This window comes from Crassostrea angulata, chromosome 8 (genome assembly GCF_025612915.1).
Source record: "Crassostrea angulata isolate pt1a10 chromosome 8, ASM2561291v2, whole genome shotgun sequence".
Lineage (NCBI taxonomy): Eukaryota > Metazoa > Mollusca > Bivalvia > Ostreida > Ostreidae > Magallana > Magallana angulata.
This window is the reverse complement of record NC_069118.1, coordinates 28,375,587-28,429,413: the sequence shown is the minus strand read 5'-3', so window position 1 is coordinate 28,429,413 and position 53,827 is coordinate 28,375,587. Positions and strand designations below refer to the sequence as shown.

Below are 53,827 nucleotides of genomic sequence, written 5' to 3'. Positions count from 1 at the left end.
CTAATCTAGATGAAGAATATGAGAAACTAATAACAGAAATTTCAAAACAAGGAGAGGAGTGGCACAAAGAAATCGACATTGTCATAAACAGGGTTAAAACTGAAATAAGTGAGATAAAAATCAACCACAGAGAAGTTTTACAGAGACACTTGGATGAAAATAAACAGATACAGTCTCTCATAGATCAAACGCAACTAGCTATTAAAGAAATCAAGAAATCTCCTGAAGTATCTTCGACCATAGAATACAACTCTAAGATCAAAGAGTTATATAATCTTCCGCCGCTCAAAGTCAAAGTATTACTGCCAACATTCATCCCAAAGCCATTAGACCATGAGAAGCTATATCTTTTGTTTGGACAGATCGCCCCATTAACTACTGCTACCGAAGAAACTGTTTTGTCACCAAACTTACCGACGAATTCAATCAGAGAATTAATGGATGAACCGGAGCTAGTTGCTACATTGCAAACTGGTTATAATAATCTACTAAGTATTACCTATCTCGATGAAGACAGGATATGGACGTCTGGACAAACCAATGCCATCAAATGCTTCAGCTTTAAAGGTTCACTACTGCAGAAAATTCAGACAAAATCCGGAGAATGGCCTAGTGATATAGCTGTAAACAGTGATGGGGATCTATTGTACAGTGAATGGTTTACAAGAACTGTTAATAAAGTCAAGAATGGAGTAACAGAAGAGTCGATCAGTTTACAGGGATGGAAGCCTGCTAATCTTTGTGCCACTTCTACTGGTGATCTCCTGGTTGCCATGTACAGTAATACACAAACTCAATCCAAAGTTGTCCGTTACTCTGGATCTACAGAGAAGCAAATCATTCAACTTGATGACAAAGGTAAGCCTATATTCTCAGGAAATAATGGTATGAAATGCATCACGGAGAACAGAAACCATGACATCTGTGTAGCTGACTGGAAGGCTGAGGTAGTAGTGGTGGTTAATCAGAACGGGAAGCTAAGATGGAGGTACACCGGTCATCCCCCAGTTGCCAGGACCAAATCATTTAAGCCTCGTGGTATCACAACGGATACTCAGAGTCGTATCCTGACAGCAGACTATGACAACCATTGTATCCATATTCTAGATCAGAATGGATTGTTCCTATGTTTTATTAATAACTGTGATCTAGAGTATCCTCGTGGTTTATGTGTGGACAAAGACGACAATCTGTTTGTGTGCGAGTATTACAAAGGCAATGTAAGAAAAATAAAATATTCAAAATAGACACAGGCGTTTGACAATGATGTATTTCGAACAAGAGATTTTCGTGAATGCGATGAATATCAAAATTGGAATGTTTAATCAGATGCATTTAATCAGTCTGTTATTAAATTCGTTATAAATATTTATTCCATAAATAAAATTCAATACACACAACATGCAATTTTGTTTGTTTTAATTTACATGTACCTTATAAGATTGTTGACTGATGCCTGAATACTAGGTCTTTAGTTACTGTGTCCACTAATGTTTTTGCAAGGAACTTTACAAATTATGGATTAGGTACGAAAATTCCTTTGTTCTGCGGAAATACATGTACTACATATCTGTCTATGACAGATAATATACGATCAAAAAATAGATAGGAACTTTTTGAACATTAATTATCTTATTTAGGTATAACAAGCTTATCAAAGTAACAAATGTTGTCGATCTGTGCACTTCATTTTTTTTTAATATCCCATCTTGGGCCCCTGGACTCAAAATATGTAGTACAATTCAAAAGATATATAGATTGTAAGTATTCAGACCATGGTTGTACAAGTTGTATCGTATCCAGTCAATGAATATTACATCATACACATGAGCTTCTTTTCCATTTTGAGTGGATATCTTATTAAACAAAGAAAACACACCGCTGTATGACTCATCTGTCTAGGAAGAAGCTTAAAAGCTCATAGTAAATATGAACGTATTTCTAACGCGTGTCCACCGTGAAAAGTGGTTTTCTTTATAACAAACGTACGTATATTTTACAACGCACTGTTTCTCTCTCTCCGAACGCGTTATTCCACTGTCTACAAGCCGACAACATTTTCGCGTCGACATCTTTTGTACGTTCTAGAATTAGCCTATCACATCTCGTGCTAAAGAATATTTCAAAGTTTTGTGTTTACTTACCAACCAAGCCAGTAAATAAATTAAGTAGAATTTATATTTAATACTTTTAAATGCGTTTGATTTAAACTGTATAACTCGCAGAATGTTTTTATCTTTTGTAGCGTAAGGGAAAAACCCAAACTTTTCTTTCATTTAAGGTTTTCATTTAAAACGGCATATAAGTGTTTTTAAATAATTGTTTATGTCAAAAAGATGTTTAGTATTTACAAGTAGAAATTTTCCTTAGAAACGCTTTCTTTTCCACCATGTTGCTATTCATCGCAAAGTAGTATTCGGAATAACGATTCTTTTTACGTGTCCTCATAAATTGTTTTTAAACAATGTGCAGATTTCATCTTGGATCCTTGCTTTGGAGTATATTCATCGGCTGGGTCAGGTAATGTAATTTTTTTTTATTGTAGAAGGATTGAAACAAGAGGCCCATGGGGCCACATCGCTCACCTGAGCAACAATGGGCGTTCAAAAGATATTGTGCCGTATGGTCCCTCGGCAATCTGATTAAAATCAGATCTTTGTAACGCTCCGAAATTCTGATAGTCGCTGAACAGAATTTGTCGGAGCGGATCAAAGATCTGATTTTAATCAGATCGGGTCCCTCGGTAGAATAACAAAAAATAAAGATTGTAAAGTATTCGAATTTTACACTTATTTTTGCATACACGTTATCTTTGACAATGTACCTTCATGAAATACTATTTTTACCAGAATAAGAAAATCCTACGCAAGATATAAAACTAAACATTTGGTAGGAGTACACTGTTAAGTTGTTAACTTCCAATTCCCTATATTTTCGTTCTGCCCCCCCCCCCCTCCCCCTCCACACTTTGTAAAGCGACCAAAATATATGTGAAAGCATATACTATTAGGTACATTTTTTTCATCAACTACTTACTAGTTATTGTATTTTTTTTTTAAAGATATAGTTATTGTTTTTTTATTTCAAAAATCCTCAAAATTGCACCTCAATGTGCTCAATTCCTCAAATTAAAAACATTCAAAAATCTTTTTGTCTTCTACATTATAATTAAATGACTGTTATTTACTTCGCGTACAAACCAGGATAATTTTCCGCTGTGATATTTTCTTAGGAATAGCGATAGTTACTTTATCCCCGCAACAGAAATGTGTCAGAACTATGGAAACTGTTTTAAAGATGTCGTTTTTATTTACCCGTGTCTGAAAAACTATCAAAATTGATGTAGATTTCACATTATTTATTGTATAAAGAGGGGGCCCCAGAGAGTAGGTATATACAGAATATCATTCTTTATTTTGTTTGTACAAGTATTTAACATACTCTAATTCATATAGAATTTCTAATGTTCAACCAAAATTTCAGCGTCAATCGTAGAATTATAAGCAAGATACAGAGCTCACAGTTCGCCTAGGTTTGAGTCATATTTTGTTCACATGAGTTTATTACATTCAGCTTAAGATTTTTAACTTGGTATTTCCTATTCAGCATTTAAAATGGAAAAAAAACGAATGGCCTAAGATTTTCAATTCGTTTATTCACTCAACCCCAGTTCACTGGTATTTGAGGTTCAAAATCAGTTTAATATACAAATGTACACAAACCACAAACACAGTCAAGGATCACATGTACAGTAGGAGTAATAATGACGAAAAAAGGTTAAGTTTACAATACAATAAGTTGTTAAAGTTGGTTTCTGGAAGAACAGACTTTGAAAATTTTCTTAATAAATATTGACAATTTTTTTTACTTTTTTAATTTTCAGTTTTTAAGATCTGTGTATAAACATAGAATTGTGAACAAATCTCTTGCTTATAATTCGAAGCTAAACACTCAAATATGGTTAGTAAATAGAAATTGTAAACAGAGGAGGACCACGTGACTGATTATGGCGTAGGACGCATTTCTTTTCGAGCTCTACCAAAGTGGAATATTAATAGCTTTCTGCAAGTGAATCCTCGAATTCCTCGAAAGCCTGCAGGAAATAAAACAAGGAATGGTAACAAAAACTGATATTAGCGTTGTGGTCAAAAACATATTATCAGAATTAAAAGGTGATTTCGTTAAAGAAATTAAGACCGCAATCAAAGATGAAATAAAAAAAGAATTAAAGACTGAACTGAAAACAGAACTTAAAGGTGAGATAGAAAAATTTACAAACAGCAATGTCGACGAAAAACTTAAGCAAACCCGTGCTGATACCAACGAAAAATTTGATGCTCTCAATATTGACCTTACCGACATAAGGGAGAAAATCGCAAAAGAAAAAGAGAGCTGCAGAAAATGAGCGATGATCTTAGAATAACAACAAAAAATGCACAACAAGCCATTTCAATGGCAAATTTTAACCAACAATATTCCCAAAAATGCAACATCAAAATACTGGGTTGGAATGAAAAATCGAAGGAAGACCTCAAACAAGAGTTCTGTGCGGTCCTAAAACAAAGGGTGAAAGTTGATGTAAACCCTCACGACATTCTCGCGATTCACCGAGTCCCCGGAAATAGGAACGGTGGACCCCGACCGATTATCATGAGGATGATAAGTCCGGAAAGTAAACCACTTACCATGAAACACCGCAAACAAATGAAAGAGGAGTTCTTGATGGTGGACCACATTACTCAGCAGAACGCAATGCTCATACAGAAACTCAAAGAACACGAACTTGTGCATTCTGCCTGGTATTTCAACAGCAAAGTGTTTGCAATAGACAAAAACGAATGTCGTTACACATTTGATATATTCGATGATATAAACAAAAAACTTCGAGCGTGATGTCCACTGTACCGGTAGTAGTGTCGCATAAACGCATCGGGATCGAATCTGTAGCAGCGAAAGCTCGAACTCGGGATCGATGTCCCGTTTATTCCAGAAACTTGTTCCTTTGACATTTATTTTTGTTTTTTTTTTTCTTGGTATGTATGTTTGTGTGGGAGTCTTGTGTACTTTGCTGGTAAATTACATATACATATCTCAAAGGGAATAAGTTTGTATTGTATGAGAAGGGTAGGGGTCTTTGCTCTAGTGAAAAGTGTTTTTTTTCCTTCTATATACCATATTTTCGTTCTCTGCACACATCTTTCATGTCACCTTGTTTACACACATTTTTCTTTTTTACACTTAGTTTGTTATGAGTTTTAAGGTAGTAACATTTAATTGTAGAGGCCTAAGTGGTCTCGACAAGAGGAGAGATGTGTTAAATTACATAAAACAAAAACAATTCTCTATTTCATTTTTGCAAGATACACATTTCACTCTTAATGATTATGAGCAAGTTAGATCCTTTTGGGGCTATGACATCTATATATCTCCTGGACAATCTAATTCTCGAGGCACTGCAATTTTGTTTAACAATACTTTTGAGTATCATGTACTGAATGAATACAAGGATACGGAAGGTAATTTACTTGTTCTAGAAATTAACATGTATAAGAAATATGACATATTATTAGTTAACATATATGGTCCAAATAATGATGATCCAAACTTTTTTCAATCAGTATCGGACATCATTTCAAACTTTCAAGGTGAATTTATAATTATGGCTGGAGATTTTAACCTTGGTCAGGATATAGATTTAGATTATTTTAATTATACCAATATTAATAACAAAAGAGCAAGGGAGAAGGTTTTGAACATGAAAGTAGTACACAGTTTAATTGATCCATGGAGAGTGAAATATGAACAACGAAAAAGATACACATGGTTCAGAACAAACCCAACTAAAAAGGCGAGAATTGATTTCTTTTTAATTTCAAACGAATTAATGGCTTTATTGGATAAATCTGACATTCTACCTGGTTATAGATCCGACCATTCTATGGTTTATATAGAAATTTATTTTACTAAATTCGAAAAGGGTAAAGGCTTTTGGAAGTTCAATAATTCACTCCTCCACGATCAAACTTATGTTAATCTAGTGAAAAGTAATATACAAAAAGTTAAAGAACAATATGCTGTGTTTCCATACAATCCTGCAAGTATCCATACAGTTAAGAATGACGAATTACATTTAGTTATTGATGATCAAATGTTTTTTGAACAACTATTGCTGAGCATAAGAGGTGCCACAATACAGTACTGTTCCAGAAAGAAAAAAATTAAAAACGAAAGAAGAAAACTACTGGAAGAAGAAATTAAACAGCTAGAAATATTGAGGAATAGTAATGATTCAGAGGACATTCTTCAAAAATTAACCAATGCACAAAACAGTTTGGAAGAATTCAGAAAAGATTTTATTAAAGGTTTATTTATCAGAACAAAACTTAACTGGATTGAACAGGGTGAAAAACCAACAAAATATTTTCTTAGTTTAGAAAAAAGAAATTATGTCAATAAAACTGTTGGCAAACTTATGCGCAGCAATGGTACTGTTATTACCTCACAGGAAGATATTTTAGCAGAAATTGAGACGTTTTATAAAAATTTATATTCCTGCTATGATAAAGAATTACAAGATGTTGATATTGAAATTGCTATTGATAAGAACTATATTAGAGTACTTGATGAAAATATGTCTAATAATTTGGAGGGTTATATAACTAACGAGGAAGCCTTATTGGCATTAAAAAATATGAAAAATAACAAAAGCCCAGGAAGTGATGGTTTTAGTACAGAATTTTTTAAATTTTTTTGGAAGGATCTTGGATGCTTTTTATTAAGATCACTAAATGTGGGATTTGATGTTGGCGAACTTTCAGTCACTCAAAAACAAGGTATTATATCTATACTGCCAAAAGGGGATAAACCAAGGGAGTATTTAACTAATTGGCGTCCAATATCTCTCCTTAACGTTACATACAAAATAGTTTCAGCATGCATCGCAAATAGAATTAAAAATGTCCTTGATTTCTTAATACACGACAGTCAAAAGGGCTTCCTCAAAGGTAGATTTATAGGAGAAAATACAAGAATGATTTATGATGTAATTGATGTAGCTCAGGATAAACATAATCCAGGTATGATTCTACTCATAGATTTCGAAAAAGCTTTTGATTCTATCTCATGGAAATTTATGTACAATACATTACATTTTTTTTAACTTTGGTCCTGATCTTATCAAGTGGGTATCAGTACTATACAATGGGGCCAAATTATGTGTTATTCAAAATGGTATTTTTTCAAAAATTTTTGAAATAGGCAAGGGCTGTCGACAAGGTGACCCAGTATCCCCATATTTATTCAACTTATGTGTAGAGATATTAGGACTTTTGATAAGACAAAATAAAAACATTAGAGGTATTAAAATAGGAAAAGAAAAAGTATGTCTATTACAATATGCAGATGATACAGTTCTTTTTTTGGATGGATCTGAAAAAAGTTTAAAAAGCGCACTTGATCTTCTTTTTCAGTTTTCAAAATTCTCCGGACTAAAACCCAACATTTCCAAAACAAAAGCAGTCTGGATTGGCTCAAAAATTAATTCAAATACAATTTGCAGTGATACTGGTTTACAATGGACGACAGAACCATTTACAATTCTCGGAGTAACTGGGTGTCATACTTATAAACTATGTCAGTTAGGACCTGAATATTGTAGACAGAGGGCAAAAGCCACTCGAAATAATTTTTGGAAAGAAACCTTATTTTATTTATGTGATTTTTTGGAAACTATAGAGACTGATAATATCAATATCATGCTTGAGCCACTATGGTACAATAATAAAGTAAAGATTCAAAATAAATATGTATTTTGTAAGGCTCTTTATGAGAAAGGATTTCATATTGTTCATGATTTATTTGATACTCAAGGTGAATTCATTAGTTATGAGAGAATCGATGAATATCCAGTTAAGATTTCATTTACTACCTATGAAGGTTTGAAACGTGCAATTATTTGTGCTTGGCCAAATGTTAAGCAGTTTTCACATCAAGTAATAATCAAACCATACCAACCTGAATCTATCAAAATACTTTGCTTGTGTAAAAAAGGAGCACGGAATATCTATGATCACTTGATGGTAAAATCTAATCATAAACCTATTTGTGAAAACAAATGGGCCTTCAATTTAAATTTACCTCTAGATTTTAACTGGAAACAGGCTTATTCAAACCCTAGATCTGCCACAAAAGATTCAGGACTGATATGGTTTAACTATAGAATTATCCACAGAATATTAGGTACTAACAAAATACTACACATATGTAAAATTAAAAATTCCCCACTATGTTCAATATGTTTTTAGAACCGGAAACAATTACACATCTCTTCTTTTACTGTCCATCTATTTTTCGGATATGGTTATTAATGTCTGATTGGATTTTTAGAAAGTCTGGTGAAAGAATTGTATTTGACGCCAAAACTGTTATTTTTGGTGTTCCAGAAAAGAAATACTTAGCTATAAACCTAATTATCATGTTAGTTAAGAGACATATCTTTAGTCAATCCAGAAAATCTGCTAATATTGCATTTGAGAATATTGTGAAATATAAGAAATTGTAAACAATTAAACACAAGAAACATCCACTATAACAAATAAAGAACACAATTTATTTTTTCGAAATGAATCATATATATACATGTACATACTTACATATTTCCGACAGCGATATCAAACTCTATTTAAACTGAATAAACACGAGAAAATGCCGAGCATCTCAACAAAACCTATTGCATTAATCTACCATTATGAAAAGCCAGGGCAGATCGGCAATCGTCAATTCCAAATACGCATTATTTTGCAGCAATATTTACAGCAAATACAAATATACTGGTCCATCAAATATCCTGAAATTTTAATGAGATTGGCAGATTAATAACTGCCAATCTTTTGTTTTGCCCAGGCCAAGTCTTGTCTACCCATTTTACCGCATGCCGAACCCGAAGCTATTAAACTGAATGAAACACGCCTTTCCTTTATTATAATTTTCGTAATAACTCAGATTTGAAACAGAATTAGCTCTTAATTTTTGCAATTTATATTTTCTTTCCCATAGTTCTTGAGAAGAAGATTTTTAAAAATGCACCCCCCTTTTTCTACAGTTTCAAGGTTTTCTCCGCTTTGAATACAGATTGGAATTTTATTTCTGCAATTTATATTCGCCCTCCCATGAGGATGCTTTGTGCCAAATTTGGTTGAAATTGGATAAGCGGTTTTAGAGAAGAAGTTCAAAATGTAAAAAGTTTACAGACGGACAGACAGACGGACAGACGGACGACGGACAAAAAGTGATCAGAATAGCTCACTTGAGCTTTCAGCTCAGGTGAGCTAAAAAGTTATACCGCGCGATCTTGTTTGAACAAACTTGAATCTACACCAACTGCGAATGCTTCCACACGATTGAGTTTTTCTGGCCAAAATGGTTTTGAACAGAAAATATGCAAGAGTTTTTTAATGTATTCTTATTCAAAACTTGATCCACCAATATTGGCCCTCCCTACCACCGGGGACCATGTTTTGAACAAATTTGAGGATGCTTCCGCACAAATTTGAGATTTTCTGACCTACATGTAATAGTTTTTTAGAGGAAGATTTTTAAAGATTTTCTAAATATATTCATATGTAAAACTTGACCCTCCCATGATCTGAACAAACTTGAATATTTACATTTGCAAATACGCTTCCTTATATGAACCTATAAATTAGCAAAAACGTTCCATTCTGTGTTAACATTATAATGACGTCACAATGATAACCACACGCGCTGACCGCTTGACGGTTTCAATATTGTAAACGTATAAACACCGTTATTTTAATGATTCTAAACAATTAGCGTTTGTCAAACGCAAATGTGTAATGAACAGCAATGTTAAAAGTTTACCGAGTATGAACTTGGATGGTACGTGAAAAAACGTTTCATTCGGTTATTTACATGTAGCAGGGAAAGTCCAAACTATTTAGGAAATAGGGTATCATTTTTGGATCAAATCCCATAAAGCCCAAAAAGATACCTTATTTCGTATATTTACATTTGTTGCAAATCATGACGATAACATTGCTCCATACTTCCTTTTTTATGATGATCTACAAAGCTGCTTCGATTAAAGTAACGTAACAAAAATGTTGCAAATATTTGATATTCATAATAAAAAAATATTACACTTATTTTGATAAGACAACACTTTTTATTTTGATAAAGTGAAACAGTAAAGAAAATTCACTTGTACAAAAAGGAATGAAGCTAGGCAGAGTATTACCACTTCCGTTGAAGTAACAGAATGGTTGTAAATTTGAAAACAAAGCGATGGACAGCTGGCTTAGAGTCTAATTAATAAATGTAGGCCTATATTGTAAAAAAAATAAATGATTGTGCAAACAATGTTACATATTGGAAACATTTGCAAATATAAATATTAGTTAATAAATAGTCATTAACTTTGCTTAAAACGAATGTTTAAAACTGCCGATTATTTGATACTCAATATTGTGTGAATAAATTTTGTTCCTGTAGTATCAGCGAGAGCATCTAAGTAAACGAAGCAAGCAATTATATAACTTATATAACTCTTTTAATTTTAATGTTCACGTTTAACGTTAAGATGCATTCCCTGAGAACTGTCGAATGGAGTGCATTAGAAAAATATTTTGACATTCATATATTTAATTACGGGAAAAGTAATCCCGGTGCCTTTATTCAATTTGACATCATTTTATAGAGGTCATCAAGACCTTGTTTAATGCCGTTTTGGAAAGTGTAGGCAATCTTTATATTTTTCACACAATACATTAGATTTATTTCATTAGTCATAAATAGACAAAACGCCGAGATTTGTTACTTTTATCCTTCATTTATCATAGAAAATGGTTGTTTAAACCATTATTTTTCATTGTGTTTACCAAAAATTAAAGCCTCGTTTCACCCTATTATTATCATAGTATAGGTAGGTTCAGATTGTCCAACCTTACTGGTTGAAAAAACCACTTTCTGCCAAATATCATACACTGTTAGTACAATACATTTGCAGCAGCCTTTTTTTATCATGGGTAAACAAAAAAAAACTTTGTCAATGTGCATCCAGGATAAGAAAAATAGATTAATATACATATTTAACACTTTCCAAAGTTTTTTATCCCTTAACCTTTGTATTTTAATGATTTGAATCTTCTACACCTTTTCTCCAGCGGTTAAAATATACTTATATTTTTTTAAGCAGTTTCACTCTTGTTTTCTTTAATAGATTCACATTCATCACTGGGGTTTTCTTCTATTTCCATTGGTGAAACGGTCGCTCTCTTTCCACAGAGCTTTTTGTGGACCAGTGTTCGAGTCCTAGTCACAACTAAGCACATAAGATAAAGCAGCGGAAGGATGAGAAAAAGAACTCCCAACATGAATAAAGCTGTCTGAGGCATGTTTTCCCAGTCCAGCTGCACATACACGACGTTGTTTGTAGTTTTTTGGTAAATGACGGAGAAAATAAGATACACGAAGCCATAAATAAATGGATGAACTAAATGTAGAACGCGCATCGGTTTCGCGCAGATGATGACGTTGGCACTGACGTAAACCGTGTTCATGGCATGAACCAAAATACTGTTTGGACTGGTATCTGGAAAATGAAAATTTAAAGATTATATATTGTAGTTTACTGACATGAAATATTATTTATGTATTGAAATTGTTGTTTGGATATAAAAGTATATGATTAGAGCAATTATAATATATCTTTCTTTAAATACTAGTATGAATTCATTTCAGTTTGCATTAATTTTATATTTCTGTTTGTTATACATTGCTGCCTACCATTTGGTATAAAAAGGTAAAAAAGGATGGTGATAACAAGGGCCACGGGCGTATTGATGTTAAACTGGACCCAAGCGGCCTTCAAATACCAAGGCATCACTGTGCACTCTGCAATATATTTATCAGTACAAATGATCAAGACAATTGTAACTTATATTTCCTTTACTTTTATGCATTTTTCCATTAAGTCAAATCAAATGTTTATAAATACAATATTATGAAAGGCATTGATGACCGATAACATACACAACAGTTCTAAAATATGGTTATTTTAAATGAATTTACATATTTATGTTCGGATCTTTATGAATGTATTGATACATAATAATTCATAGTAGTTTGCCGATATACCAAATGTAATAAGTTGTTAAAGGTCAGTTTATCTAAAATATAAGAAATAGAGAGAAAGGCAAATAAACGTTAGAAACAACTTATAAGTTTAAAACTATTTTCAATATCCATGCATATGGCCTTATTGTTTAATAAATATCGACCTTCAATTTTATCCAACTAAAGGACTTACAGATTTGATTTTCCATTCTAATTTATATTTACCACTTTTGATGATATCCCTTCGTCGTATATGGACATAGACAGATGTTACACAATCCCATAAAGTGAAGATTCCCAAGGTGGTATATCCCCAATAGGTAAGGTAGGAAAACCATTTGAGATCGAGCTCGACGTCCTTATGGAAGTACGGCTGAAGCCCGAGTCCGAGCAAATGAAGAATGGCCCAACAAGCAGACCAACCAATGAACAGGAAGGAAGGACCACACTGCAATACGGACCGTACAGTGATAAATTATCTGGTAGCTTTTCCTTACTTCCAGTCTTTATATTCGTTCAATACTTTAAAAGAAACCTTTGCAAGATTTGGTTTTATCGAGTTTACTCTACCTACATGTACACTGTTGCGCTGATTCATAATACAGCCGTTGCACTAACACAACAAAATTGTAACAATGTAATGAAAAGATAACAAGTATACATGTATATTTTTGTGAGGACGTATCTTACATTCTTAAGTTGAAATAGCCCAATAACGTGTAGATTATAGCTGTGCTGGCTAGTGGAACAGTGTTTTTAGATGAAGGTTGGGATTGTGCGTCTTATGGAATTGTGATACTATTGAAAGAAAGTACAATGATTTGTATAATGTTGGTGAGACGGCATGTTTTACCAAATGCTGCCAGAGCTACAACGTGTTGGGTTTGCGTGTTGCTGTATAGTTTGTTTGTTGGGGGGGGGGGGGGGTGGGGGCTAGTATGCCTATGACTCCAACTTCTCAATCTTTTAAGGTAAATTTAGGAACAATTACCTTTACTGCGAGAAAAAGTGGGGGAGGGCTAAACCATGTCCCTAATGGTTGGGTCTAACTTTGCAAAAAAAGTCCCTAGCCCCCCCCCCCCCCCACCCCCAGGTTCCGACGCCTATGAGTCTCGGATAGAGATACATGTGCAATGGTCATCCCTCAGTTAACAAAACTAAATTATTTAAGCCTCGTGACATTACAACAAACAGTCAGAGTCGTATCCTGACAGCAGACGGTAACAGCTAGCCATTGTATCCTCATCCTGAATCAGACCTGACAGTTTCGTCGTTACATAGATAATTGTGATCTGATGAATCCGTATGATATATTTGTAGACAAAAATGACAATCTCTTCGTGTATGAAATTAACTGAGGCAGAATAAAGAAAATCAATATTCAAATTACTAATAAACAGTAATATTTGTTACAGCAATATAGTTAAAACAGGACATTTCGATCTGCAGTGTCAATATGATACATATGCTCCATCTGTTTTTTATTCATGATAGTTGTTTCTCTACACTTGTCTACTATTTCAGTCTTCAGAATAAAATTATATGTCTTTATAATTGTCATTGTGAGAATTCATTTTATACATAAAGCATATATATATATTATGTAATACAAAATTGATAAATGTTGATACAATCAAATTACTGTGGAATCATTTTTATTCGTTGGGGGGGGGGGGGGGGGGCAATGTACGTAGGTATGGGCTCTTTAGGATGTAAATTCGGTGGTAAGGGTTACCCACGAACGCCACCAACATTGGTCCCCCCTGAACGATGATAATTCCACAGTATACGTTTAATTTGTTTATATAATTATTTAGATTATCATTTATTTATCTTATCCAATATAAAGTAAATATATTCACAGAATTTATAACTGGGGCAACAACATTTAGTACCCATGCGTCTTTATCAAATCAACTTGATGTTTGTTTCTACCTTACCGGTATCAGTCCAAATATATACATGTATGCTGTAGACGATATGCATGAAATGACAGTATAGCCGATTTGAATGGAGACCAAAATCAATGTATTGACTTTACCAGGTGTTTTTAAACAGTACTAAGTAATTACTTAAATTCATTACCTGTAACTTCACAAAATCTACTGGGGCGTCATAATCCAATGTTAAATTTTTCAAAGAAAATTCTTCTTTGACATTAACCAGACAGGAAGCACAACGGCGATTTTTATCTTTCATGATAAAAATTTCATGGCATACTAAATGCTAAGAGAAAGAGTGAACGTCTATATTAGTAAACACTTTTAAAAATAATAACTGACCTGACTTAAGTTTAAATTCTTTCTACAAACACTTGCACATGTACGAGTACGAAGATCTATACCACAGACCATTTAATTCTTTTCACGTTTTGAATAAAGTCGTTGAAGATTTAAATCCTGCTCTCTCCTCTCTATTCTCATGTAGAGTTAAACTGGACTTCTTAAATTAAAATTGACTGTCCTTACGATTCAAAACTAAGGACAGCTATAGAAATAGGTCACAACTGTTTACTATACCGATTTTTTTTGGGCATTACCAGGCATGTTTTTTCGTATTTAACTTAAAGAAGGCTTAACGTGAAGATGGAATTTAATACAGTTTTGATTATATAGGTCAGCATTGTTAACTACAATTACTCCTGAGATCATCAAAATAGACTGCAAATTTGTTGTCAATTCGTATTAATTCCGAATGTTCATGTGACATTCCAATGCGATGTTAGATGACTTAACTATTGTTAAAGAATTAAATGCTTACTCTCTTCCTGTAAAGTAACAATAACATGTACAAAAACTTATTTATTTAAACTGCTCGTTTCATTTAATATACAGTCGTAAATCACTCCTTTTTTTTAGATAAGCGTATCCTGAGCTGTATAAGAGAAAAAAATATATTTACATTTTAATTTTCAGCATTAGTTCTGGCATAAGATTTACAATTGAACTTAAATGATATTTTAAATAATAAAAGCCCATAAATATTAAACGCGAAACTTGAGTTTGGCATTGAGGAAGTTTTAAAGCTTCCTACATGTTATTTTTATTTCAGTGTATGAATATGAATTTGAGTATGGCTTTGTTTTTGTTTTTTTATTTAAACTTTAATGTCTTCATCAGGGACGATAACTGTGTTCAAGAATGTCTCCCAAGTCTGCGGAGTATATATGTAAATAGAACAATTTCTTGGGTAGGGGACTTTACGGTTTATTTTATGTGCCTTTTGATAATATAGGTGTTAACTGTTAAAAATTTAAATAGAACCACTTTAATGCACGGTTTAAGATTTTAGACCAAAACGTAAAAAGAAAAACGAGCGACCTTTAGGTCCCTTATCCTATCTCAATTATCGTTCGATGTTATACTCTTTTAAGAAACGGAAGATATAAGACCATTTCTTTAACTCCATGCAATGTTTACAAAAATGATCGAAAGCTCAGAAAAACCAAGTAGCTCAAATAGGTCCTTTAAGGTCATTTTTATGTAAGTTTCTTTTCCGCCATCTATTCGTTTTCTTTTCCCCGCGAAATGATCCGAAAAAAAGTTGAAAGCAGCACAAAACGCAAGCAAAATTTAGATTCACCTTCGGCAAAAGACTATTTAGGTTTGTACGGAATCTTTGTTCTGACATCATTTGGTGATACTTCGCAAGGCAATTCACAAAGAATGTTTGATAAATTCTTCAAAATAATCTGATAGCACCGCATTGTTCAAACATTAAAAAAAATCGAAGTACTTTAAGTAAAGATTTCCGAGTTGATTTGATGTGTATTGAAAACGTTTTCATGAACTCGCATTATACTACATATGTAAATAGAAACATTGAGTAAGTATCAAATGATTTAACTGATTTTATAAGCGTATCGATCCTTTTTTATATTGATATCGAATATAATTAGATCAAAGGAGGGTCGAATATTTACCACCCCAACCAAGATTAAATATTGCAGCCTCTACAAAAACAATGTAACTTGTGTCTTTTACTAATTAACAATTTTTTATTGTCAATTAGTCCATGACTAATTATATCAAATGATAAGGAGAAGTCCTGAATAAAGATGAAAAATGAAGATTAATAAGGTTTTACGTCCGTGCGGTTTTATTCAATATGGAAAAGTGACCGACACGGGGACGCGTACCCAGTTTGCCGAAAATGCGATTTTGTGAGAATAAACTAATGAAATTCTTTCTTTAAATTATTCTTTTGTTTCGGGGTGTAAACGTCACCAGCGCACATGTGTTCATACGAAGCACGCATGATGATGGCTAATTGATTACGTAACAATTTGACAACACATAAGAGGTGATAGAAACTCGGACTATACTTAATCCGAACACAAAGTATAGCTAACTTTGAGCAATCTTATAAAATCCTTGTTCATTAACTTTTCACCTACACAATTTATCTAACAGATCAATTACTTACAAGAGCAATAGATGACAAAACATAAAAGACAGATTTTAGCAACCCTGACAGAAGGTAAATAATATATGTATTTATCAAAGGTCCAAATAACACGTGTTCGTGTTTATTTACACCTGTAATCTATTGTTTAGTTGTTGGTCACCTTGTCAGGTGACATTTAAATATTCATTGCACGGGTTTTAACTGACCGATGTTAGCGCGGAAAGTTATATAGCCATTCGAAGGCTCTTTTCAGTGCAGATAACTTCATTCCCACCCACCCGCCCTTGCTTTTGATGTTTATCGGAATATTATGTTAAAATATTGTTCTATTTTGTAGAAATGAAGATAAAGAAGAAAACCATGTATTTAGATTTGTGTAATAAGTAAACTGCACTTCAGAGCGCTTCACATCCTAATATACGTGTTTGTGTTTTATTTTATAAATTATTTATGTTCGTTTGAGTGGAACGAATAAGAACATAAATGTAATGTTACATCATACTTACTCCGAAAAGTAAATTGAGACATGCCATCGGATTAAAAGAAGAATTTGATTGCTTTACTTAGATGTTATTAAATCAAAATATTCAAAAATATAATTTTAGTTAATTTGAAAACAAGTTTTCCTCACGACACTTGTACGCTCGGTTTCATAACGGGATGTCTAGTAATAGATATTGTGGAATAACCCTAAACAATGTATTCCGCCGCTCAGCAACATTACATGTAAACTCGAAGTATTTAGATTACTACAAAGATGTGATGTTCAAATATATCAAATGTAAACTGAAACTGACCAACTGACATGCTATACATTCTACGTTCTTCTTTAAGTTGGTGGTAAAATTTTGTGCGAAGAACGATTTCAAATGTTATTTATTTGACATCCGATATTACACAAATAAGCCTGGCTAATCAAGGTTAATAAAATATCTAGCTTGATGAGTAATCTTAGTTCCCTCCCAGGGTACTCTGTAAAATTTACCGACCCTCCTTCGCGTTATTTCGTTAGACGCTGCTTGGCAACAAATATTTAATTATTAAAAGCAGTATTAAATAGTTATTTGTTCCTGTTCAGACAAGCCTACATGTTTAAATAAGTCAATGTACTTACTGATTATGTTAAAATTATTTTAGATTAGAATGAATACAATATGAGTTAAATATTCCGTGGATTAATTAGTAGATTTTAAAAGTATTTTATTGGTTAATTTAATACTGTACCTTCGTAAATTATTTATCATGCAAGTATATTTAACATATTTTGTTAACAAGTTCCAAATCATTTACATTCCGTTTTATCTTCGCAGTACTTTGATTCATTTCATTGACTGCAGGTTTGTTCCGTGAAAGATTGTTGAGCAATTAATTTTGTTAACAAATAATTCGTAATAAGATATAAGGGAACTATTTTACGAGTTTTGTGTCATTTAAAATAATTCAGGTGTAAACGCCCACACAAATACATGTAACAGACTATTAAGGTTCGTCAGAATGAGTACATTATACTTTCGAAGGGGGCGTAGACATTGTTACAAACGACACTATTTTTTAAAATTGAATAATGCATGCGACGTACAATTTTCATGACGATCCACAAACGTAAAATTGTTAAAGGCCTTTAGTGCATTTTAATATAATATAATTATTTCCTTTTTGATATAACAACAGGAAAATTGCCGAGTTCATTTTTCTTTAATTTCAAAGGAAATTTAAAAAGAAGAAAAACGTATTAATTAAGTTGTACAATTTCATCCTTGTCACATCTGATTGATGGCACGTTAAAGAAATACATTGTAAATGAAGCATAACGTCTTCGGGTTTAATGTTTGTTTATTGAAATTCATGATTAACAACCGTGACAGTGATGCAATATGAAAGAAAATAGCTCCGGGTTCAGTGTTGTACTTATCGCATACTTAATGGAGGAAAACAGCCAGCATGGCGAAGGAAGAAAATGTCGGGTGTTCTAATAACTGCAAACAACAATGGAAACTGAGTAATTTCGGACTAAATCACCACCAGCCAAGGGACTTTGTGACTTTTCAGGTTAGTAGGCCTACTGTACGCGCCCAACTTCATAATGTTGTCACGATTTAAAAAAATAAGCTAATTAAAAAATGTCGTTGAGATATGCTAGTAGACTGATTTCATTAAACAACATTTATACGACGGAATTTATTATTTGTTGAATGCGTGGATCTAGAGAGGCGGGGTCGGGAGTCTTAACCCCCCCCCCCCCCCCCCCACCTATAAAATTAAAATTTCTTAATTTTACATAGTAAATATCAAAGAGTTGTGTAATTTGGGCAAATACCTTAAAGTTTATAAATGCTCAAAATTACGATAAAAATATAATTGTTTTAAGAATATACTCTCCATTATCCTGTTTATTTTTATCGTGTACATTTTGCACACTGCTATGTACGCTGCTATGTGCACCTGCAGTCCAATCTAAGATTGTAAAAAATGTCTACATACGTTTGTACACTTTACTTATGTTATTATGTTTAATTTATGAATCGTATGGTTCTTGGTAATAAACAATATACAACACACCAAAAATATTCCTCGGACCCTCACATCACTTTAAAAAAAGTTCTCGATTCGTACTGGGCTTGGTAGATGATATATTTCTAAAGTGTAATTGATCGTTTAATATATATTATATACACAGCCACAACAGGAAATTTTTGTTAAATAATTCAAATGAAGTATTGCAGATCGAAGTACGGGTAATTATCATGTACGATTGAAACAGTTCGTGGGTGTAGGATGGGTGTGGTGTTTACAAGTTTTGAGTGACAATCGAAACACATCCAGTGTACCGTATAAAATCATTTCATGAAATCAATTTAACCGCTTACGCTTGTTAATCCGGAACAAAGGTTAATCTGTAGTCTTTTTTACACTTGGACTTTGTAAATAATAGTTGTACATGTGCACAAGTCCGGAACGGACGCTTGTCAATACGGAACAAACGCCGAGAATGTGTATGTAATATGATATAACATTTCGACATTGTAAATAATAGTTGCACATGTGTACAAGTCCGGAACGGAATATTTTTCTCCAGGGATGTTCCCACCTTTCTCTTTATACTATAAAAACTTATTCCCAATAACTTTTAATTTCAACAATTAAAAAAAAAAATCATGTTAACTTTTCAGTCTGTTTTTGGAGAAAGACAATTGAAAGTTTAAGTAGTATATATTTTTATGGTCGTGTAACAATGTAGCATGTTTATTTTTGCAGAGGGGACATCCTACTATTTTTATTGTCTGGGCTACAACATGGGCCCTATTCCACGTCACTGTCCTAGGTCTCCAGCCCTACTTCTTTCGAGAGGTTCTGCCCAACTGGATTTGGTTCATCTTTTTGACTAACTGGAGTTATACCGTGTTAGCCATCTATTGTATAACAGAATCTGTCGTCGCCATATATGTTAACGTGCGTCGTAAAGACATCATAAATGGAGGTAAGAAACGATGTTTTTTTCCCAACAATCTAAATAACATCAGACTTATAAAACTGCACCTATACGGTACGTTATCATTGAGGTGAGATTAAGTGTCTAATTTCAATTGCATATTTCAATCACTGTTAAACAAAAGAAAAAAACCCAGAAAAAACTTTTTCAAGAGTTGAAGATATATATGTTTATAATTATTTTTCAATTAATATTAATGATTATTTTTAATTAATATTCAAAAATGCAGAGTAAGATCTAGGACGGGGCCAAAAGTCTAATGAATACAGTTATGTCTATATATTCTAAATTATTTCGATTCGACACTTCCTACCGTTATGTTCATACATTTTCACTTCTTGCAATAATTAATATATTAAAGGCAACTTTGATTTTGTTAAGCAAGAAGCTATTACATTTTTCTTGGAAAATATTCAAGTGTTTTTTTCTGCCTTTCTATTAAATAATGGATAAATGTTGTGTCTTTCCGAAACAGACTCCGATGCGTCGCCATGGTACCTGAAGCTGCTATGGGTTCTGTACTACCTCTCAACAACCTCCGCCATTGTCGTGACATTGCTTTCTATTGTAACTACCGATAAAGGTAATATCAATATGCTTAAATCAATGTTTGCTCAATAGAAAGAATTTACCCGTATGATAACATGCAATTATTTCAAACATGAATTCTGATATTTAAGCTCTAGACTTATTATGTATGGTTAAGGTCATGTGCAATGCATTGATATACATGTACTTTCAAAATCTAAATTTTTCATCATAATCAATAAATTGTTTCCATTTATGATTACACACATATTTAAGAGGTGAATTGAACTAAACATTTGGAATGCAAAAGGTGTAGTAAATCAAATGGGACAGAACATTTATTCCGCAATTGTGCACGTAACAAACCAGATATGTTAGATAGTCAGTATAAGATGATTGTGTCGTTTCCTCTCCAAAAGCATATTTATGAATTTGGTCGTTTAGAATGTTTATTTTTAGCATTATCACTTTCCTGAGTAATTGAAATTTACAAAAGAACTATATATGAAATGAGTTAAATTTGGTCCTTATAATTCGCCATTCTTAAGTGTTTCTGGTACAATAAAATGTTATATTTTAGAAGAGTTGATGTAAAATATATTTTTTACCTATTTGTTTCATTTATTTGCACTCACCGGCAATATAATTATGACGTCAGAAGTGACACTATTAATTTTCTATTTTTCAATCAAAATCAATCAAAATTGACATTTTTCTTATCTTTTTATGAATTGGAAATATAGAGCGCATGCTTAAACAAGGAAATTTTTTTGTCACTTATTAGCCTTGGATTGTTACATCTCAGATTAAAATATTTTGTTTGTTCAAATTTCCTGAAAGAAAAACTGCTTGAAAACAAGCTGTGTTATGCTAAAAATGGGGGGAAAATGTTGTCTTTACGATGTCATATTTATAAATTGTGAGCAGTTGAATCAAAATGAACATTATGTATAAACATCACATATACGAGGGCAATAGATCATACTGAGTTGTTCCCTGCACCAAGGGAAAAAATTCAGGTCTAGTGACTATTCAGGCATTAAATAATTGTTTTATTACCTAATTCCTTTTTTAGTTAGTTTTCAGACTTTATAATTTGCATATAAATGGTTTTAACATACCCGCGTTCCAAAGTACGTTGCCGGTCCAATATATCGCAATCTCACAGTCTATTGACTGTCAGGTCAGAATAGACGCAAATATTTAATTTGTAATAAAACAATGAAATCCCTTTGATTAGGTAATAAAGTCCTTTGTTAAATGTTTATTTTACAAACTTTTATAAATACACTGTACCTTATTCTGCAACTATACTGAAACGGTAGAGAACTTTTTACGAGAAATCGGTGGAAAATAAAAAGGCAGATAGTTTTTATCATCAACTAGGCACTTGTCATATTCCCCCACTGCAAGCAAAAACATTCCGTATACAGAGAGCTTACCTGTCCCAGTCCTTATTTTGAATGAAGTTCATCACTTTGGTCTAGAACGTTAAAAAATCTATAATCTAACCGAATGGATGTTAAAAAAAAAGACAATTTTGATAGTTATTTTGCCATTACGATTTGTCATGATGACTTTTATTTTATTTTTTCAGAGGTTGGTGCAAACAACATTTTGAAGCACTTCATTAACAGTGTTTTCGTATTGGTGAACCTTCTGTTGACCCGGAAACCATATCGTATTCTTCATTTCTACATACCTTTCGCCTATTCGGTCGTTTTCATTTTGTTCAGTCTTGTCTACCAGATAGGCTTCAACCAAAATGCTATATATTCAGCTTTGGACTGGAGTAGTGTTCCGAAAGTCTTCATTTATGCTCTCGGAATCCCTCTCATATTTATACCGCTATTAACTGTTTTGCTATATACGGTAACATTTATAAGAGACACGATCTGGAGACAATGTGAAGACAAAAGCAGACAAAATTCAACGCAGAGTTGTTAATAATCAAATCCAGAAATCCAAATCAACATGATATTAACACTTACGTAGCTGCCGTTTGTATAACACAAGAGCGGAAACAAACAAAGTTACATGCAATATTTTTTTTTCAAACAAAGGAAGGCACCCCAATGGCTATAGTTGACACAATAATGCTATATTGTCTTTGGATTCATTTACCACTAGTACTGAATATTCAAAGAAAATGAAAGTTGTGGTGAACAAATGAAACATTATAATTTTTTTTAAACTACTGCTTGCATGTAAAAACACTGTTTTTTTTAATTTGTCCTTCAGAGCTACTTAATAAATGTACATGATTATGATAGTCTTTTGTTTTCTATCATAAAAATAAAGTTTGTTCTATAGTCTATTTGAGGTTTTTTTTTTATTTTACAGAAGTTATATAAAGTATATTGATACATGTAAGACATAGACATATCTACTAGTATGTACAACATTTAGTGAAGTTTAGTTAATAAATGCAGTGCTATTATTAGAATCTTTATTCCCAACAAAAGAAATTTAATCTTCTTTTTAAAAAATTATTATGAATGATAAGTGTTTGTATTATCTGAGCTCAATTTTAAACCACTCTTAACTAACGACATATATTAATTTATTAATATAATAAATTAACATATTATAAATAATTGGTATTATGTTACAAGCAAGTTAAGAACAAACTTCATTTTGGCGCATCTATATTTAAAAAAAACCCAAAGATATCGTATGTTTTTTTGGGAATATAAATCACATTTTTAAAACTAATAAAATTGTTGAAGGGATACTTGACAGAATACAGACATGTGTTACACAAGTTCACTTTATAGTATTATGCCTAGGTCACATTTAATCCGATGGTGGGACAAACTACTTTCCTCGTATCTCGGCTGAGATGGCAGGGGATAGTTTTTTTGGTCGAGGAAATGTGAGGCAGATAGTGCTCATATATGAGATTTAATTTTTCAGTGGATTTTTAAATTTGCAAAAATTGGTTTGCATGCAGGGGACACATGGTCCCGACTCTTGAGAATTTTTAAACATTTCAGAATAAAACAAGTACAACTTACATATAGCACTATAAAGAACGGCCAGGGACGGTCTCAAAATTTTCTGAAAAATTGCCCTTTTTCACATTTTCACGGGTCCAGAACCACGCTCCAGTCCCGAGCAACTGCCATAAACTACCATAGGATTTGTAGCTTAATGTATACCCATGCAAATAATCACCAATTGATGGGGGGTCAATCACCTTCTTTTCGAGTGACATTTCGTGTTCTGAACCCACCCTACTTTTCAAGCACAAAACCGAAAGTGAAAATTTTGGCCTCAGTTTCGCATTTTTATTCCATATCTGACGAAAAGTGCTACCAGTATTAAAGTGTCATATATCAATGAAATTGACATGAGCTCCTCTATCCACAAAATGAATGCAATAAATATTCTACCAATTTATACCCCTCAAATAACCAGCCAAACCCCAGGTTCTCCCTTTATTTCAAAATTTCAAAACTATCCCCTGCCACCTGAAGATAGATCGTCCGATGCTGGTATCGGACGACGCGGAGCAGTCACATTAATTCTCGTAACACCCATATCTTTAAACGTTTGACTAATTACTAGTTGGTAAATCGTCGGTCGATCGTCGAACGTTGAAACACCCTTTGATTTTAACGTTCGGTCTGTTACATTTTTGCAATTTCTGAATATTCACTGGTAACCACGTGGGTATTGCTTCAATTTATAGACGGAAACGTCTGCATCATGGCGTCGTTTACCTGGCCGACGTTTATCGACCGATGGACGGTAGGTGTTTACGTAATCCATCTATGGTCAGTCGTCGTCAATCAGCTGATTTGTCACCCCCCCCCCTTCCACCCCTCCAACCAAAGACCAGTCGTCCCTCGGCTGATTTTCGGTCGTCAATCGGTGTATAGCGGCCAATATTTCAGAAAAATTCCAATGCTTAAATGTCAATAGGCCGACGACAAACATTGTCTACCGATGGTCGGACTATTGTCGGACGATGGTCGGACTATTGTCGGACGATGGTCGGGGGTTACTCGACGGAGTACACAACTATTTCAAAGGAAGAAATCGGTCAGCGACGCAAAAAAAAAAAATATATACATGTAATTGACCCTGATGGTCACATGGTTGGCCGACAAAAAAAGAAGTCGATATTAGCATAAACAGCGGATGATGAACTGCCGACTGTCGTCCAAATTATCACATTAATTTTGCCTTCAAAATCCGGTGGCCGTTGGTCGCTTTTTGGAAATGTGACGAGTCTTTTTTTTAAACAATGTCATTTTTGGGAGTTGATTTTAATCAACTCTCCTATGCAGTTACTCAGGCAAACCGAAAGTGAAACAGTGTTTGGACCTAAGCACAAATTAACACCGCTGACAACATTTAGTTCTAATTAATAAATTCGATGTAATGAGTTCTTAAACATTGTTCTTCAAGGAAACTCATTTATATATACCTTGTAAATAGTCAGATTTTAAATGGTACGAACAATTAAGATATTTTTTGAAGTCGTACATTTAATGTATTCCTACGCCAGAGTTCAATATAGTCTCGTTCAACCAGACGCTCGGCTGTGTCCGTAAATCTCCGACAAGCATAGAATCTCTTGCTTGTCGGAGATTAACAGATACAGCTGAGAGTCTGGTTGAACGAGAGTAGAGTTCAATTTTGCTTGGATCCATACAATTTCTCTTAACTATTTCGATAACTAATACGTAGTTTGATGGAATAGTTCTTTTAATATTACACAAAATGATTGATATTGGATTTTCACGAAATTCATATGTGCATAATTCAAATACTTATAGGAATTTACTTGCCATGCAAAATAACATATCGTTGATTTTAAAAAAAAATAACAATCGATTAAATCAACTCCCGTTATTATAAATTGAACTCAAAGAGTAACATAATTGGAAAAGTATCCAAAGTTTCAATACAAAAAGTTGTTATAATTCTTCTGTATAACACAAGTCTATACAACATTAACGGACAACTTTATTGCGGAGGAACATAACTGTTGGACTGCACCTCTAAATCAATGAGGTCAAATAAAATGGCAGTTGTAAGTTTTGAATATGATTTATAAATATTGGCATAACAGAGTCACGTTTAATATGTACATGTACACTCATCACCACCACGCAACACACGTGAAGGTTAAATAAGAATGAGCTAATGATTATTGGCTCAGGGAGAAAACGATCTGTGTTACAATAACACAAAGAACTTTATATTTCCCCAAACGGCTTTCATAATGATATTCCATCGGGAAATACAGAGCCTTTTCTCCTAATGTTTCAACTTTTTCACTGAATTTTTGTTCCTGGAAAGGGCACCTTTCATTGGGTGGGGGTAAAAAGGTCTGATACCCTATCCTTGTCTGAAATTTATATTTTATAGGACATATTCACTTCCCGATTTGAAAAATAAACAAAAAAACCTTTGAGCGTTTGATATTGATAATTGATGCAACTTTTCAAAAGTTATTATTGGTTTTTCCTGGTTTAATACGATATCTCTCAATCATCATACAAATGCATTACAATATCGAAACATTTAACCATTGTCAATATAATAATACACGCTTTGAAAATAACAACGTCAAATATGATTGGTTGACTATTTGTTTCATTTTGTTTCACGATATTTAACTTGACATCTGACACTACTGTCGAAATCCCAGCGCCGGTAAGCTCCTCTCTCGTTTTCCGACGACGGATCAACAGAAAATAAATACATGTCGTTGTCATCCCCAGCCTTCTTACATGATTTAATACATCTGACAGAATATAATTATGGTTATATTTGTCATTTTTCGCGGATTATAGTGTAAAAAACATAGAGTTTTAAACGTCCGATAAAGTTTTAATCATAAACTGGATCAGGCTCAGAATAACCAAACTGGAAAAGGAAATGGCAAGAGCTGCAATGAAAACTGATTAGAAAAAAGTTTGTGAGTATTAATAACTGTTTAATATTTCAAAAGGATTTCAATAAGAATATGCAATGATATGATTTAAAACGGTTTTTTTTTCTAGATTCAACTCATGTGCTAAAACATTCTGGAGTTCTTTGGATAATGACCTGGTCTGTATATATATGTATGCTTTTGCTTCTCCTGCTGCCCTTGCAAGTAACTTCTTCACCGTTGGAACAAGAGCGAAGCATTCGGAGTGTTTTGAATGTCCCCGATCCTGCAAATAACTTCACCCACATAGCTGTGTATGACCAGGATACCATATTCGTAGGAGGAACCAACTATATTTACAGAGTGTCCACTGAAAACTTAGGCATCGAAAAACTCGAAAAGATAGGACCAAATCCCAGTAATTCTATCGGGCAGGACTGTTACAACGACAATTCATGTGATAAAAATGTAAACAACACTAACGTAAAAGTCCTTTTGATTTATAAAAGTAAGACTGAAAGTATTGGCGAGCTTATCATATGCACAAGCTTAGATAAAGGAACTTGTGAAAAACGGCACCCGACAACACTGGCAGTTAACATTAGATATCCAGAATCTGTTGTGTCTGTAACCGATTCCAATGTAGCATTTTTAGCTCCCGGACCAAGTAGTAACAGGTCATCTCCGAAGCTGTTTTTATACGTTGCATCGTCTTTAAGAGTCCCAAGTTCGACAGGACCGAAACAAACTCTGCCATTATTTTGCAGTAGAAACATCACAACGTTTGAGATATTATCTAATAAATCATATGTAGATCAAACATATTGGACCTCGTTTCATATCCAATACATATATGGATTTTCATCTGGGATATATAGTTATGTCATTTCGATTCAGAGATCAATTAAACTAGGTGTTATCGAATACTTTACAAAGATACATCGTGTTTGTCAAACTGACAGAAAATTTAATTCCTATGCTGAAGCACATTTACACTGTCTTTTTAGAAATAGTAATATTAAAATGTTAATTGTGAATATTCAAGCGGCTTATGTTGGAAAGCCCGGACGGTTTTTAGCGAAGTCTCTGAATGTTTCCACAGATGATGATGTTTTATTTGGTATTTTTGGCTCCGATGTTCCGGGTGAAATTGTTGAAGAATCCTACTTTTGCATGATTCCAATGAATAGAGCAGAAACCTTGTTCGGAATTATGACCCAGAGATGTTTTAATGGACGTGGAACAACTGGACCTGCTCATGTAACAAAACAACAGCCGTGCATCAAATCAGTAAGGATTCTTTTAATTCATAGTTATAATTTAATTACTACTAAAGTATCTTTTTTATGATTTAAAATAACATTTGTCTCTCCTTCAGTTCAAAATGAAATAAATAGAAAATATAAATCAAATACTACCACTGCAACATAACCTAATTGCCTGGCGTCATGATGTCAGGCATATCTAAGGTTTGAAAGTTGCATTCTCCGAAACGGTGCAGGCAATGGGAGCAAGCTGTATCAAGATTTTTCATAAAAAGATACATCAATGCATGTTTAATGTGTCAGTATTTACATTTACAATTGATGAAAATGTTATATAGGATGTAATAGATCTAAGCAAGAGTTGTCAAGTAATAGGGCTGTTCACCATGCACTTGTGTACATGGTGTAATTCTGATTTAAATTTTTGAACGGTGTGAGGCAGGGGTGTCAATGGAACAAGTTGCTACACATTGCCTATAACGGTACATGTACAATACAAGTAATAATTGATGTTGGATTATCATCACTAACAACGAATCATCCTTTTGGATTCAAACAAATATGTATTCATGTTGCTGGAATATTTACTGGGGGAACAAATTCGCCGAAGCGGGGTGTGACCCAATTTTTGATCAATTGGGCGAGTTCATTCATCTTGAAAATGGTGTAACTCACGTGTCGTACTAAATTTACTTTGAACAATTTCAACTGAAGTGTATATTTATGTTAATTCGATACATTTCCTCTGAAAAATTCGATCCAAAGTATGATATATGTAGATGTTACAAAACAAATGTCAAAAAATCAGTTGATCCCCTCCAAATGGATCAATTCATTCAAACCATCGGAGATCTCAACTGCTGCGTGAATGGTAAAGCAGGGTTTCGCGCCATATTATGTCTCATCCATAATTTTTGCTCGCCAAATAGTTAACTAGTTCAAATGGGGATCATAAGAATACTCCAGAGCACACTGTGTATATGTACTTATCACAGGCACGCAGCATCGGGGGTGGGTGGGCTACCTCTCCCACTTTTTTCGCAGCAGACACTTTTCTTAACTTGACTAATTAAAAATATGGAAATGTCATGGGTGCCCCCTACCCTCCACTTTTGTCGGAGCATGTAAATAATGACAATGAAAAATAAGAGTATTTAATTGAATTGAATTGAAGCTACAAGGAATACTACCTGCCCCTTCAACCCCCGCCCCCTCACCGTGAATTAGGATTTTTCTTCATAATTTTGAGAATCCTCCTGTTTTTTAAATGCTTGTCAAGATTTTTTGAATGAAGATAATACGTGCTTGAATATCCTTTCCTATTTCCTGAAAATTTCTTAATATGACAAAAACAATTTAAAATCTGATTGTTTTTCTTCCGCTTTCAAGCTTACATGCAAGTATTGAATGATTCACGCATGTACATTTCAAAATAAAATGAAATTATTTAATTTCAAGTGATGTACATGCACTAGATCAAAGAAAAAGACTGAAATTTCTTCTTAAATAATAAACGTTCCGTTTTTAAATTTATGATCAGCAGCGAAAAGTAAAGTTCATTTTTTAAAAGATAGCCTCATCGATCCATGCATGCTTCCATTAAATAATTTTGTGTAGTCAGGCAAGCTACCTATATATATATATATATATATATATATATATATATATATATATATATATATATATATATATATATATATATATATATATATATAATTTGATTACTTAAAGAATGCACTCGCATCTTTCATTCCAGAACATTTTGTCAATTTTTGAAATTTAAACAGAGTATAGTTATAAAAAAATAAACAAAACCAATTAATAGCAAAGTCGGCAGGTTTCTAAGAAAAGGTCTACTTCTCACATTCAAACCAACCAAATTAATTCCATATAAAAAGTAAGATGGTTACATGAACATCCGTTAAAACAATATTAACTTATTAATAATAGATATTTCACTTTGAACCCTTTGCCATTTAAAATATAGAACAGTTATTGTTTTAAAAAACATTGATCATTTCCCTCTTTCTTAAATGATTTAACATTCACAAAAATAAAATTTAAAAAATGGAGCGATATCTAATTCGTGCAGTTTTTTTTTATATACAAATCTCAATTAACTCATGAACTGTTGTTCTTCATGTGTTCTTCATGTGTAAACTAAATGATTTTATCGACAAGCCGTTTCATTGCAAAATTGGTATTCAGGATAGCTTAAAATCTCATAGGCCAATGTCCAATCGAGCTAAATTAGCTTAAAACAATTATCCATCATATTTGAGGGTCTAACATCTAACATGTATCATTTCGACTGGGCCCTGCACATATTTTTATAGTGCGTTAAAGGGACATGGTCACGATTTTGGTCTAAAATTATTTTTCCGATTTAAATGTTTACACTGCTTTAGTAAGACATTTTTTACAGGCAACGAAAATTTGTCATTCGTTGAGATAAAAGCGAGCTACAGAGCTTGCAATTCTTTGCTTCGTAATCTTTTGAATTTTAGGGGGATGTAAGGTCGTCTTTTCCATTAGAGAAGAAAAATGTAAACATTTCTTGAACTGGCTTGTTTCCAAAACTTTCTAAAACTGTTGTCAAAAGATACAAAAGCAATAAATATGACGTTCACCATATTGTTTTGTATGCAATTTTGCATACAAGGGCAGAACAATGCATTTTTAATCATTTTAAACTGCGCAGCTACAAAATTAAATTCAAGATTTAAAAATCTGTTAAAATATGAAAGAAGGTCATTAGTGTGTATTCTACAATCATTTGTTGAGAAAAAGGTCAAAGCTTGCTTATTTATGCTATTCCATAAAAATTAACAAGTTTTAGCGCTGAATTAATTGCATATAAAAAGCACGAAGCTTTACAACATAGGAGGGGTCACCCGACATTCGTGATTTTGTATAGTAAATCGAGGACGGGCATTCATTTCAAAGACTTTGTTTACTGTCAGCCTAACAGTACAAACTTGTGGAAAACACAAAATACGCATTATACATTTAGAAAGCTCCTGTGAAAGTAAGAAGTTTGTACTACATTAGGCTGGTACCTAAAAAATCAAAAACGTATGAAAATTTCAAGGTTTTTCCTATAGCAAGCGAAAGCTATAACCTGCGTGACCCATGTTTGAACCCACGCATGGAATAAATTATTTCAAACAATCACGTGGGTTCTATCCAGGTAGATGTTTGTCAAATGTGCTCACTGTAAAACATCGCTTTCCATCAACTTTGTATGATCAGGAATGTTAGTTTGATCACTATGGTAATATGCAACTTCAAAACTTTATTCGATTTTTTTAGACGTAAAATACTACTAATGCATAAAGTATAATTCAGCAAACGCGCCAATCGATCCACCAACTTAACAATGTTGATTTAAATTTCTCCTCCCTCTGATTTAAATAGACACAATTCAAGTAGGTTCGGTTCGATTTTTCCGGATTTAGATTATTAATAGGCATTTAAAATCCTCAATTTTTTAAACTGTATGCTAATTTTGGTGAATTTAAGCGTGCATATAAATCAGAAGTATCCATCAGTGCTTAACTATTACGAGAAAAAAAACAATTTGTTGATATTTTCTACATAAAAACGGCACTGATAAAGGGCCAATTCTCTATAGCTTAAGTGCACTTGTTCTTTATAGTATCAAACTAAGTATATTGACCTAACTCTGCTGGCATAAATTTTTTATGAGGTCAATGATCAAAATTTTAAGATACGGTGTCTTTTATAGTTTTTAAGCATTTTTCAATTTTGTTGTAGTGTGTGCCATACGATTATCTAAATGAAAATGCGAGATAAAACCAAAAAAAAATATGAAAAATTTTGTTCACTTACAAATACAATCTTTAATTTATCTTTAAATATTATAGTACTACATAAAATATTTCAGTGAAAACCAAAATCTCAGAAATTTAGTCCAAATTTACTCTGTTTTGGTAAAAGTCAAAATTTTGATTGAGCCTAATTTGATGAGATAGTAAAAATATCGAATGTTATGTCAAAAATAATTCATTCCATAAATACTTTTTGTTTAGAACAAATTCTACTAATGATATTGAACTTTATAACAATTCGAATTTGAGAACTCAAACCCTGATTTAACAACGTCCTTAATTGAACAATGAGCAGAGAAAAAAAAAACTACTTTCACGTGATAAATTTTTTCGCTTAACACTAGTTCCATACCGTGTAGCCGATCACTCGGATATAATTCTAGTAAGTAATGAATTTAACTTCATGATGATATGTGAAAGCTTAGAGCCAATTACATATGTATATGCAAACAATCAAATGCTTTCGTTCGAGATTCACTCGGTATATGAAGGTAGCGACATTGCAGAAAAATACATAATCAAATCAAATAACGCGTTAGTGTGTTATGTACATTTTTTGTTAATGATTTCTACCTTCATAACCCGCATGAATTATCAAAGAAAGCATTTTTCTGTTTATATTTCAATTAACTAATCAAAGAATTGCCAAATCGTCTTATATAGGCATTTCAGTCGAACATCATCATGATATTTCGTGATACCTGTAGCATTTTTAGGTTTCGAAGATTTCGACGAATCGATAAAGTGGTTGGAACTGGTTCGTATAGATTTTAGTCCTGGCAGTTTTTATAGAGTTGCGAATTACAAAAATTAATTTCCGTAACAAATAGAGGGAATCTTACTTATTAAATGGCTATACATACATGTATATGCACATATTGAAAACTGTTTTATATGTTACACGAGTTGATCCAAAAGTAATGTTACTCAATGCACTGCACTTCTAATGGGTGCTGTAATGTACAAAATGGTACATAAGAATTATCTCAATCAAAATTTTAATTCAAAATAAAAAAACAATTATTAAATTTCGTTGAATAATAAATAAGACATGAATGTTTATAACATGACCTGAACGTGACATCGCTGCATCATAAAATTACGTCTTTTTTAAGGTTTTTATTCCATAAAAAAATAATATGGTTCAGAATTTGAGAACTCCAAAGTTAAAAGTTGGAATTTCCAAGATTAAAGTTGGAAATTCCAACTTTTAAGTTGGACTTTAAAGAAAAAAATTACAACATGGCGCTAATACGCTTCCGTAATTTGAGGTTGAAGTTAGTATATTTATTTAATTTCACTTTTTTGTGATAGCTCTGAGTTAAAGGAGGCAGATTTGCATAATTTGTAATTTAACAAAATTTAAAGATAACATGCAAACAAAACAGAAAGTAAACAATACAAATGGATATAATTTAATGCTATGAAAACTGAAAGATTAAATAATTTAATATTTGACATGGGTGACATTGATGAATTTTTCTGTACAAAATGAATAAAACTATTTTGTGTGAGGAAACACAATTTCTATCAAAGGTAACTGATAAAAAATATGAAACATAAATTATAAAGTCGTGTGTTACGTTCCCTTTTTTCTGAACAAACAGAAATGAAAGCATCTACACATATAACCCACTACAAAAATGATTTAACAGAAATTAGATAAGATATTGGTGGTGGTTCTATATGGGTTTTTTTATACTTAGCTTTTATATGTTTCAGAATACTTCAATCGGAAATGATTACTGTGGGGAGTTTGATTTTAATAATCCTATCAATACTCTACTACCGATCGGATCTTTTGATGCGATCAAACTAAATATTACAGCTTCTTCCCTAACTGTGGCTGTAACTTACAAAGGGGACACCGTTGCATTAATTGCAACGCAATCTGGAGAACTGAAAAAGGTAAAACCTCTTAATATATACATGTTTGAGAAAAAAAGACATTTTTTAATACGTCACAAGTCTTACACAAAGTAATTCAGACGTTTGATGGGATTTTAATCCACAGTATTGAAGGCTTAAAAATGCTAAATATAATTAATCAATTCAACATATTATTAACTCTGTCAATGCAAATGGCAATATGCGTATGACTATACATGTAACTGTATCGAAATAACCGCGAAGCGTAGGCGCCTACACAAAGCATACTTTTGACAAGAACTGCACTTATAATAACTAAAACACAATTTTGTAAAGAAAATGTATTTTTTACCTGCACTTTCTGTCTACAAATCCGATAATCTGCATCTGTATTCTATCCGTCAAAAATAGAATAAGACTATGTGATTATACCATTTAATTGTGAAAACAAATAACGCGATCAAATCAATTACAAAAAGGGCAGCTGAAAATGAGTTATTATAATTAGTTGTAAAAAGTGAAATTGATACCTATAAACTAACAATCATCTATGCAACGCTGAAAAGAAAAACACATTGACGATATTATTCTTGCCATATACTTTAAAGATTGGGGAAAAAAATTGTCGATATTTTGATCGTGTTCAAATGCTTTTAAAATATTTCAGGTTTCTGGAAAATTCTCGACATACATATATTTTAGAGTTTATTTTTTAAACTATTTATATAAATACTAGTTCATAATATATCTAAAAGTTTATGTTAAAATTAAATATTACAATTATATAACATTATTTAGGTTCTTTTCGGCAATTTTGAAAAAAAGTAGCTAATATAATCAAACGAGTGTTGTATAAACCACGAAGTAATATAATCAATTGCTTAATTTCAGATCAGAATTCAAACTGAATTGCAAGCAGAAGAATACGAAACAGTAAATTTAGATGTCGGATTGCCAATTTTAAATATCACGTTTTTTGACAAGAAATATTTATTACTTTTAACCCCCAAAAAGGTAATATCACTGGATAATCTAAACTAAACACTGAAGTACTTTAACTCATAGTGTTACCGAATATCTACTAAATAAACTGTGTGTTATATATATATATATATATATATATATATATATATATATATATATATATATATATATATATATATATATATATATAAAGCATTGAATAAAACAACACTAAGCATCTTTACAGTTTTTTATAATTTTGTTTTTGGTCTTGTTTTTGTTACTGTTTGTTAGATTGTTTTTTATGTATTTTTTGGAGAGATGTTGCTTTATTAGTTTTTGAATCTTTTAAAGCTATACACGCTATAATTTGCGTCAATTTTCAATGACGGGGGAAATGTATGTGTTTCATTACTTAAAAAAGTTACCTTAAGGTCAAGATCTAGTAAATGAAATGTGTCTACAGGTTTATGAAATTCACGATATAAATTCTTTTAATGATACTTCATAACAATATCTTTGTTTCATAGGGTGTACCGTGGCTTATATTTTTGGTAGACACGATGAAAAATCATGTTTTAAACTGTCATTTTCAATGAAATATGAAGACATTTCGGAGTTTTGTCCATTTTTGACTAATGAAATATATCTAGAATGCCTACACTTTCTCCAAAAACGGAATTAAACAAGCTCTTGACCTCCTCTTTAAAGTGATGTCAAATTGAATATAGGTACCGGGATTACTTTTTCCGTGATTAAATATAAAAGATCAAAATATGGATTTATTTTCTACATAATTCCTTTACAGCCGTAAAATACGGAAAAAGATTCATCAAATCAATTATGACGTCATAATGGTTTTAAGCACCAAAAAGGCAGCGTGGAATCATTTACTGGATCTTGACCTTAAGGATGGTCATTATTATGCTAAATTCGATCACGTAACAAAGATATCAACTTTTAAACAATAAAAAATATTTATTTTCCTGCCAGGAAAGTAATGCCTCCTTTTGAATAACAATCTATCACGTGGTATCGACGGCTAATTTTTAAGCTGACATGAATTCATAAAAGCATTTGTTCGCCATATTAGTTTCGAAAGCTCCTCTACTGCTACTGGGGTATATATACCGGTTGAGAAAGTTACGGTTTATTGCTTCACGATTGGGGCATTCAGGTTGCACGGACTTCTAAATGCATGAACTACACATTGTATTAAAATGTTTGTAATAAACAATAAATGAAATACAAAATATATATATTCTTTGACAGAATTTCCAAGGTATCCGTTTTTATTTTGCACAGACAGTGCTGCCTAACTTCGCATGCACATGAAACAAGTGTGTCGTTCATACAGAGTGCATAAAGTCTGAATCTTTTTGAAAACCCCGGCGGCACTACATCCAACACAGTAGCTAAATGATAGTAAACCCAAGAAAGTTACAACGTAACATCGTTTCCATCCATTCCACCAAAAACGCCCCGTTTCTAAAATCCATGCGATCATTGACATCGCTCGATCTGCTACAGTGTGTGGTTTACGCATGTGCGATGTTATTACACAGGAAAACTGTCTACAATTATCAATGAATTTTTCAAGTATCTGTGCCTGGATTTCAGTCTGTCTTGTTTCGTCGTTTATTGGATATTCCTTGCCAGTGCAGTGGTTGTCATATTATTTTTGTTCAAAAATCATTTCGTCCAAGGTAACGTGTTCGGGTGTATGAAATACCTGAATGCGGTGAAGCATGAATAGTGCTCTCAGCCTTATATAGGGGGATGGGTAGCGATGAGCAGAACAATAGAAATCGACAACCAATATGGCGGTAGTCGGAGATAAAAGGGAAATAAAGGTTATTTATGAATTCATGTCAGCTTTAAACTAATATACAAAAAAAAGGATGGAGGGTCAAAAACTTCATAATTGTTATGGTTTCATAGGAAATGATACTATATTTTTCTGAGTAAAGCGTAAATTGGCCCTAAATACGTGTACGAACAAAAGAAAAAAAATCCACAAGCGTGAGAGCAATAAGGGACGCACATGTACACAACCCTGTAACAATGACGAACGTGTTTTTCCCGAAGGGATTTTTTTAGTTTCCGTGAGTGTTATCCTAATCAAAATTGCAAAAGTACGGGTATAGCGAATGAAAAAAGTATTACACTCATAATACATGAATATACTTCAAATCAACAACTGTTAAGCATATACAAAATCGTGACAGATAATTATGCAATTCAGCAAACAATAACGGCCATCTTATTTTCTGCGGACCTGCGCAATGAGGTAGATTTTGCTCTTCCTTCATCAATATTCATGAAAAGGCATTTCTTTACTGACAGGAAAATAAATAATTAGAATTCTATATCTATGTAACGACCTTGAATCCACCATATTACAGAATAAAGGTAACTTCTAATATGTTTTACGGTGCTACCGTTGTGCCGAGCGCAGCCAGCAAAATTTACACATACCTTGCATATCATTGTCATTTTATTTAGTTATCAACTATGAGAAGAATTTGAGAGAGAGAGAGGAAGGGAGAGAAAGAGAGAGAGAGGGAGGGAGATTTCAAAGCTTAAAAAAAATTCTTACAAAATACATAGATTTGCTTCCACCTAAAACCGGTTTTTACCGTTTTTTTACTTTTGGAGAGAATTGATCAGACTGTCAAAACGTAATTTGTGTTTGATTTGGTCAAAACTTTTAACAATAAATACAGTGTTATTTCTGGGGGGTACATTGTTGTTATCTGCATTTTATTTTCTTCTTTCTGGTTCATATTTTTTTCATTTGTTTATATTTGCATTCTTATTATTACATACGTTGTATCCGTGCCCCGGTCCCAGTTTGTAGGTGTGTAATTTCCCATTTTCCAATTTAATGGTTTGACAATATGCAATATCTGTATAGATTTTTCAACTGTTAATTTTTTTTTGTTATCTGTTATTTGGTTCTAAATGACCTATTTGTTTTTATCTTCCCTTCTTTACTTCAGTAACTTTACTAAACATGCATGCAAAATTAGCTTAAAATTCTTACTAGTATATATTTGATCTCTCTATCAAAAAAATAAAAGAATAAACACATCATCTGAGGAAGGTACCGCAGTCTATACTTAAATTGCTAGTAAACGCATATTACAGATGCTTGATCCACCTCTAGTTTATCGCGAGAAATATAGCGCGAGAGCACTGTGACGTCATCCATGATCTTTTTTGTCATTTTTTACATATCTCGACTCAATACGAAGGTATGGAAGCATGTAATAAATCTCTTGGGTCTTGCCAAAGCTTGTGCAGTACTCAGAACGTGTCTTCAAACCTCAAGACACCGTAAATTACGAGTTAGATGTCGGCCAGCTTTGGTGAAAACATTAGAGAGCATTATGGGACGCAGACAAAAAAATTGTTTTGTAAATCTATAGGTTTAGTTCTTTCTTTTTCCCGCGCACACTGGTTCTTAGAGCTTGCTTCGGTCACCGACGCGCTCTATATAAGTAAACAAAATCATGCACATGTATTTATAGTATTTACAATTCATAGAATCGGTAAAAACTTGGTTATAAAGTACCTGTACCTTTCAAATTACTTAATACCTGTCTTAATTGATCAAACAAGTGTTATTTTTCAATATTTGATTAATATATAGCTCATCAAAGTGGAGGTAGAAATGTGCGATCAGTATGAAGCATGTGACGATTGCTTGCGACATCCTTTCTGTGGTTGGAGCTTTCAACCAAACAGGTGATATTTTATAAACATTACAAATATTGATTGCAGAGAAGGACGAATAAATGAAATTTAGTATTTATGATGATAATATTAATTACTATCATGGTAGAATATTACACATTAAGTTAACAATTATTAAATAAAATTAATGAATTTTTTTGGTTTTTAAAAATCACTGATGCAATTGATAAATATTCAATATACTTCTTTAAGAGGCTTCATTATCTTTTATGAAAAGTACGCGTGTATTGATTTAATATTGAATGATAATTAGGGCCCCGCAAGGATTTGCGGGTGCCCTATAGTAATCACTCTGTCCGTCCGTCCTTCTGTCCGTCCGTCCGTCTGTCACTCTTCCGTCCACAAATTTCCTGTTTTTTTCTAATAACTTTTTTTATGGTTGCCCAATCAAGTTCAAATTTGGTATGGTAGTTCAGTAGGCAGAAATACATATTTTAATGCTAAGTTTGGTTCTCTATGTCTTCTGGTTTGGAGCTGGGGTGGTGGGGTAGATCCCTAACTATGCATGAGAATGAATGGGCAAAGAGAGATAACTGCTGAGAATGTATGGGCAAAGAGAGATAACTGCTGAGAATGTTACCATTGTATACATGGAAGGCCGTGCAATATTTGTCCATTGGGATTAATTAACCTTGCACAGGAAGAAAATCCTAAGCTTATTTTTATCTGTCACATTGAGATTAATTACTGCACTGCCTGTGTCTGCAAATGAACTTTGTTTTGAAGTTAAGGTCAATTTTGAATGATGTGTAGTATTGTGTACATTCTTTGAAATATGGATTTAAAATATAATATTCATATTTTATTTTGGTTAAAATACCGTACACAATGAATCCCCTGAGATTAATTATCTTGCCTGTTTTCAGAAAATCTAAGGTCTGTCTTTATCTGTTATATGTATTACCGTACACATGTGTCTGCAAGTGATGTTTGTTTGAAGTTGAGGCAAAGTCTAGGTATCATTGCATTGGTATCAATTCTTTGTTTTTTTAACAAACTTTATTTCATGTTAACCCCCTTTATCCCGTGGATATGACTCATTGGATATTTTTTTTATATCCCACAGTTGTGACTTTACAATGGGACATGCGTAGGCATAATGAAGTAAAATAATGTGGAGTTTTATAAACAGTGTAAACATTGATTTTGGTGCATAAAACATGATTGAGATAAATAGAATCTCATATGATTTGTAGTACAATATGATTTTTATCCAACTTGTGTGTTTTATCCCCTCACTAAGGCTCAAGAAAAAAACACTTTAATTGTTGGATGAAAATCAAATCCAACTACAAATCACGAGATCCTATATATTCCAGTTCTTTACATCTTCTGCCGGGCATTTATTTCTCATCATTGTTAATATAAAGAGGATGGAATTCAAAGTTTTTTTCACTTCTCTATATTAATTGTCATAGCGGGGCCCTTCCTGACTGGTCAGTTTTCTAGTTTCAACAGATATTGAAAATTCCAATGCTGTGACAAATTATCATTAGATAATTAAAGTCCTGAGATATAAAGGCATTTAAATGTGATCAAATGTCAGTCACGTTAAAATTAGATTTGCACAACATGTAGTATTTAACTTTATTTATCATGTTCTTTTTTGGCAGTTGTTTCTTTGTGGATGATGTGACTAAAAGCAATATATCAGTAACCACATGCCCAACAGTGTCGTTTATAAAACAAACAAGCGATTTATCAACACGTCCACATACGGTAAATGTTGGTACAAAGGAAGAGATAAGATCTTTCAAAGATCTTGCAAAACAAATTATAACGTGCTTGTTATGTCATTCATTTTCTACAGCGCTTGTTTTATATGTAAATGCATGCTTGGAAAAAAAAATTCTTGAATTTTACTCTAACGTACAGATTTTTTGTTATAACACAGACAGACGGACGGACAAACAAACGAACATACAGACAGGCAAACAGATAGGAAAGGACAATTCTCTGTGGTTGGTTTGATTTATATAAAAACTTTAAATGAAAACACAAAGACTGAGTAAATTCCAAGTCCTTAGACGCATTTTCTTGAGATGCTAAATTATAGGTATACTTTTTATCTTAAAAAAATATTGATGGTAAAATCAGATCTCTCTGGCGCTGGAAAATCTACCTCAGTTCCATGGTCTATATGAATGCGTATATACAGGATATGGAACCGAACTGCAAACTAGCAGTGAGAGAATTAGCGAAGATGAAATAACATGTGTGATACCACCAAAAGAAAATATATCTCTGTTTACATCTATCTCTGGTAAGTATATGCTAGTTTACTGTTCGACAGACAAATAAGACATGTACGAAATCTAAATTTTCAAAAAGACGTTACAAGATTTGTGATTAAGTTAATTAAGTTCCAATGCTCTATTTTCAACCAGTATTTATTTAAACAGTAAGAACAGAAAATTAACCCTCAGTGGTCATTATGAATATGCCGGGAGAGTAATTGTAATACATTCATCATCATACAATGTCCATTTAAAACCGTTCTTTCTATATATATATATATATATATATATATATATATATATATATATATATATATATATATATATATATATAGATAAATCCAAGAAAAACCTCAGTGGTCGGTGAAATATATATAAACTTAAATAAATGAAAACACAAAGATCGAGTAAAACATAAGCGCTTTCATTTTCTTCAGATGTTTTACAATACTAACATGGTAACGTTTGTTATGACGTCATAATAGTTTAACGGCGTCTTCAAGTCTCTGAATGACGTCATATTTTCCCGTATTTTTAGATATCACAATACTAATAATAACAGATTATATAACACGGTTAAAACATGAATAAAACATTTAGAATACTCAGATGTTACATTAAGCTATTCAATTTAGGTTTAAAAGTTCTTATAAAATGTTTTTCTTTATCACGCCTTTCAACAGTATTAGAATTGTACATTTTATAGAACGGAAAAACAGTGAATGATTTTTTTCCGCACAGGTCAAGGTGTTCACTAACTTTTAGTTTGCGGTATTCCGGTTGGTTGATGTGCTGTTTGTGAATTCGGATTCTTTCCCGTAAGGTACTTCCCGTTTCTCCAATATATAGTTCCCCGCAACCTGAGCACGTGATAACGTATAATAGATTTCTGGTTTGACACGACATGTTGTTGTTAACGATAAACTGTTTCCCACCAAAATTAAAATGATGTCCTTGTTTAATATAGGGACAAGTGCCACATCGCGAATCCTGGCATTTAGTGACTTCAAACTCCGATTTTTCTTTGAAATTGGATTTAGTAAGGATGCGTCGAAGATTCTTCGGCTGTCTTTTGCTGTTTATAAATTTTTGTTTTTCAAATATCTTGGCCATTGTTTCATCAGTCTTCAAGACGTCGTTTAGATGGTGAACAATCGGGGCGATGTTAGTATTTCTGGGATTATGGGTGGAAACCAGTGGTAATATCTTCGATTTTTTATTGTTGTTTTGAACGGGATTGAGGAGTTTCTTTCTGTCTAATTTCATGGTTTTTTCAAAAGCATCGTCAATAATTTTATCCGGATAACTTTGTTTCTTTAGATACTTTTTTAATTCCTGTAATCTCTGTATTTTGACAGACTCGTCGTTAACGATTGTGCATATTCGTCTAGACAGGTTATACGGTATTGCTCTTTTCGTATGTCGTGGATGACATGAGTTGAAGTGTAAATACTGATGAGTATCCGTAGGTTTGTAGTATACATCCGTCATAATGACTTCGTCTTGTTTGGTCAACAAAATATCTAAAAATGAAATTCTATTCAGGCTTTCGTCCGCTGTAAATTTGATATCTGGATTAAGTTCATTCAATATATTTTTAAAAACTGACAGATTGTTGTCTCCGGAATTCCAAACAATAAAACAGTCGTCCAGGTACCTTTTCCAGTGCTTTGTTATATACATTTCCGTCTCTTCGTTAAATAATCTATTTATTTCCTTATACATTTTCTCTTCCAGGTATCCTAATGTAAGGGTAGCATATGTTGGAGCCATTTTAGTGCCCATGGCGGTTCCTTTAATTTGTTTTTATATTTATTTATATATGAATTTATATATATATATATATATATATATATAATTTCAGTTTCCATTGTTTACATTGACAATGGATAATAACTAGGATAACAACCAATGTTCTATCATGTGAATAATATATCTTGAGTTTAAACAATATTTGTTTATGAATTTACTATTTTCAGATTGCTTTGGGTTTAATTTATCTGTGCTCATTAACAATGCATCAGTGCTTTCGACTTTTGTCAAGTTTTTTCGATGTGACTTACCATATTCGTAAGTATATTTGAAGGGAAGTAAAAAAAATCTGAAATAAAATAAGTTTTATTAGAGTGTTTTTGTTTTCTAGGTGTTTTAATTAAAACATGAATACCTCTATTTTGATGAAGCCAAATTGGTTTTTTGTGTAAAATATCATATCTAATTAATTCATACTATAGTATATTTGTGAAGTTTGCTAAGAAAATCTACTGTCTGGATGTTTTAATAATATCAAAATACAGGTACATTTGCTATATGAATATAGGATATTGCCATTTTCTGCACTTCGATACAGATTTAAAAAATATATAATTTTATATAATAATCCGGTCAGCAGAGAATGCTTACTTCTCCTAAGCACCTAATCCTACCTCTATCTTTTTGGAGGTCCATGTTGCTCTGCTTTAAATCCGAATTTCGTTTTATGGATTTTTGAGATGGTTGACGGTTTTTTATTGTCATTTTTTCATAATAGTCTTTTTTCTTAAATTGTTATTTGTGATTAATAATATGATGTACATATGCGTGTCTACCTTATATGTAAAACATTCTATATTCTACCGTCTGGTATATTGTGGGGATCATTTCAATATATAAAAATATACCAAAATACCCCATATACATGTATTTGGAGTATTATAAATGCTGATTGGTACAATGGAAATTAAAAAAAATTAAAAAATTAACCCTGAGGATAGCATATGTGTGCGTAAAAAAATGTGAAGACGTACACATTTTACTGTTTTTATTACTTCTCAAAGAAAGCTTTTTTAATCGTAACGTCATAAAAGCAAAAAGACAACGCTCAACAATTGAACATCAGAAAAAAAGATAAAACTTTTCTTTAAAAATCTTTTGAAATAAGCATTTTGCCTGTATTTTGTTTAATATTATAAATGGTATCTTAAAAAAGGTGTTTTTTTTTAAATTATTTTACTGGATTGCACAAACACATGCGCGATGAAAACTAAAGTCAACCACCTTAGATATATTAATTCGTTGTTTTATGACAGGTTGTTTCATGTACATAACAGCTAATCGTATTTGAATTAAAACATACTACTTTTTCTCTTTCATCCAGACTTTGTCCTATCGTTAAATGTACTGGTAAGTTATTTTAAAATTGATATTTCTAGAATTAGTATGAACCCCCCCCCCCCCCAAAAAAAGCATACTAAACTATACCTATTCTCATGTAATTACAATTATATAGTTCATGGGTTTTGGAGCTCTTTTGATTCATTCGGAGATTGGAGTAACTGCAGTAAAAGTTGTGGTGGGGGTATCAAGAATCGAAAGAGGTTTCGAACATGCACCGATCCCCCACCGTCAGACGGAGGGAACCCTTGTGTAGGAGAAGCAACCGACAGTGAAGAACAAAAATGCAATATCAGGGATTGTTTAAGTAAGTGTCAGAATAGCATTGTTGTAACACTTTAATCATCACTACGTTTATTTTTACGTTGGCTACTGTAGAACATGTTTCAGTTATAAGCTTTAGCCATAAATATTTATATCATATGCCTAACTCTTTTGTTCTTAAATCGCATTAATTTGATATTCATTTTACATTTGCAAATATATTTCTTTTATAAACCTAGCAAACTGGTTCATTTATATGTGAACTTTTTGATGTAATAAATATTTATGACACCACTATGATCATCGAACGGAATAAATATATATTTTGAATTAAAGCACTTTGATGTTTACAATTTTAAGTTATTTAACCACATGTATTTAATTTTATCAATCTGAAACATTAGGAAAAATACAATGTTAAAACGTTCATAGTAATATGAACGTGGTTGGTAAGGAATCAAATCAAGTCGTTCTGGCTTCAGAAGAGATGATCACGTGTCTAACTACATGCAAGTTCATATCAAAGTGAATATTTGTAGTTGATCGTTGATGTTATTTTTTTTTAAAATAACCTTAGTAATGTGACTACTTTGGTGATTGGAACGTCACGTAAGGAATTTACGAGGGTCAATCAAAAAATACGAAGACAATTGGGCTGTCTATTATAAATTTTTCATAAAAGTCATAACTAACAAATTACGTTAGGCAACAACACTTATTTTATTGATATGCGAAGTTTCATTCCATTTGATGGAAAGGTATTTTAGTTAGTTGATTTTAAATCTAACATGTTTTGTCACCAGGGTGCATGGTCTCGTTGAAAACACGACGTCAAGGTGACGCACGTACAGCTAACATAAATATCCAATCTTTATATCACCCTTAGTCTGTTGTGCTTTTCACCATACAATTTTAATCGGTAATATATCACTTGACGTCTAATTTGTTCACATTTGTACGAAAATCATAAGTTTGTTCCTCGACGTTTTTTATTTTTTATTTTTTACCGCATATCTCTTCGTTTACATTAAGAAAATCCCTAAATGTCAGATGACGTTGTTTATTCTTTTGACAAAATATTTACAGATAATCTACCCTCTTTCGTTCTGTTTGATGTCCAAAATACAGGTACCACAACCCCCACAAAATGTGTAAGAGTTAAACACAAATGTGAAAATAATTTTTTTTATTTATTTTTACCACCATTGAGCATTTTCACAGTTTTTATCGACTTTTTAAGAGTTAACTCCATACTGTTTATACTTTTCGTTTCGCCGTGATGTCCGGCGATGTCAACGTTTTTAGTCAATTTTAAGGACGACTATATGTCTTTAGTTACTGATATCTGTTCAACAAATCTATTTATCCCCTCATTATTTGGTAAATAGAATATCATGACAATTTTTAATTTTAGGTTTCAATATGATTTGGTTTTAAGCCCAGTTTATGGAGATGTTACTTTCAACCGAATGTGGTGTATTGTTGACAAAACACTAAGTTTGACTGTGCGCCGTGACCTCATTTTTGCAGGATTAAATTCTAAATAATTCTTAGATATAAAGGAATATATTAACTCTTTTTTATTTCAAATTATTGGAACCAATTGTTTAATTATGTCTACAAAATTTAGTAGTTATATGACGTTAAATAACTTAGCTATGGCAAAAGTCTTCGTATTTTTTTATTGACCTTCGTATAGTTATCAATTGCGTTGCATATGGCCACATTTAATTTCCTTTTCTATAAAAAATTTCAAACGCTACAGTTAATCTTTTTGTTTGTTAACTATAACCTTTTGTTGTCTATAAGCGCAAAAATGCCACGACAATTTTCATTTATAATTAATTGCAATAAATTAAAGACTGAACTTTTACGTGTTTTATATTTCATTCATTCAGTAGCATTAAAGTATCGGGTTTTTTTACAGGGTCGTTTAAACATTTTGTCCTCTGTTCTCGTTTGAAGTCTTCTTTCGAATATTGAATGCACAACACGGTTAAGGCATGCAATAAAAAATATGTGCTAAATATGTGCATAATTTTGTTAATTAAACGTCTTTATATTATCTCGATGAAAAATCTAACAAAATGAAATATATATTAGTATAATATATATAGTGTAGTATGATACTCGTACCATACTATATGTGCTATTTCTTTTTGTTTTTAAAATGGTAACGAGTAGAATTTACAAAAATATTCAATAATACTTGAAAATACTTGTGTTGGAATACAAAATTTGACAAAAAGCTCATCTAATATTGTATTTTATGAAAAGGGTTGCGACCTTGAAAAAATTCTTTTTAATATATTGAGGATAAAACCGTATTTATCAAATCCTGTGTTGATTATTTCATAGGTCACAGTGCACATGTTTTAGATAAGCCGTTTTTTAAATGTCAGGTAGCTTTAGTATAGCAGTAGTCTGAATAAAACCACCCCATCTCCTTACACTTGTCAGAGTCTAATAGGTTTCGATAAAAGGTCATCTTCACACGACCTCTACATTTTCATACAATATTAAAATTACCCCAACCAGCCAAATACATGCATTTTATCTGTTTTATGAGAGAATGAGTAACTCTTTAAAACTGGAGGTAACACGGAAAACAAGTATGAAAAATTTTTTCGATATTAATTGGAAGAGTTCCAATATATTTTCGAAAACCATTCTGATTGATCAAAAGTAAAGGTCATGTGAATATGGCCTCCTATTGATGCCTGTTAGAGCCTGACGAGTATAAGGAGAAGGGACTGGTTTAAATCAGACTGGTGTCGCAACATTTTCTAGATTAATTATCATTTTAGAAAAATACACAAAAAGCTTATTACGAACAGTAGAGCTTATAGCCGTGCAATTGATCTATTTATTGCAACACAAACTGTAAATAAATGTCACACATATTGGAGCAAAACGTGGCATTAACGAATAAAACAGGTATTGTTATGACCAAACATCAATTGGAATGTATCATACTGGACCAACGATTCACTTTCTAGAACCTTTATACAATGTAAAAAAAAAAACTTTGGGTAAAACGTCCCATACCGATAAAGCTGAATTATGATGTTTTTTTTAACAATAACGACTGTATAATTGCGCTAAAACTTTATCCATAAATTAACAAATTTAAATCTTATATGAACTTAGAATATGGTTCGTGGACCCCATTTGAGTTTGAGAACTGGACAGAATGCAGTGCTACTTGTGACCAAGGATATCAGTTTCGTGGTCGATCGAGGACATGTACTTTATCGGTTTATTACAACAAATCGAACATTTGCAGAGGGCCAGGATATGAAAATGAAAAACGAGTATGCAATACTCATCCTTGTCCCTCAGGTATGAAAGTATGCTGCTTTACTTTTCTCGTACACTGCGTGTTACTTCAACCACCACACTTATAACTAAAACAATATTGAAAATGTACATGTTCAAACACTAAAGCAAACAATTTGCCTAAGAATTCGTTACTTAAATAACGTATTTTGTGCAGATGCATACAACTTTTGACGTTTGATTGAATGTTTAACCAGAAAAACAAAATAATTAAAACCAAGGAATTTTTACCGTTGCAACACCCATGTTGACATGAAACATATTTATCTGAAGAAATTGTTCTCAAGTTCCAAAATGAATTTTGAAAATTAAATTCGTAGGGACTGTTGTAACAACTTAGTATATAAGATTACTGTGTCAAATAATAAGGAGAGAACCAGAATCATTGAAGCTTTTTAACACCAATCTAAGGTAAACTAGTTGTAACTATCAATTCATATTGCCATATGATAGACCATTGCTAAGAAAGTATACAACACCAGACATGTGAGATCCTACAGTAATAAGTTTGAACATTGATATTTGTGGAAACCTGCACTACATACGGTTGACAAAAAGCACTTGCATAAATATCAGACACAGTGATGACAGATCAAAGCCAAGGAAAGTGAATAACTTGTGATATTGAGCGAGTACAAAAATACTTTCAAATGATCTAACTTTTTCAAACTTCAAGATTATATCAGACGCAAAAATTGCATTATTTTAAAACTGTAATTTGATTTTCCCTTTAGGAACCAGTGGGGTCTGAATTGGAATAGCATCTTCGGCCAGCATTGCCTTTATTGCACTGATAGGCATTGTAATTGTCGTCCGTATTTGTTATCGCAGAAAAATTGAATCCAATAATGATTTTTATGAACAAACATACGCAAGCATTATCGAAAGCAATATGTATCAGGGAAAGGCCTTTCAAAAAAATCCAGACGATGCTTCGCCATATATTGAAATTATTGAATATAATGAAAATCGGCCCTACTACGCTAGACCTACTGATGCAACTACAAAGGAAGATGGTGATTATCTGAAGCCAAAGGATAAAACTGAATGTCCCTACGACAATTCTAAGAATGTTGGTAAAGATGAATCACAGAATGATCAAAGGGAAAATGTATGTCATACTTCGGAAGTTGAAACAAACACTGAAGATGAAAATACTGCAGAAATCAATGTAGACATAGAAGAAGAACAAATGACCACGCGGGTATGATAAGGCAACTCTCAGCGATTTCCACTGTTCAAAAAGATATCACAATAAGCCGCATGATGACATTTTTTACTCAATAAATCTGCGATTTTTAACTTCATTTTTTGTCCAAATTATGAAAATCAGGGGCGTAAAATGTCACTTGAAACTCTTCTAACTGAATATATCTTCGATTTCTCTGTATTACGTATAATAAACATTGATGACGTCACCAGTATGTTTAGTAGAGAAGATCAATGCGGGAGACAACTTGAATCATCGGAATGCATATATATATATATATATATATATATATATATATATATATATATATATATATATATATATATTCTTTGTCTCAAGCATTTTAAATGCTATATATGTATTCAAACCCTATGTCAGCTAAATTCCTCTTTCTTTCAATGTTAGATAATTTTAAACACAGATTTTGATATTTTTTCATTTACTGATTTTTAATGTTGATTTAACAAAATTAACTTAATATCTTATATTATACCATGCTAAAAATAAAATTCACTTTATTAAGCTTGTAATTAACAATATTTTTTACATGAATGTATTTCAAAGAAAGTCATATGGTCTAATCTAATTGAAATTCTAGATTTTTAATGAAGGTTTGATCGTAACAATTTACAACTATTATTATTTAATTTAAACATGATCTAAAAAGTTCTTTTGTTATATTTCAATTGTATTTGAAGTATTGTTATTCTCTGTGTAAATATCAAAAACAAAGTACATCACCATCTTTGATATTGATACTACGGAGAAACCTAGATATCTTTATTTTTATTACCTAGACTCGAAAAAAAAATTATATTCAATATTTGTTTAAAATTTTCTTGTTATGTATTTTTAATAACTTGTGATGTAAATTCTATATCATGTGATGTAAATTCTATATCTTTTTAATGATGTTTATTCTATAATCTGTTATGTATGTTCATTGTCGTGTGATGTATGTTTTATATATTGTAATTTATACTATAGTACAGTTATATTTCATGTCTGCTCAAAATTATCTTCAATCTCACAAATGAACTTATCTCTTTATGCTACCATAAGACCACTGAATAAAATAACATTTTGTTTAATATCTTATCAGCTTTTTAAAACGAAAAAGAAATTTCAGGAAAAAAAGTTATGTTGTTACTTGTGGAAAAAGTCGAATTTTGAAACAAACATTTTTAAACATTCTGATCAAGAATTTGAAAAAGATAAAGATTTATTTGATTTGAATAATGCTACTTTAATTTTGGATTTTGAGTTGTATTAATTTTATGCAAGCGTTAGAAAATATAGACATTTAATGATCAGTGAAGTAACAGGCACTCTTTTATATCCCCATGTTTTGTAAAGATTGTAAATATCAGCCCCAACTCATTTATATAAATTTAAAATAATTTACATTCTTTTATTTTGAGTTGATGCTACTATCATATTGTTTATCAATTTCTTTGTTGTAAACAAAGCTTGAACATAATTTTTACCAGCTTTCACTTTGAAGTTTTATCTAAATTATCCAAACATTTTTTTGTTTTACTTTATATAATTGCAAAATAAAAATTTGTACCTACTAGTAGACTAATAAGTGATTTTTCTTTGTTTTCTTTGAAAAGCATGTAATCGAATCAAATGCTTACTATTGGTGAATTATATTAAAACATATGAATTTGGTTTTTTAGACGGGGTCACGTGACTCCGTCTATTGGTTTACTGTCGGCCGAAGTCTCAAACCGGAATGCACGCGTAGAACACGTGAATTGAGTCTACGCGTAAGAAAATAGTGCAGAAACTTTTCATGCATTTCAGTAAATATATATTATAAAAACACGCATTTAATCGTTTTAAGTCATCTATGTATAAACCTAATTCTATAAATAAATAATAAACTAATAGCTTTATTGATCAAAATATTCTTGTTCGGGTTCAGTAGTTGTAGTGACTTGTGGAATAAGTTACGTAACTGAATCCACAACGCCGTCGACGATTCAATTGGTAGACGAGCTCATTAATCAATAGAAGAGGTTGAAGGTTGAATCGATAGTAAAGTTCCCAAACGCAATGTGCCATTTTTGAAAAATTGTGAATTTTATTTTAAAGCTGCTTGGTCCGATTTTATATCAAATTTTTTGCACGTTTTAAACGATGGTTATGCTAAGTATAAGTATAATAATAGACATTGCAGTAGTTTTCCTAGTCAATTTAGCCAAATTTCAATGAAAAAAAATTATGTACAAAATTTTTTAACAAAACAAACGACAAAAATAGGGTATAGCGTTATTTCGCCTCATGTTAAAATTCACCCCTGACGTCAAGACGGGTATGGTTGTATTACGACTTTGACATCGCTATAAATAAAGGTCGAAATGTTCAGACAAATTACAAATAAACCTGTGTACGTTTTGTTCGCTAATATTTCTGAAGTTTGCTTTCTTTACAATCGATGTATAGCATGCGGGTTGAATAACCCTAATCTCTCGGGGGACGAAACCAAACAGTTCCCTTTTCTAAACATCCCATGATGCATTTTGGTTTATTTTTTCGTTTGCCCAAAGAGAAATTATTTTTATTTAATTTCAATATCTCTAATTTTGAAAGAAGACCGATTCTGCTGGTGTAAATAGCAGAAAGTCCATAACTTTATAAGATAAATGGTTTGTATAGAAAATTATTTATTATTATTATAACAAAGAAATCGGACCAAGCAGCTTTAAAAATCTATCACCTGAAAAATACCGAACTTCATGTGCGAGCAGAGATTAAAATATGGACGGGTTATACAAAGATGTCTTACATATTAAATAGGTGTTTCATTGGCTTCGATTCTACTTGCAGTATGATTGCTGTTCACCTCTAAAGGAATTTTGTTCATAGGAAAAAAAACATGAATTTGCCTTCTCGTACATTGACTCTTTAGTTAATTAAACTGAATTTGAATTTTGAACAATGCATTGTCAGCAAAATCTATATACTCACAGTAGATTATACATTTTGGGTGACCAAAAGATCAAATAATATATACATTCTTATCGATTAAAGAACCAAGTTAAATGTTAATGTTCATGTTGTTCGGTTTAGTTGGAATATATAGTCATGTAATTTTTTTAATGTTATGAGACATAAGTTTACACTTTTTTCTATACTGTATAACGGACAAAATCAGTTATATTCATGATTTAAAAGAATTATTTATTAATATCTTAATGTCTCTCATCAGAAACTCAGATGAGACTCCCATCGGTAATTATCTCGCACCAATATCAGACCTATGAATTCAGAGATAATGCATGGTTGTTATGTTTTAAATTTTTAATTTACCGTGTGTTAGTACATGTACATAAATATTAATTATCTCAATTTTAAGAAGATTAAAAACTACAAGTTTTTATCGTAGTTTTAAAATCTGATTTACAAATCCTTTATTGTAGCTCTTCGAGAAAATTGAAATTAAATCGCTTTCGAAATTAAGTTCATTTTTTCCAAGACACGCATGAAAATGTGCGCTTAATAGACGAGAGTGTATTGAAAGGACACAGATCCCTGAAATGACAATGTCCTGCAACATTTGTTAATTTTGCTGTTAAAAGCGTTAACTTTGCATATATTGGAAATTTTAAAATCAAATAATTCTGAATTAATAGCTAAAATTAACAATTTACAATTATCATACAATAATTATTGCTTTATCAGATGTTAGTAAAACATATTACTGTCATATGGATATTTTTTCTTAGCATGAAACCAGCTCTCCTTCATTAGCACTAAGTAACTGATCCGGACATTTTTCTTATTTTTTTTTCTAACCAGTCTTTTAACTGACTTATCTCTATACATTTATCAGTTAATGTCTTCATTATTCTGTTGCTTTATTTTTAACGACAAATATAACAGCCAATCAGGAAAGGTCTACCCCAAAATATGACGGATTCATTTACTTTTGGTCTCCATTTTCTAGTTTTATCGATTTGAAAAGCAGTTGACTGAATTCGGAGCATGATTGTTAATGAAAGGAACGGTTGTATTGTAATTCGTGTAGATAATGCACGAGTTTACACAAAAAAGTAGTAAGTGGCGAACGAATTTATTTTTACCTATTAATTTTATATGAATCGCTGCAAGAAAATCGTGACGGATAAGTCGGTCTAAAAAATCAAAATGGCTACCGTGACGAATTTTTTTATTGTTATTATATAGTACTTGGAATAATCTTATTGTAAAAAGAAATATTTCTAACGTCAGGTGCCTGTGTTTGTTATCGGTAGACAAATTTTAACTTGGTTCGGTAATTCAGCAGTTTGAGAGTTTTCATAAACCTTGTATAACAGATACTGTCCGACTTGTGGAATTTCCCTTGGATCACAAAATTAAATAAATCTAATGATTTAAATTATCTACTTAAATATAGTTGTTTTGCTTTCCCGGTTAGTTGAAGGTTTTAATTTTTTTCCTTGGGGTTTTATTTTACATAAAATACCGTTGTGTCAATTTTCTACAATTATGAAGAACAGCCCCGGCCGGGATCTAGTAAATTTAGACAAAGTATCAGGCAAAAAGCCGAATTTTAACATACTAGATTGTAACAACTAATTCAAACTCATAATTTTTGGAATATATTCGAGGAAAACGTGGATATTTACAAATTCAAACTTTCAAGACCCCGTCTTTCAGTACTCTCAGTACTTTGATTTTTACTGGCAATAACACCATTCATGACAAAGAGTGGTCAAATAATTTCAGTAACGAATAATCTACCAAAAATATCAATATCATTTTTCTACATCGAAATACTGCATGCACTCAATTCGAGAAAGATTTTTAGGAACATACGAAAGCAACATATGATTAAAACTTAAAATATACCAATAAAACACATAGAATTATGTAAACAATGATATTAATAAGGCTCGCTCTTTGTTGACAGTATCTTGCTTTTTACTTAACTTTGACTTTCAAATTTTGACCCAAACTAACCATTCTAAATATTAAAAGCAGAAAATAAAATTTAAAATTTTGAGCTTATGATCAGATCGTGTCTAAGTCCCTTTTATTGATGGTAAAAATTAATTGGGATTGAAGTTTACCTTTCAACCGGAAATTCGTGTCTGATAGCGAGTACATATATTTTAACTTCTTCCTTAACCGCTCCAAGCAAATGTTCTGCACCATTCTGCACAGGTGTCTATTGTTGAGTAAGGTTGCCATATGTAATTGTGTACTGTGAGTGTCATCAAATTCTAAAACGACCGATAAAAGCCAGTGACACATGCAGAAAGGAACAATGATGTATTCAATTTGACTTCATACATACAAGTATGCATATGAATACACTGATTTTAAATACCGACGGAAAACATTAGGTTTGGGGTTTTTTCTTCTTATTTTTTTTTCTTAAATTCTTAAATACGTTTAAGTATAGGGATTCAAATATTTTTTTTATAAAACAAAATGCATTGGACAAAGAAAATGACTA

At 32.1% G+C, this 53,827-nt stretch overlaps 3 protein-coding genes and 1 pseudogene across 4 annotated transcripts in view; 3 read left to right on the top strand and 1 right to left on the bottom strand.

Moving 5' to 3' along the window:
* LOC128161267 (tripartite motif-containing protein 3-like) overlaps nt 1–1,386 on the top strand; it is a 2,073-nt gene extending 687 nt beyond the window's left edge. Inside the window, exon 2 of the mRNA XM_052824520.1 lies at nt 1–1,386. This exon is cut by the window's left edge and continues 422 nt beyond it. Within this exon, the coding sequence (XP_052680480.1) occupies nt 1–1,247 (1,247 nt within the window). The 3' untranslated portion in view covers nt 1,248–1,386.
* Nucleotides 1,387–11,134: 9,748 nt separating this feature from the next.
* On the bottom strand, nt 11,135–14,578 carry LOC128160428 (protein rolling stone-like). Of its 2 annotated transcripts, none has more exons than XM_052823746.1 (4): nt 14,415–14,578; nt 12,358–12,580; nt 11,803–11,910; nt 11,135–11,608 (listed from the first exon to the last, which is right to left on the bottom strand). In XM_052823746.1, exons 1-4 carry the CDS (start codon nt 14,484–14,486, stop codon nt 11,205–11,207), a joined length of 807 nt encoding a protein of 268 aa, XP_052679706.1. In that variant the 5' UTR covers nt 14,487–14,578; the 3' UTR covers nt 11,135–11,204. The 2 variants fall into 2 exon arrangements, with proteins under 2 accessions (XP_052679706.1, XP_052679705.1); XM_052823745.1 differs by lacking the exon at nt 14,415–14,578 and adding an exon at nt 14,218–14,375.
* A 3,597-nt stretch (nt 14,579–18,175) lies between these two features.
* Nucleotides 18,176–22,874, top strand: LOC128161787 (protein rolling stone-like). The gene is made up of 4 exons (XM_052825179.1): nt 18,176–18,588; nt 19,795–20,017; nt 20,505–20,612; nt 22,155–22,874. The coding sequence occupies exons 1-4, from the start codon at nt 18,481–18,483 to the stop codon at nt 22,502–22,504; spliced, it is 789 nt and encodes a 262-aa protein (XP_052681139.1). The 5' UTR covers nt 18,176–18,480; the 3' UTR covers nt 22,505–22,874.
* Nucleotides 22,875–26,432: 3,558 nt separating this feature from the next.
* On the top strand, nt 26,433–48,618 carry LOC128161788 (plexin-A4-like; annotated as a pseudogene).
* Nucleotides 48,619–53,827: the final 5,209 nt, after the last annotated feature.

What these genes read in the sequence shown, in the direction of transcription:
- LOC128161787 (XM_052825179.1), top strand. Translation starts at nt 18,481, where the DNA reads ATGGCGAAGGAAGAAAATGTCGGGTGTTCTAATAACTGCAAACAACAA. An exon ending in GGGACTTTGTGACTTTTCAG is followed by an intron (nt 18,589 to 19,794) that starts GTTAGTAGGCCT and finishes TTATTTTTGCAG; the next exon opens with AGGGGACATCCTACTATTTT. An exon ending in TATTGTAACTACCGATAAAG is followed by an intron (nt 20,613 to 22,154) that starts GTAATATCAATA and finishes TTATTTTTTCAG; the next exon opens with AGGTTGGTGCAAACAACATT.
- LOC128160428 (XM_052823745.1), bottom strand. Translation starts at nt 14,331, where the DNA reads ATGAAAGATAAAAATCGCCGTTGTGCTTCCTGTCTGGTTAATGTCAAA. An exon ending in TAGATTTTGTGAAGTTACAG is followed by an intron (nt 12,581 to 14,217) that starts GTAATGAATTTA and finishes TCCGTATTGCAG; the next exon opens with TGTGGTCCTTCCTTCCTGTT. An exon ending in AAGGGATATCATCAAAAGTG is followed by an intron (nt 11,911 to 12,357) that starts GTAAATATAAAT and finishes AATATATTGCAG; the next exon opens with AGTGCACAGTGATGCCTTGG.